Source organism: Tupaia chinensis, unplaced genomic scaffold (assembly GCF_000334495.1).
Source record: "Tupaia chinensis unplaced genomic scaffold, TupChi_1.0 Scaffold000070_1, whole genome shotgun sequence".
Classification (NCBI taxonomy): Eukaryota; Metazoa; Chordata; class Mammalia; order Scandentia; family Tupaiidae; genus Tupaia; species Tupaia belangeri.
In genome coordinates this window covers 2950223-3017039 of record NW_006159530.1, presented here as the reverse complement: position 1 = coordinate 3017039, position 66817 = coordinate 2950223, and the positions used below count along the sequence as shown (strand labels likewise).

The window sequence follows — 66817 nt, the reverse complement described above, 5'->3', positions numbered from 1 at the left end:
TTTTTTTAATTTTATTTTACTATTTGGAGTTCTATTGCATTAGGCCAACCCTCTAGCCTAGTGATTAAGGGAGTCAGATCCCACATGGTTAACTATGGTTCACATCCCAGCCTTAGTGGCTTGAAAAATATACTGAGTAGGTGTGTATGTATGTATGCTCTAAATCATGACAAGATAGAGAAATGGAGGAGAAGGGATTGCAGTTACCACTTCTCATTGGGGATGCTCTCTTCTTCCCTCTCTTGTGTCTCTAGAGAGGGTACACAGCCTCTGATAATTAAATAAATAACGTGACAGCATAAGCAACATGCTTTACAGCAATATCTTCTCTTGAACACCTCAGGCAGATATCACTGCACTCTCTGAATGTGATCTCTTTGCACATTGACCAAACCTCTGATTTCCACCCACCACCATCAATGGGGAGGATGGACAAGTGGTACGAAACCAGTGGCATATCTGCTTATGACACGTCCATCTCTCGTTGGGTGGGGTAGACTGAACAATTGTCCCCAGACAGATCAAGCTCCTAATCCCTGGTATGGTATCATATTTAGCAAAATTAACTTTGTAAGTATGCTTAAGTTCTGCATCCCCAAATGGAAATATTATCCAATATTATGCAGGTGAGCCCTAAATGCAATCGCAAGTGCTCATGTTGGAGAAGGCAGAAGGAGTTCGAGACCAACGTGGCCCAGTATCCATAGAGGCAAGGACGGGACAATGTAGCCACAAACACAGGAGTCCCGGCAGCAGGGGGAGCCAAGGAATGACACATTTTCCCTAGAGCTTCTGTAGGTAGCATGGACCTGCTGACACCTTGATGTCACCAAAGTAAAACTGGTTCTGGATTTCCCATCCCTATAACTGGGGGGGATACATGTGTGCTGCCTGATGGCACCAAGTTTGTGCTGATTTGTTCCAGCAGTTCCGGCTAACACATCCAGTGGGCTGAAGGCTGCTCTACCTGGGAGAGGAGAACATTACTTCATTACTTTCAGGCAAGAAAATGCACTGATCGGAAAGACTCATAGCCATTAAGAAGCAGCTGTCTTGGGACCAGCAGTTAGCGTAATGGCTATGTCGCTGGACTCCCATGTAGTCGACTGCAGTTCACACTCCAGACCCGTGGCTTAAAACTCACGCCAGTCGTGTGTGCATGTGCGCCCAAGATCCCGAGAGGAGAATGGAGGAGAAGGGATTGCGGCATGACCATCCTCCCTGGGGGGTGATTTCTCACTTTCTGTCTCTCTGTCTCTCTCTGTCTGTCTGGTGAGCACGCTCCCTATAGTGAAAACCTCTCCCCCCAAAAAAACCCAAAAAACAAAAAACTCACACCGGGCGTGTGTGTGTGTGTACCCAAGATCCTGAGAGGAGAATGGAGGAGAAGGGATTGCGGTGTGGCCATCCCCCCTGTGGGGGGGTTGATTTCTTGCTTTCTGTCTCTCTTTCTCTGTCTGGTGAGCACATGCGCCCTATAGCAAAAAACAAACAAACAAAAAAAGCAGCTGTCTTGAAACCCCTCAGAGAATCGAAGCACAACCACCACAGAGTAAAGATACTACAGTATAGTGCCAGTGGTAGGGGTGGATGGGGTAAAAGAAGTTTGCTGCCGCCCTCATCTTCCTCTGGTTCTAAAGGCCAGAGACAGAACTACTCCCAGAACTTAAATATACCGGAGTTGATGCAAGGTTCTCAGATGCAGGGAAAGCCCAATGGTCAAAGATGAATCATTGGTGGCTCAGAACACCAAACTCCTTTTATTTCCCATGTAAGTGCCACCTAAAACCAGTGTGCCAACATCTTTCTTGCAGTCAAATACTGCACAGTTCTGTAAATAAAATCTCATCTGTGAAAGAGAATGACCCACTTGCTAGAATATTCTCCTGGGAGAAGTTCCCAGATATGGGACCCAATATAACTACTTAGACATGAATCCTGGCATTTTTTGTGTGTGTGTGTGTGCTATCTAGCCAGCATCACATGTAGAAGAAAGGACTAGAGGGTACCTCAAATGGGAGAAAAGGAAACCAGGGCTCATTAGGGTTTGAATCTGGATTTAGAGCACCTTGTGTGGACGACACCAACTTTGAGGAAGATGCTCCAAAGCTCTACAGATTGGGTCCCCAAAGCAAAGAGTTTAGGGCAAGGGTTCTGCAGGTTTGAATCTAAAGGAAATACTGGCAGAATTTGTGAGCATTCTGAAGAAATATGAAGGGATTTCAAAAAGTTCATGGAAAATGGAGTTACAGTATAACTTTATTTTGGTGCAAAAAAATTGAAATCTCTAGTTTTTTAAATAATGCATAATTTTCATGGACTTTTAAATGATCCCTTACAAAACATCGTGCTATGAGAGAAGCTAAATGTTAAATTTCTGGTGAAATTTTCAGTCTTTTGATTTAGATAAAATTGAAAATCATGGCCACTGCATGGTTCTGTCAGAACAGATCAATTCAATTTGAGTCTTCAATCTGTGGGTCCATGTTAATTACTTAGAGTCTACTAAAACTTGTACAGAATTCAGACCTTCTTAAAGTTATATTGCAAGAACAAATTAACTTCTAAATGTAATAATTTAACCAAGGGGATGGCAGCTGGACTCCTACATGGGTGACCGTGGTTTAGTCTTGAACCTGGGAGCTTGCTTTCTCACTTTTCTTCTCTCTCTGTCCTTCTATGGTCAACTTCAATAAAATAAAATTAAATTAAAATAAAATAAAATAAAATAAAATAATGACAATGAATAAAATTAAATAAAATAATTCTTTACAAAAATTATTTAACCAAGTGTTTGTTGAGAGCATGCTGTGTTTATAGCACTGTGCTAAGCTCATTGTTTAAAACAAGGAAAATATTAACCCCAAAATTTGCTTTCAGGGAACTTACAATCTATGTAGAAAAAAGAAGGAGTAAAAGACTAATGAAATAATTAGAAACACAATGTCCAACTCCTGATCACAAGAGAAGATTACCTAGTGATTTAATGTAAGTTAAAATACAATTAATTTGTATGTGTGCATGTTGAAATGGTTTAATTTATCAAGTCAATTAATCAAAAGATAAAATTGCAGAAGAAGCTCTTCGGCATTTCTAGTCTATTAGCTAACAGTGGTTTTAAATTACCCTGGAAACTGGGCTATCCCTGGAAGTGAAATACAATGTATATTTAATCAACATTCCATAAATTATATTTTCTTAAATGCAGCATTTAAACCCATTGAATAATCATGTCAGAAGAAGCTGATGAGCTCTTTTAGCATGTGAAAACTTGCTATTGCCAAATCCTCCTCAGTTCCAAAAGTACTGCCTATCTTATAACTGCCAAACACAGGAAGTAACCACTCAGTAGAATTTTTTATTTTATACACTCAAAAAGAAATGGGCTTTGAGTATCCTCCTTTACCTGGGAGATAAGACACTGATCATTTCGCTGACTCTCTCAGTTGGAAGGGAGCCAGAGTAATAATGGCTATCTGAGGATCTTCAAAGATTTAATCTTGGAGATGAGTTCTTTGCAGGGCTCAATTCCTTTTGCTTTGCCAAGCTGTCTACTTTCTGAAATGGCCGTTAGTGTAAAGGTACCTGACAGAGGTGTACACCCCCTGAAAGCCAAGTTGCTGAACTGCATTTCTGTAGAGCTCAGCTGTATGCACCAGAGGAGGCTACAGGGCTGCTTGCTGCCTGTGGTCCTACAACCAACTTGTGCTGACTCAGCCCAGGCATCAGTAAAGTACATATGCATGCACTGGGAGGATGGAAGCACAGAGGAGACAGGGCCAGCAGGTCTGGAATCTGATCTCCAGGTGAAGGTATAATTGATTCAATGTTCATTCATACACCCATGGCATTTACCCAGGTTTTCTGAGTGCCTGCTACAAGCTGGGCACTGTTCTACATGCAGAGACAGAACAAGGAACAACACAGTCTCTCCCCTCATGCAGCAACATGTCAGTGAGGAAAACAAACAATAAGCACACAAAAACAACAGAACAACAAAAGACACATATATAAGATAATGCAATTAGTGATAATATTTATGAGAAGAAATGTAGGAACATTAAAATATGACCAAGCTACTGTAATAAAGAAATCTAATACAAGCTCAGTGGCTTAAATTGTTTTGTAAAGTTTATTTATTTAATTATTTTCATGACAGAAAGAGAGAGAGAGAGAAAAAGACAAGAACCCTCAACAGCATCCACACCATTCTTTCCCCCAAGCTCCCACAAGCCTTTCAGCCAGTTAGGGTCAGGGGTGGTGTGTATAGGTCAACCCAGGAACCAAATCTTGATCTTCCACATGGCTGTGAGCATGTCTGAGCATTGCACTACTGCCGTACTAATGTGGCAGGACCAAGAATTTTGTCAGTTTGTTCCCCTCGCACTTAGCTGTTTGAGATGAGTATTCTAGGCTGGTGGACAACTGTGCTCCATGTGGCCAGTCATGAGCCAACTTTTCTTCTACCATGTTCCTCCAGAATTCCTGAGGGCTGGGTTTCTAGCTTCATCATTGTGACTGGGTAGCCACTGAGCTTTGACAAGCTAACAGAAAATGGGTGATCTGCAAGAACAAAGGTTTATTCAACTCATGAATGGAAGAGCTGATTTTCAGGAACTACATCTGGCAAAGGCCTCCTGGCTGCATCACAACATGGAGGAGAGCAGGTGCACTCCTGCTGGGTCTGTGTGTCTCTTTTCTGGTCTCATTCTTTCTCCTTAACAATCCATTAGGAGGGCATCATAGGGGCGCCACCCTAATGACTTCTTCCTAATCTCCTCCCAAAGACAACACCTTCTAACACCATCATTGGATTAAGTTTTCACCCTCTTAATCCTGCCAGAACCAAATCATAACACATGAATTTTGGGGAGACATTTATATGATATCAGAAGGCATATGCAGAACCTATGGAACTAACATGAAAAGAGTATGCACTACTTCATTCACTTTCCATGGGAGAGTATTTAATAAAAGATCACCAGCTGCAATGGGTGGGGTTGCATGGTGTAAGTGTCATCTCTACTTCTTCAGGAAAAAGAAATAGATTTTTTTAAAATAATGGTCTCTACCATGCAGAGTAGAGTAGGCTGATGGGGTCTGATATTATAGAGAAGACAATCAAGGAAGTTACCTTTGAGATGACCTTGAAAGTGAGATTCAAATAAAATGAAGGAATGAGCCATGGAGGTATCTGAGGGAAGAGTGTTGTAGTCAGAGGACTCCAAATGTGAGTGCCCTGAGTCAGGAGAATGCTTGGCTTTCTGGAGGAAGGAGTTTCATATAGTTCTAACTCACTAATGAAAGGAGAATAAGTAGCTTGAGGTCATATGAGGCCCTGATAAGGCCTAGGAATTGATTGTGGTGATGATGTTACAAGAAGAGAAGAAAGAACCTTGGTGTAATGTTGGCCAAGAGTCAAGCACGGGCAGAGAGCAGATGTGAAATGTTAGAGCAGCATTTTCTCAACCCCAGATGGAGCACAAGTAGTACTCTACTCTGCAATGCAGTACCCAGGTGGAAAGGGCCACTGTTCGCGTCCTGAGGCCTCACTGTGCACACACCAGGCACCAGGCACGTGCTTATTTTGGTTTGCTCAGACGGGGTGGAATTGCAGCTTGAAGACACCCTAGGGTACGTCCGTCACAAACAAACAAAAAACTTCTTCATATACAATGCATTGACCCTGCAGGCATCAAATAGGGAGGAGAAATCTATTTTATGATTCTACCTTCTAACTGTGGATGTCACGTGCCTTCCAAGTGAAAAGATTTTACTTCTTCAGGTTTATGTTCTCATTATCAAGAACACGTATTGAAATGTTCTTTTAACTGCCACCATCGTTCAAGAAAAAGATTACTGAAAGTACTTTAGCCTACAGTATTTACAGCAATTCCTCATACTACTTAACGTTTTATTTATACTAATGAAAAAGCACTTAAATTCATTTGTATAGGCTGCTCTTTCTAACAGATTGAGAATCACGAATATGTGCTATAAATATATGAAAATGACTTATTTCATTATTCTTCTAATAGTTGTTCTTGGTAACAGAAATTTAAAACTCAGGCTGAAGTTTAGCTTAATGTGCTACAAAAGTCACAATTTATATGGTTTTTTCCCCTGCTAATGAATGCCTTTTCCCATTATTATCTAAGCAGTTTGAAAGCAGTGAATAATTAAAATTTTAATGTTTCTCTTTAATATTGGACATAACACGGAGATAGAAGGCTCTTCGCACTTGTCACTTTAATAAGATACAAAAATTAGACCTTTAAGACATACATTTCTCTGCTTTATTGTCGTTTCGTGGTGCCCAGCTTGGCAAAACCTCTGTCCCAGGTGAACTTAGTTAACTGCCTTTCATCAGTCCGTATCTAAAGTGTAAGTGCTGCTGGAAATAAACACAACCTCCAGATGGGAGACACGAGGCCCTCAGCAGTGTCCATCAATTCTGGTGCAGTTCCCCAATCAGTTTCCTTGGTCTGCATTATAAGGCTGTTTCCAGCCTTCCCCATGCTCTTCATTGTCAGCTTCAACAAAGACTTCCCCTTCTCACCGGCATACAGAAACCCTCTACTTACACCAAATTTACCAACCTATAGACTCGCTTTACCACTCTTTTGTTCTTTCTCCCTTAGTATTAACATTAAAAGAAGGCATAGTTTGTACGGTCAGGCCATATTATTTATCTAAATCTAAACATACTCAGTATGACTTCTTTTCAAGGCAAGATAATCACCCCCTTTAGGAAGCTTTTTGTGCAATGTTTTCAGGCTTCATTTTCTTGGCTTTGGGGCAGCAGTTATGTTGTCCTATGCTGCTTAATACGTTCCTTTCCTGTAAGCTATAAACTCCATGAAGGAACAAAGCAATTTTGAGAGGCGTCTTGTCAACGGCAAATCCCCAGCCTATTCTTTGGGTCTCATTCCCCCAGCCTCCCTAGAAATTTTATTAATTGATTATGGCCTCTAATTCCAGGAGTGTTGATCTCTCCTTCTTTGTTGTCTCTCTCCTACTAGCCTTGAAGTGCACCTTCCACTTTAAGATTCCATCTCTGTTGCATTTCTAGAAGGTTCATTGCTATCTTCTTTTCTTAACTTTCTTTTCTTAGACTTCTATCTAGTCTGATTGCCATCTCCACTGCCCCACTGAAATAACAACTTTAGTCAAGGTTGCCAAGAAGAGCTTGTTGCTAAATCTAATAGGCACTTGCAGGTATCTTTTGTCTAGAGCCTTGCTACTCACGGTGTCATTCTCAGAATGATACCGTACTTGGGAACTTGCTGGAAATGAAGAATCTCCAGTCACTGTTTTTTTGTTGTTGTTTTTCCTTTTTTAGAGAGAGACTTTTTTTTTTTTTTTTTTGTTCTGTAGGGTGCATGCACTCACTGAACAGACAGAGAGAAAGAAATCACCCCCTGCTCCAGGGGAGTAGGCCACATCACAATTTCCTCCCCTCCATTCTCATCCTGGGATTTGGGACACACACACACATGCTTGGCATGAGTTTCAAGTCTCTGGGTCCTGGACTTAAACTGCCTTTGGCCATGTGGGAATCTAGTGCCTTAACCACTATGCCACCTGCTGGCTCTGTAAGGAAACTGTTTTAGCATCAACTCTCCAGATGATTCGCATACATACCATAGTTTGAAAATGACTCATCCAGATGAATGAACTGCAATAGTTCTTACAAATCCCACTTTATCCACCATTGTTCTCCTAACCCCAAGCACTTATAACAGGGCTGGGTACATTCAGAGACCATGCATTTTTCCCTTAGGGTGAATATAGCTAATGTTTAAGGACATTAGTGTCCACATCTGGCCCACAGCTTGACCCCATGGGCTTCCCTTCCTAAGGAAAGGCTTCTGTATAGGGTGACTCAGAAAAGTTAAGTTGGGTCTCAGGACATCTGCCAAGTGAGAATTAAGCATAGAAATCCCACAGTAAACCAGGATTCATTCTTGCCTTTTTGCACACACACACACACATACACACACACACAAACTTGTACTTTACATTTTACACACACTTTTTGAAATTCTCTTGTATAAGGTAACTCTGTTTTAATAGAAATATTTTGCTATAGGGTATGTATGCTTGCTGGAGAGACAGACAGAAAGTGAGAAATTACCCCGCAGGGAGGATGGCCACTCCACAATCACTTCTCCATTCTCTTCTCGGAATATTGGACACACACAAACACATGCCCATTGTGAGTTTTAAGCCACTGGGTCTGGTACTCTAAATGAGGTCAACTATGTGAGGGTCCAGTGACATAACCATTTCGCCATCTGCTGGTCAAAATACATGGCATCTTAAGAGATATGTTTGAGGACTTTGTCATGCAAAAAGGTCACTTCAAGGAGAATCCCTCTCTTAGTAGATCTAAAGTGTATCCACCATTAATTTCAGGTCTAGGAAAACACCATTCTAATTACATATGTACAGATATCCCAAACTCAGGGCTATATGGCTTTTGTTTACTCCTTATTGCTTAGATTTTCTAATTTGGGTTTCTGACTATAATGCAAGCATCTAATAGTACAGATGTGTTTCCTTTGTTCTTGAGACAGGCCTACATAGGAATTTCAAAGAAATGGAGGATTTTATCCCGGACCTGAAAAGGTTTGAAAGTGGGCCAGTCAACTCTGACTGCTGCATAGCCAGAACACTTCTGCAGCAGTATTATAAAGCCGTTTGTATGGATGTGAGCACTGAATCTGTGAGAATATCCTTAGCTAGTCTCCTAAGAGGGAGCAAAGGAAGAGTGTTTCTGTTTGACTCCATCCTCAACTCTTTTTAGAGAACCAGGAAGTTTATAAAAGGAAAAGGAATAGAAACTAATTTAGACCATGGCTAGGAGCCAACTGGGAGAAGAAATAGAGTTCTGAGATTTTAGAAGAGTACTTACATTCTGTAGTTAAAGAGGAAAGAGATGGAGAAGTAATTTCAGAGAATTTAGGGAAAAACAATTTATAGCTCTTAACTTGAGGATTCAGAGAGTTGTTAGTAAATTTTATTGTTTTAATTTGAGAATGAATCAGTATTGCCTTGGGCAGTGCAGCTGTCACTGTCAGAAAGAGGGTCAGGCAAGATCAGGTTCAGCATGAAATTCTCTTGTATAAGGTAACTCTGTTTTAATAGAAATATTTTGCTATAGGGTATGTATGCTTGCTGGAGAGACAGACAGAAAGTGAGAAATTACCCCGCAGGGAGGATGGCCACTCCACAATCACTTCTCCATTCTCTTCTCGGAATATTGGACACACACAAACACATGCCCATTGTGAGTTTTAAGCCACTGGGTCTGGTACTCTAAATGAGGTCAACTATGTGAGGGTCCAGTGACATAACCATTTCGCCATCTGCTGGTCAAAATACATGGCATCTTAAGAGATATGTTTGAGGACTTTGTCATGCAAAAAGGTCACTTCAAGGAGAATCCCTCTCTTAGTAGATCTAAAGTGTATCCACCATTAATTTCAGGTCTAGGAAAACACCATTCTAATTACATATGTACAGATATCCCAAACTCAGGGCTATATGGCTTTTGTTTACTCCTTATTGCTTAGATTTTCTAATTTGGGTTTCTGACTATAATGCAAGCATCTAATAGTACAGATGTGTTTCCTTTGTTCTTGAGACAGGCCTACATAGGAATTTCAAAGAAATGGAGGATTTTATCCCGGACCTGAAAAGGTTTGAAAGTGGGCCAGTCAACTCTGACTGCTGCATAGCCAGAACACTTCTGCAGCAGTATTATAAAGCCGTTTGTATGGATGTGAGCACTGAATCTGTGAGAATATCCTTAGCTAGTCTCCTAAGAGGGAGCAAAGGAAGAGTGTTTCTGTTTGACTCCATCCTCAACTCTTTTTAGAGAACCAGGAAGTTTATAAAAGGAAAAGGAATAGAAACTAATTTAGACCATGGCTAGGAGCCAACTGGGAGAAGAAATAGAGTTCTGAGATTTTAGAAGAGTACTTACATTCTGTAGTTAAAGAGGAAAGAGATGGAGAAGTAATTTCAGAGAATTTAGGGAAAAACAATTTATAGCTCTTAACTTGAGGATTCAGAGAGTTGTTAGTAAATTTTATTGTTTTAATTTGAGAATGAATCAGTATTGCCTTGGGCAGTGCAGCTGTCACTGTCAGAAAGAGGGTCAGGCAAGATCAGGCTCAGCAGAGATCTTGGCAAAGATGGTTTTACTTCTTTGTACTCTCTCTTCCACTTTTCCCATCCCTTCAATCCTGAAGAAGAATTTCGGTTTTAAGAGGGAAAAAATAGACTGTGAAGTTACTTATAATATAGTGCGTTGGCTTGACTGGGCTAAGAGATGCCCAGATAGCTGGTTTACCTTTATTTCTGGGTGTGTCTGTGAAAGGGTTTTTGGAAAAAAAAATAATAATAAGGCATTTCACTCAGTGGACTGATTGAAAAAGAAAAAAATGAAGGAAGGCTGAATTTTCTCTCATTGAGCTGAAACAAGCATTTTCTTTTACCCATAGACATTAGGACTCCTGGTGTTCAGGACTTTGAGCTTGGACTACAACTATACAAACAGCTTTCCTGGGCTTCCTGTTTGCAGGTGGAAGATGATAGGGCTTCTCAACTCGCACATTCACGTGAGCCAATTCTTCATCATAAACTCTTTTTTAATCTATCATCTTTCTATCTGCCTACCTACCTCTCTCTCTCTCTACCTGTCTATCTATCTTCTATATCTTATTAAACCTGTTCCTCTGGAAAACCCCAACTATTGGGGTGGCACGATTTAGTAAACTGATTCTGTGCATTATATAGAGTAGTAAGAACAAAGCTCTTTATCAATCACATCATTCATTATTGATCCAATCCCTTTTATCGTAATCATATTAGACATTATTTAGAACTATCGTAACTTGATCTGGATAAATGGAGATGTGCAAACAGTAAAATGAGCTGTTATATTTCCATCTTATTCATTAAAAAAATATATTAGTGAATTTACTTTTCTTTAATTGCCAAAAGGTGCCTGTGCTCGTGGGAGAGAGACTTGGGGGAGGGGGAGAATTTGCTCCAAGTCACGGTCCCACTGTAATCCTTTTCCTCCATTTCTCCAACTCATCAGAATTTAGAGCATGCAAGCACACCCTCCTTGCTTGTTTGTCTAGTCACTGGGCCAGGATTTGAACTGCAATGAGCCATGTGGCATCTGCTTCCAGAAGCACCACACAACCATTGTGCTTCAGAGCCAGACCTTACCAAATATTTTTATTGGTAAATAATATATTACTATACCACAATGTTCTTTCATATAAGGATATCTAAATATTGTATGGGACACACTTATATTTTAAAGGACTTGCTGTGAGGCCAGCAGATGGTGTGAAGGTAAAGGCAGCTGGATCACTTATGACCAATTCCAGGGTTCAAGTGCTAGTCCCAGCACTTGGAAATCATGTTGGGCAAGTGTGTGTGTGTGTGTGTCCCAAATCCCAAGAGGGAAGGGAGTAGAAGAGATTGCAGTGTGGCCATCCTCCCTCAGAGATGACTTCTCACATTTCTTCTCTCTGTCTGTCTCTCTCCAGCAAATGCACACACCCTGTAGCAAATACTCACTGCAATATATTAAATTTAACTCAATGCCTTGTATTTTCTGGCAAACCTCTCTTCTATCCATTTTCTCACTTAAGGCCCACAATAATTTTGATGTGCTTAAGAATTATTATTACAATTTTCACATTAATAAATGGAGGTTCAAACCATTAGAATGAATTTCCAAAGTTCTCCTAAGTCTCTAGCTACACACTAGTGTGCAGTGTCATAGCCGATGTACTTCTGGAACTGTCCAGTACATTGAGGTGGGAAAAAGAATTAAAATGAAGAAATTTTAAAAGTATCTGCCATTGTATATCACAGCAAGAGAGCTGACGGAAAATCCCAAAAAGACATGTTGAGAATTGGTCTGATTCCGATGATGTCAATAATCAAGTCATCTAATCTGTGAGCAGTAGATGACACCAGGAATCCCCCCAGTGGAAATGGTGTTGCTAGAAACTGTGTAAATGGTTAAAGTGAAACCAGTTATTTAGATAAAAGAATCCAGATAGTAACCATAGATAAGGGAGGAATAAAAGAGTCTAGACCTTAGGAAGCAAAACAGGAATCAGATCAGTAAGCAGAGGAGGAATATTTGACCTGAGTTTCAGGGTAGAAAAGAAGGGTTAGCCATTCAGGAGGAAAAAAAAAGAAAAGAGATTCTTTTCTTCAAAACTCCCCTTATAATTAAAAATTAAATGTACAAAAACTAAGAAAAATCAAAATAAAACACAAATTTACATTGTATTAGTTGGGGGTTCTCCAGAGAAGCAGAATCAACATAATTTTTTTTATTATAAAGAATTGGCCCGTGTAATAATAGAGACTGAGGAAACACAAGAGTTGACGTTGGCAAACTGGAGACCAGGACAGCTGATGGTGTTATTCCAGTATGACCTCAAGTCTGAGGATAGAAGAGCCAAGGGTGTGAGTTCTAGTTTGAGTCTTACTTCTAAGGCCGGAGAAGACCCATATCCTAGTTTGAAGACAGTCAGGAAAAGAGAGCACCTTCTGCCCTAGTCCCCTGGATTGGATATGGTCCATGCTCATCAGTGAGGGTGATACTCCTTACTCAGTCTACTGATTCAAATGCTAATCTCTTCCAGAAATACTCTTCTAGATATCCAGAAATAATATCTTAGCAGCTATCTGGGCGTTTCTTAGTTCCTAAGTCAACTTACTCAGTTAATCTCATTCCGAAATCCACTCTCAGATATATTCAGAAAAAAATATTTAATCAAATATCTGCACACCCCATGGCCCAGTCAAGCTGACACATAAAGTTAACTGTCACATACATTAAATTCTTTGTGATGGCCATGGACTTTTCGAAGCATAAATTCAATGTCAGATGATTCAGGAAAAAAATTTCCGTCACTTAAACATATAAACTACTTTATCTACTCAAACATCATAAACAAACTTAAAAGTCAGTTATAAAAGGGAAAAAATTGCATTGTAGATGGCAAAGCATAGATCCCTTTATCAAATAAATAAACTTGACAAAACATTAGGAAAACCACAGATACTACAATAGAAAAAAAGGAGGGGATGCAGGAATTTAGAAAGTTTATTTATAGGAAAAGGAATATACATATAATATACATGTTATATTAAATGATACTAGGAATCAATGAAATATGAATGAAAAACAGTTTTAAATCAACTTGACAAAGTTTAACAAAATAATTATTGGTGCTAGTGAGAGCATAATATAAATTCTGTGCTATATGTGGGAGTTAATTTTATACAGTCTGTTGGATTAGCAATTTGCCATTTTACACAAGGTAAGTAAACCAGTTTTATCTAAAGAAAGGAATTGATGACTCTTAGATGTATTTTGGTGATTGTTTACTGTGTTTGACAAATCTCCAGAGAAACAATCAGAAATAAGAAAACACAGGGAAAAAACTGTATTTTAAAGGAAAAAAGAAACATTGGAAGTATCTCAGTAAAAGAATAGTGAGCTTTTGAGTGAGTTTAATATTCTCATATATTTTACAAGTGGTTTTATATTTTAAATTTTATAATCATAAATTTATTTTTTTTCCATAGGGTATAGGCACTCATTGGAAAGAGACAGAGAGAGATGGAGAGAGGAAAGTGAGAAGTCACCACCCAGGGCTAGTGGCCATTCTGCAATACCTTCTCCTCCACTCTCCTCTTGGGATTTTGGGTACACGCATACATGCACCCAGCATGATTCTCAAACAACCAGGTCTGAGACTCAAACCATGCAGCTGGCCATGTGGGACCCAACACCTTTACCTCCCCTCTACCTGCTGGCCACATAAATTTAATACTTTGAAATTAAACAATATAGTACAACATATATACTGTAGTAAACAAATCACAAATGACAGCTGGATGAAATTTTACAAACTTGAACACACTTTTATAACTAATCCTCATGCTGAGCAATTGCACTCCTCTTTAGCATTCCTCCAGGATCTGGCCTTTTACTGTCATGGCTTACTGTGATTCAAGCTGAACTTTGTGTAACTGGACCTTACCGTGCAGTCCTCATCATGCCTGGCTTCTTCTTCCATGTCCTGTTTATGAAGTTCATCTTTCTTATGTATAGCAGTATTTTGTTTGTTCTCTCATTACTGTATAATGTTCCACTGCAAAAATACACCACTGTTAATTTATTTTCTCTATTATTGCTGATGGCATGGGCTGTATGTTTCTATGTATCTTTTGGTGAACATAAATATGCCCTTTAGATGTATATCTACCTTGGAGTGAATTTACTACATTGTACCCATTTGTTTTTTAGCTTTACTAGATACTACCAAACTATTTTCCAAATGGTTAAACCAATTTCTACCCTTACCATCACTTTCCCATCAAGTTTAGCATTGTCAGTTGATTTTCTGTTTTTTGCTTTGTTTTCTGTTGATTTTAGTTAAGCAATTCTGAGGTTAGTGTACTGAATTCATTGTAATTTCTTTGTATTATTTTATTTTTTTACAATTAAAGTATGAATTTATTTTGGTACAAAAACATTTTGAAATGCAAACATAGTTTTCCCATTATACATATTTCCATGAGCTTTTTTTCCTCTGAAACATTTTTTTAATTAGTTAATTTACATTACATTCATTCCCTAAGCATCATCACAGCATACAAAATGTGACTTCCCATCCAGAATGTACTGCAGAGTGGCTTAATCATGCAGGTTATTGTCAATAGTTTTCCATTTCTAGTTTCATATATATACCTATTTCTGACCCTCTGCTATTCCCACCCTCCTCCTACACTATCTCTGGTGTCTACAGTTGCTTTCAATTCCTTTTCCCCCCACATTTTATTGATCACAAAATTTCTTATATAGTCTAACTACTTTCAATAGCAAGTTCAGCTGGTAATTTCAAGAAAAGCAGTTTTAACTTTAATAAATCAAAGAAATGCTAAGGAACTTTGCTTAAAACTTAAAGCCAGGGCACAGGTTAGGATTTTGTTCAAATAGTAGGTGCATGAACTTATTGACAGCTCAACATAGGACAAAAATCCTTAAAATTGTAAAACAAAGCCCAGAAGAAAATCAACAATGTTTGAGTCAAAAGTCATAAAATGCTATTTCACCAGTTCATTCTCATGTACGTAATCTATCTTCTGTTGTGGTTCGATCTTCCTGATTAAATTCTGGGATATAATATTCACCTCCGACTTGTCTCTATGATTAAGTTGGCCATTTTCTTAGTTTTTGAACTCTTATTTCTGTGTGTCTGTATTTAATTTTCCTGGTATAGCACTCTCTTCAGCACTTTTTGGAGATTTGATCTGGTGTTGGTAAATTCTTTCAGGTTTTGTTTATCTGAAAATGTTCTTATCTTTTCTTCTCATACAAAGGATAATCTTGCCAGGTACAGCATTCTTTTTTTTTTTAATTTTATTTCAAGTTCTTTTATACATTCAATCACATTATTTAGCTTGTTAAATGAATATTCCAACATGTGTACATTTCTCCCCAGTCCAGTTGATAATACTATAAAGTTATCCTCAACAGATAATACCCTGTTTCTCTGTCCCATTAATGTTATGCCTCTATTCTTGATTGAAATAGATTTTCCCTTAACACTTTGAATATATTTTCCCATTCTTTCCTTGCTCACATTGTTTCTGATGAGAGGTCCGCTGTTAGCCTGATGGGATATCCTTTGTAGGTAACTTACTGTTTTTCTCTTGCCAGTCTTAGTATCTTGACTTTGTCTGTGGTTTTGGTCAATCTGGCTATAATGTGTCTTACAGAAGATCTTCTTGGGTTGATTCTATTTAATGTCCTTTGTATTTCTTAAGACTGGATCTTTCAGTGCCTCTCCAGGTTTGGAAAGTTTTCTTGCAGAATTTCATGGAATAGATTATCAATGCCCTTATGAGTCTCTTCACCTTCTGGGATACCAATTATCCAGATGTTTGGACATTTGATGGTATCTAGTATTGTTTGTATATTATCCTCATTTGGGGGGGGCAATTTTCTTGGTCTTTGTGGTGTTTTTTTCTAGGCCAGCGATTTTATCTTCTATGTCTGAGACTCTATTTTCTGTATGATCTAATCTGCTTTTAATACGTTCAAGGGAGATTTTGGCTTCCTGTATTATAGCCTTCATCTCTAACAGGTCCACTTGATTCTTTTTTAGAGTGTGTATTTTCTCTTTTAGATCTTGCAATAATTTTCTCATCTCCTGGAACTTGTCAGCTCTTTTCTCCTTTCTCTTCTGCAGTTCATTGTCTCTCTTCTCTTCTATCTCTGTTTGCTTCATCATTATGGATATTCTAAATTCTTTATCAGACATTTCCATGATTTCCACTGAACCATCTGTGGATGAACAGGAGTTATTCATTACCCTTGGAGGAGAGGTATTTCCTTGCTTTCCCACATTCTTATGATGCTGTGGTGATTTCTAGTCATCTGATGAATGGTATGTTTCTTCCTAATCCTTGAAGTTCAATCTGAGCACTCAGGAGTATGCAGAAGGAGGTATTCTGGAATCTGCTGTTCTATTTTTATCCCTTTGTGCAGTAGATTCAGTGGGTATTGAGGAATATGTTAACCCTAATAGCATTTGGATGTTAGGCTATGGTTCCCTTAGGTCTGTCTAGAAGCACAGTGAATGGAGATTGAGGAGCAGAGTGATGAGATAAAAGGAAAAAAGAAGAAAACAGAGAGAGAGAAAAGAGAGAGAGAGACTAAAAAAGAAAAACAACCTAAAACAATTTACTTATTTTTTTTTAACAAAAGCAAAAAAATAAAAAAACCACATAGCATGCTTGCATGTTGCATGAAATCACCAGTTCTCAGCAGCAATGGTGGAGTCTTCTTCTGAAAGCCTGCCCCTTGCCCCTCCTGGAGGGGAGAGGGAAAGGGGATTATTAGCAAGATAAAAGAGGAACCGAAAGCCAAGTGAATACTTTACCTTAAAAATTGTAAAAAGGAAAAATTACAAAAAATGAGAGACAGAGAGAGTGAGGCAGAGAGAGACAGAGACAGAGGCAGAGCAAAGGCTAGAAGGGCTCTCTACTTGAGTTTGGGGGCTGGAGGTTGAATTATCAGTAGAAAATCTTCATTTCTCTTTTTTTCCTGAAGTCACTACTTCTTAGCAGCAATGCTGGAGTCTTCTGAAGGCCTGCCTCTTCTCATGATTTTAAGTTTCATTTTCCTCATGGATAATGGAACTGAGCACCTTTTCATATATTATTGATCATTTGAATATTCTTCAAGGAACTCTTCAGTATTGAATTCCTTTTGTATTTTTTGAGACAGATTTTTGCTATAGGGTGTGTGCAATCACCCAAGAAATAGAGAAAGACAGAGAGACATAAAGCAAGAAATCATCTCTTGGTGGAATGGCCATGCCACAATCCATTCTCCTCCATTCTCCTCTTGGGATTTTGGGCACAGATGTATATGTGCCCAGCATGAGTTTTAGGCCACTGGGTCTTGGACTCAAACCATGATTGACTATGTGGGAATCCAACCATGTAACCATCATTCCATCTGATGGTCCCCAGTGTTTAATTCTATGATTGGTTTATAGAAATCCTTTTTACAAATATGTTAGTTTTATTTTGAATACACGTATTCTGGATATCCTCTTTCAGTAGGTGTTTGTCTCTTTATTGCCCTAAAGTTTTGTTTATTTAATCATGGTAAGAGCACTTAATATGAGATTTATACTCTTTACAGATTTTTAGATGTCCAATACAGTGAACTATAGGCACAATGTTGTATAGTAGACCTCTCAAGCATATTCATATTGTATAACAAAAACTTTATACCAAACAACAACTCCTCATCTCTCTCTCCACTCAGCCCACAGAAAACAGCACTCTACTCTCTGTATCTGTGAGTCTATTTTAGAAATTTCTGATCATTGAAATCATGCATACTTGTCCTCTTACTGGCTTAATTTGCTTAACATAATGTCCTCAAGTTTCATCCATGTCGTCACATATGGCAGAATTCCTTTCTTAAGGCTGAATAATATTCAATGAGATGTGTACACCACACACATTTTCTTTATTCATTTATCCATCAAAAGACATTAAGAGGGACCAAAGATGGCATGGTGGTTAGGTGCTGGACTTCCAAATGACCAACTGCAGTTTGAGTCCTTGACTGGTAGCATGAAAATCATGCCAGTTGGGTGTGCATGCATGCCCAAAATCCCAAGAGGAGAATGGAAGAGAAGGGGTTGTGGTTTGGTCATCCCCTCCTTGAGGTTGATTTCTCATGTTCCCTTTCTCCATCTCTCTCCATCTCTGTTTGACAATTGTGTGAGCCCTAGAACAAAAGCCTGAAAAGAAAAAAGATATTTCTATTGTTTCTATATCTTGGCTATTGTGAATAATATTGTAATAACAATTAGACTACAAGTATCTCTTAGGGACTCGATATCAATTAAATTATTAATAGAAATATGTGTGTATATGGAAACAGAAAATTATCGGATAATAAGAGTAGTCCTATTTTTTATATTTCTGAGAATATCCTATATTGCTGTTCATAATGGCTGTGCTACCTTATATCCTCACAAACTATTTATAAAAGCTCTGAGTTTTCAGCATCCTCACAAATTCTTGTTATGTTTATTTTGTTTTATGATAGCCATTTTCACAGGTGAGAGGAGCTATCTCATTTTGATTTTGGTTTGCTTCTCCCTGATGATCGGTGATGTTAAACATCCTTTCACAAACCTGTTTGCCATTCTTATGGCTCTTTTTTGGAAAAATGAACATTCAAGTCCTTTGTCCATATTTTAATTATTTTAAAATAAGCCAGTCTAAACTGGGTTATTTGCTTTTTAGTTACTGAGTAAGAATTCCTTATACATTTGTATATTAACTTCTTAGCAGATAAACAGTTTATGAATATCTTCTTTCATAGATTGCCTTTTCACTCTGTCGTTTTCTTTGCTATGCAGGAGCTTTTCTAAAGAATGTTATTTATTTCTTCCATGAGCAACAGAGACAAAGAGAAAAACAGACAACACCTCAACAAGGTCCTAATGCTATGATCTACTGTTAGTCTTATCCAGCCCCAAACCACAGGTACATAACTGCCCAGCACGCTCAGGGAGGTCTCTGGATGTGAACCCAGAACTTTCTCAAGTCGTCAGCCTTGTAGAATCTTGCCTTTTCCTGCTGTGATACCATCTGGCCATGTGGCTGTCCAGAAGCTTTACAGTTTGATACATTTGCACTTGTTTAATTTTTCTTTAACTTACACTGTAAACAAAATGGGATGAAAATAAACTGAAGGAGGCTAGATAGTGTCTTAGTGGTAACGTGTTCTTTGTAAGGCAGATCAATGTGGGAAGGTTACAGTTCGTGTATACAGATGTCTTTGGCCATGCCAGGTGCATGCGTGCCCATTATCCAGGCTGGTGTGGCTGAGGGTAAAATGTGATGTCAAGACCCTGTTGGGGGGCCAGCCGGTGACATAGTAGTTGGGGCACTGGACTTTTATATGGCTGGCTACAGCTTGAGTCCTGCAAAAATTTCTCTGAAAACAGAAAGACCCTCTTGGGGAAGCTGTAACAGTGACTATCTCTCAGTCTCTCTCACTAATGTTATAAACAAAATTGTTTTTAAGAGAGATTTTTGCTATAAAGCATGTGAACTTGCCAGAGAGAGAGAAAGTGAGAAATCTCCCCTTGGGAGGATGGCCACACTGCAATCCCTTCTCTTCCATTCTCCTCTAGGGATTTTGGGCACACACACACATACACATCCAGCATGAGTTTCCAGCTGCCGAGTCCAGGACTCAAATCATGGTCAGTCATGTGAGAGTTGAATGCTCCAATCATTGTGCCACCTGCTGGCTCCAATAAACAACATTTTGAAAAATTGATTAAAGGTTTAAATATAAGATCTGAACCTGTAAAATGCCCAGAAGAAAACATAATGGAAGTTTCATGACACTGGTCCGAGAAGTTATGCCTTTTTATGTATAAAAATTCTTAATGTAATATAATCCAATTTTTTGTCTTTTCCTTTATGACTTTTCTTTTTATGCCATTTTAAATAAAGTATTTATGTACCTTAAGGGGTCATAAATATATCTTCTTATGCTGGCTCCAAGTAGGTTTTTTTTTAAACTTGGTTTTAGATATTCAGTTATTTTAGAATTTGATTTTGTATGTGCCACAAGGTGAGGTGAAAGTCAAGATTCCTTCTTTTTTGGTTAGTTTTTGTTTCTGTGTTTTTAGTTTTTGCTATAGGGCACATACACTTACCAGGGTGAGACAGGATGTGGGGGTGGGGGAGAGGTTGATAAATCTCCCCCCAGGACAATGGTCACACCACAATCCCTTCTCTTCCATTCTCCTCTGAGGATTTGGTCACTCATGCACATGCACCTGGCATGATTCTCAAGCTGCTGGGTTCAGAACTGGAACTATGAAGTTGACCATGTAATCCAGCAGCCTTAATCTCTGTGCCACCTGCTGGCCCAATTCTTTTTGATTAAAAACATCTTATGGTTATTCAGTTGAACCAACCAATTTTTAAAAGTGATTCATCTTTTTCGCTGCAATGCAGTATCATTTTCACATAAAAGCAAATGATAGTAGGAGACTGGTTTTATTTCTAGTCATTCTTTTTATTTGAATATATTGTCTTTTTCTTCTATTTTATTTTTGCCTATCAACAGTCTTTTAATTATGTTAACTTATAGTATGAATATCAAGCAAATAAGTTCTTCAAACTTTGTTATTCTTCAAGATCATCAGGCCGTTCTTAGTTTTTGTATTGCTAGTTGCTACCCACTAAAAATCTCCAGGGATTTGGATTGTTATCAGAGTGGGCCTAAAGATAAACATGGGCAAGTTACCATCTTCACATTATACTTCACAATCCACAAACATATATTCCCCTCTATCTACTCCCATACTGTAGATTTAAAAAAAACCAATTTATTTTAATTTATGATTTACATATAATCATTGCACATCTTTGCAGGGTATAGTTTTTTTTTTTTTTTTTTGGAGAGGTTTTTCGCTATAGGGCGCGTGCGCTCGCCAGACAGACAGAGACAGACAGAGAGACAGAAAGCGAGAAATCACCCCCCAGGGGGGATGGTCACGCCGCAATCCCTTCTCCTCCATTCTCCTCTCGGGATCTTGGGCATGCACGCACACGTACCCGGCGTGAGTTTTAAGCCACCGGGTCCGGGACGCAAAGTGCGGTCCACTGCGTGGGATTCCAGCGACATAGCCATTACACTAACTGCTGGTTCCCTGTAGGGTATAGTTTTTGAGGTATACATATGTATATATACATATGGTGTGCAATAAACAAATTGATGGTATAAACATATTCACCACCTTCAACATTTAGCATTACATTATGTTGGGAACATTCAAAATTTGCTCAACTGGTTATTTTGAAAGTATGTACTGAATTGTCAATGATGTTCTTCACTGTGAAATGCAGCTCTAAAAAAAAGGTGATTAAAAATCAGACAACAAGAACTCATGAATTAATGAGGACAGATTTTTGATACAGATTTTGCTATTCTTTTTGTTTATGTTTTTTGTTTTCTGTTCTCTTCTTTTTCTCTCCCTTTAGTTTTTCTGGTGTAGTATTCCCTGTAGTATTTCCTGAAGACTGGGCTTAGTTTTGGTGAATTCTTCAAACATTTGTTTATCTGGTATTGATTCTATTTCATCTTTCCATTTGGTACAGCCCTCTTGGCTGAAATTCTTTTTCTTTCAGAGATCGCATCCTTTCCTTACCTGCATGATTTCAGTTAGTCTAATGAACAACCGTTGTATGTAATTGGTGTTTCTTTCTTGCCCTTTTTAGAATATTGTTTTTGTCTTTGATTTTTACCAATTTGTCTATGATATTCCTTGGATCGTCTTAAGTTATATCTATTTGGCGTCCTTTGTATTTCCTGGATTTGAAGGTCCATATGCCTCTCTGAATTTGGAGAGTTTTCAGCTAATATATTATGAAAGAGATTTTTCAATGCCTTCACCTGTCTGTTCACCTTCTGTGTGATACCTATGGCATGAATATTCAGCTGTTTAATAATGTCTATGAGTTCCTGTACATTATCTTCACTTTTTTTAATGTTTTTTTTTCCTATTATTTTTAGTTAATTGGACTAAATTAGAAGTTTTGTCTTCAAGGTCAGAAATTCTTTCTGGTGTGTGTGTGTGGGGGGGTGGTCTAATATGCTGTTGATACTTTCAAGGGAGGTTTTGATTTCTTGGATTGTATTCTTTGTCTCTGAGAGGTTCTGTCTAATTCTTTTTTAGGGCATCTATCTCTTATGGTGTTCCTCCTGCAAATCATGGAAGGAATTTCTCATCTCCTGGAACTGGTTATTTGTTTTCTTTTGCATCTCATTGAGTTTTGCTACAATAAATATTCTGAAATTATTTTCTGACATTTCTGTGATCTCTTTTGTCTTATTGGCTGTTGGTGAGGAGTTACTGTGTTCTTTTACAGGGAAGATATTTCCTGATTTTCTGTATCTTGGTACTCTGCTTTGATTTTTAGTCATCTAGTGATATACTCACTTCTTCCTACTACTTTAGAGTATGTTTCTGTAGCTGTGTGCTCCTGTGCCTCCCTGTGGTCTGAGTTAGCTCTGTGCCAGTATCCCGCCTCTCCTGTGGGTGGGAATGTGGTATCCACAGAGAAACTTTTGGGTTTAGGTTTTCACGAGGGAGTTTATCTCCTTTTCCTGTTGCAGGTGAGGGCTGTGGAGAGAGAAATACTCGCAAACCTCACTGTGTAGTGTCTGGTTACTGTGTGCCCAAGCTTCTCTGTACCCAGTGTGCCTGGAGGTTGAGCTGGACAGATAAGATGTCAGGTGGAGCAGTCCCTCCTCCCCCACTGCAGGCTGGGCGGGCCCTGATGATGAGCTAAGGGCATGGCCTTTGCTTCTGTGCTGCTTCTTCTATATCTGGGACTAGAGGAGTTGGGTGGTGGTCATTTAAGGCCCACTTTGTAGTTTTACATGGAGTTGACTTGCGGCTCTTTTGTTAAATCAATTACTAGTTTTTCAAATTTACTGTAGATAGTATTCTTTCCATTGTATTTTCTAAGTTTTGGTTGATAATTGAACTATAATTGATCCTTGTATATTGATGCTGTACTCAATGACTTGCTAAATTAATAACATTATTTATTAACTGATGTTTTGCACAAACGACCAAGTGGAATTATCTGCAATTAGCAATACTTTTATTTCTTACAGTGTTATCCATTTTCTTATTTCTTTTTTCTTTATTCACTCTTTGGGACTATAGGACAAAGTTAAATACAAGTCCTGGCACCAGCAGATGGTGTAGCAGTCACATGCCTGGATTCTCACATGGCCAACAGAGGTCTGAGTCCCAGATTAGGTGGCTTCAAAATCACACTGGGCATGTGTGCATGAGTGCCTAAGGTCCTGGGAAAAGAATGAAGGAGAAGGGATTGAGGTGTGGCCATCCCCCCTGGGGGGTGATTTCTCGCTTTCCTTCTCACTGTATCTGTCTCTCTCTTTGGCAAGCACATGTGCCCTAAGGCAGAAGCCTCTTATATTGTTTTTGTCTTTGATTTTTACCAATTTGTCTATGATATTCCTTGGATCGTCTTAAGTTATATCTATTTGGCGTCCTTTGTATTTCCTGGATTTGAAGGTCCATATGCCTCTCTGAATTTGGAGAGTTTTCAGCTAATATATTATGAAAGAGATTTTTCAATGCCTTCACCTGTCTGTTCACCTTCTGTGTGATACCTATGGCATGAATATTCAGCTGTTTAATAATGTCTATGAGTTCCTGTACATTATCTTCACTTTTTTTAATGTTTTTTTTTCCTATTATTTTTAGTTAATTGGACTAAATTAGAAGTTTTGTCTTCAAGGTCAGAAATTCTTTCTGGTGTGTGTGTGTGGGGGGGTGGTCTAATATGCTGTTGATACTTTCAAGGGAGGTTTTGATTTCTTGGATTGTATTCTTTGTCTCTGAGAGGTTCTGTCTAATTCTTTTTTAGGGCATCTATCTCTTATGGTGTTCCTCCTGCAAATCATGGAAGGAATTTCTCATCTCCTGGAACTGGTTATTTGTTTTCTTTTGCATCTCATTGAGTTTTGCTACAATAAATATTCTGAAATTATTTTCTGACATTTCTGTGATCTCTTTTGTCTTATTGGCTGTTGGTGAGGAGTTACTGTGTTCTTTTACAGGGAAGATATTTCCTGATTTTCTGTATCTTGGTACTCTGCTTTGATTTTTAGTCATCTAGTGATATACTCACTTCTTCCTACTACTTTAGAGTATGTTTCTGTAGCTGTGTGCTCCTGTGCCTCCCTGTGGTCTGAGTTAGCTCTGTGCCAGTATCCCGCCTCTCCTGTGGGTGGGAATGTGGTATCCACAGAGAAACTTTTGGGTTTAGGTTTTCACGAGGGAGTTTATCTCCTTTTCCTGTTGCAGGTGAGGGCTGTGGAGAGAGAAATACTCGCAAACCTCACTGTGTAGTGTCTGGTTACTGTGTGCCCAAGCTTCTCTGTACCCAGTGTGCCTGGAGGTTGAGCTGGACAGATAAGATGTCAGGTGGAGCAGTCCCTCCTCCCCCACTGCAGGCTGGGCGGGCCCTGATGATGAGCTAAGGGCATGGCCTTTGCTTCTGTGCTGCTTCTTCTATATCTGGGACTAGAGGAGTTGGGTGGTGGTCATTTAAGGCCCACTTTGTAGTTTTACATGGAGTTGACTTGCGGCTCTTTTGTTAAATCAATTACTAGTTTTTCAAATTTACTGTAGATAGTATTCTTTCCATTGTATTTTCTAAGTTTTGGTTGATAATTGAACTATAATTGATCCTTGTATATTGATGCTGTACTCAATGACTTGCTAAATTAATAACATTATTTATTAACTGATGTTTTGCACAAACGACCAAGTGGAATTATCTGCAATTAGCAATACTTTTATTTCTTACAGTGTTATCCATTTTCTTATTTCTTTTTTCTTTATTCACTCTTTGGGACTATAGGACAAAGTTAAATACAAGTCCTGGCACCAGCAGATGGTGTAGCAGTCACATGCCTGGATTCTCACATGGCCAACAGAGGTCTGAGTCCCAGATTAGGTGGCTTCAAAATCACACTGGGCATGTGTGCATGAGTGCCTAAGGTCCTGGGAAAAGAATGAAGGAGAAGGGATTGAGGTGTGGCCATCCCCCCTGGGGGGTGATTTCTCGCTTTCCTTCTCACTGTATCTGTCTCTCTCTTTGGCAAGCACATGTGCCCTAAGGCAGAAGCCTCTTTAAAAAAAAAAAAAAAAGTTTTATTGGTAAACATTTTTGTCTTAAGTTTTATTCAGATTTTTCCATACATAATCATGAAAAAATTTTGCTATAAATGGTTTATTTTCCTTGTCATACTTTGGTAATATGGTTGTGCTGACTTTGAAAACTGGGAGATTTTTCTTTTTTTGAGGAATATTTTTCTATTTTTATAAATATAGTGGGATAATTTCTATTTTGTGAAACACAGTATACAAAACTATTGCTATTATTTCTTAACTATTTGGCAGCATTCACAATGAAACTATCTGAGGGTTTATTTTGGGATTTTAATTACATTTTTAATATATTAAATAAAAACTAGAGTTTTCAAATTATGTACTTTTCTTTTATCAGTGCTGATTCATTCTATAAGGTTTTTCTCTCACTTTCTTCTTTCTTTTTCTCTTTCTTTCTCTTCTTTCTTTCTTTGCTCTTCTTATTTTTATTTATTTATTTTATACTAGGGAGCACATGTTCTCACCAGAGAGAGACAGAGCAATTGAGAAACAGAGGGAATGGAAAATCACTTCCTCTCCTGGGCAATGAGCATGGTCATGCCACATTCCCTTCTCCATTTCTCCCTCCTTTCAGAATTTTGAGCACATATAGACACATGTTCAGGGTGTTCCTTAACCACCAAGTCTGGGATTTGAACCTCACAATCAGCCATCTGGGATCTGGCTGTCTTAACTGTCAGGCCACAGTCCTAGCCCAGAACTTTTTAATATCTCATGTCTTTTTTTGTGTCTATAGAATCATTTTTTTTTTATATCAATCATGGCCCTTAAGGTTTTTCCTTTCCTTTTCTTTTTTTCATTCTTATTAGTTTGTTTATTTTTCCATGAATAAGAGTGAGAGAGAATCCCTCAATAGGGTATAGTGGTCCAATCCACCCCCAGTTGTAGCCAGCCCCAGATCATGGGGATATGTGTGTACCCAGCATACTCAGCGAGATCTTCAGTGGAAACCTAGAACCCTCCCAAGTGGGTCAGTTTTGCAGATTATCAAGTTTTACCACTATGACACCATCTGCCTAACATGTCAAGAATCTTTGGTGATGCTCTTCCTCATTTCTGACATTGATTTGTACTTTTCCTCTTATTTGTGTTTGCTAGAGTTATTTTGTTTTTAACCTTTTTTATTTATTTATTTTTTTTAATTTCCTTTGGAGTGTCTATCCAGGGCTCCAGTTAAGAGGGGAAGTGCTTGGCAATAGCCTCTGGTTCCCGCCCCTGGAAGGACAGAAGGCAGGGGCCTTGGTGAATGACTTTCTTGGGGCTGCTTACAAAGTAGGTTTACCCTGCGGGGCTGTGAGAGGGTCTGGCATGAGCCTGTAAGTCCCTGGGGTCCTTGACGCCTTGCTGAGGCTAGGCATGGGCATGAGTACCACATTCTTCCTGCCTCCTTCTGGCTTCCCTCTGAGAGTCTGGATTCAAGATTTGTGCCTGCTGTCCAAGACTTTTATGAGAATCTAGCAGGGACTAAGCCTTGCCTATAGATCCTGATAGAATCACTAAAGCTTTTTGATGACAAGATTCAAAACTGCAATGATGATGAGCATAGGCTGAACACTCAAACTCTTAAAAACACAACAAATGGTGCATTTGAATCAATTAAGCTCTGTACTGTGTTGCTGCAGATTGTTAAAGAACAGAGCAATGTGGGGAAGCTTGCAGGTGAAAGTATAAGTACTCTTACTCCTGTAGATGCAATATGTCAGCCTATTTCCTAGGAACCTGTGATGGGCCCAGTGCCTCCCTAGACTCTTTTCCTTCTAGAACTTGCTCAGTTGTGTAAATCAGAGCAGTTGGATCTGTATTAGCTACCTTGGGACATCATCAGACTTCAACATCATATTTGAAGTCTGCTGTTGTACAAGCAGTGGCCGGTCACCACCTAGTAGCAATCTAACTTCTCCAAGCCATGTCAACCTGTCTCCAAACACCATGTCCAAGTTCTCTTATTCTAGCAGTGAGGATGATTATATGATGCCAATGAGTTCCATCGAAGTGGCTCATCCCCAAAGTACTTAATAGATGGTGTATCTGTGTGTCTTGACACACAGCAGCTTAGAAACTAGTGCAAAGCACTCAGATACCACAGAATTGCCCCCATGTCCAAAGGAAGAAATTATACTGACTTTATTGATTCACGTGACAGAGACGGTGGTGGTAAGGCAGGGTCAGTGGAGGGGCATAGCGTATTATCATGTACTTCATATCACAGGTTAGGCTTGGAATGGACTAAAGTATAGTTCTTCCAACATTTATTTTTGAAAGAAAATCTCTTTTGAAATACATGCAGCCTTTTTTGAATACCTGGACTTGTTTGTGAGTGGTCATGACCAGAAGAATCCCAGGGATTCAAGGGTTCATGTGTAAAATGGTATCACATTATTCTGGGCAGGAAGTAAAATATCAATTACCAAAAATCCATTCAACTGAAATTTGGGTGAGATCTTTCCATGTCACTGGACATTACCAAATGATATTAAAGATAACATAAAGCTAGTTCCAGAGGGACTAGTTCCCTAGGTTTTCAAAAGAAGTATAATTTTCATGACTGAGAGGGTTTCCCCATCTTCCACTCACTTCAGCCTTTTATGCTAAATGTTTTGACAAGAAGATACAACTCAGCACCCATTCTGGACCAAATCAAAATTCCCTGGGATGTCAATTGGTATGTACAACCTACAGCAGGGCTCTGTCCCATGTCTGAACTATGATGGGCATCCTATTCTCCCATTCTCCAGTGGTTGTACACTATCTTCATAGTGCATGGGGTAAAATTAGGAGGAGAATGCTCTACAATTGTCTCCAAATGGGCTAGAGTACAAATATCATCTTCCACACTAAACTTTTCTATGGGGCCAGGAAGTACAGAATTGCTGCTAGCATTTATTCTCCAAAGGGCAAGAAGTCATTCTGTTCGATTGAAGGAGAATACAATGTGCGTGCAATGTACTGTATGCACAATATGAAACAAGGAAAAATACAACCTTTGTAGGTGCCAGGAAGCTGAGTATAGTTGAGGAGAAAGTGAAGAAGCAGGAAGATTATAGTGACTATGAGTCTTCCTGTCTTTGGAAGGATGTCACTTTGAGCTTAAAAATAAGAGACGCTGGGACTGTAATAATTATGTTGCTGGACTCCCATGTAGTTGACTGCAGTTTGAGTCCTAGACCCGGTGGCTAAACTTATGCTGGGGACATGTGTGCACATGCCCAAAATCCCAAGAAGAGATTGGAGGAGAAGGGATGGCGTGGCCAACCTCCAAGGGGGTGATTTCTCTCTTTTTGTCTATCTCTCTGGCAAGTGCAAATATCCTATATTAAAAATCACTCTCTTAAAAAAAGAATCATAGACATTGATGATGCAGCAACTGAAACAAAGCACAGACTTGAAGAAAGATAGAGTAGAAGCCTGAGATAGGGAAGAGAGCGGCATTCAATGAGAAACAATTATTTCATGAAGGTGAAGAATGCTGAGATTATGATGAACTGTTATGGAAGTGTCTTGGTGCTGCCAAGCATTAGTCTGGGTAAAGCTTACACCTGATGACCAGGGCAGCAGGCCTGATGAAGCAACAGTCTTCCTCCAAGAGAACCTATTCACTCCCTTCTTAAGGATGGTTCTTGTCTCAGGGACACTGAACTTCTAATGCAGAGGAGCAATGGCAGCAGAAAAAGGTCTCTTTTCCTCTGTGAAAGTTGCAGTTTTGACTTAGATACTGAGAAGAGCTTCAAGTTATGAAAACAAGATGTCTGCTCCTTTCCAAGTCCCATGCTTTGAAAATCATTTGTACATTTAAGTCTCAAACTCTGCACTCTCATACTGCTGTTGAGATAGACTGTTTTCTAGTTCATATAATCTCGAGTTCTGTAAATATATGTGTGTTTACATACATATATAAGTATATAAAAAGTATAAGTATATAAACACAAGTAGATATACCTTATGCCATATTTTTAAAAATATACCCCATCTACTATAAATACTGTTTGTTTTACAGTTGTTTTAGAAAATAAGTACAGTGCCATGCATGTCAGTCAGTACAGAGACATTAATCTCCCCACTTCAACATTCAATATCTTTTCTATGTTTTCCCCAATCATTATTATTATTATTCTAATTATTTTTTTAAAAAGTCAATTGCTATTTCTCATTTTGCTTGTAAAAAGACTTTGCCCATTGTGAAATACTTCTCAGACCAATCCAGTTGAGAATACTATATATGTCATCATCAACAGGTAATAAGCCATATCTGTTTCTCACTAATGTTCTGCCTCCCTATTGTTCTCTTGCTATCTTTCTCTATCCTCTTCTCTTCACCTCCCCCATTCCACGCTGTCCTATTCTCATTAAGTACCTTCACTGCTTTTATGTCCTCCAATTTTTTGCTCTCTACCATAGAGTACGGATAGTCAGTATATATTGAGTGGATACATACAATATCTTTCTTTCATAGCCTGGCTTACTTCACTCAGCAATAGATCCTCCATATCTGACCATTTTCTATCAAATTCCAGGGTCTTGTTATTTTTTATGGCTGAGTAGTATTCCATAGAGTATATATACCACACTTTTCCAATCCATTCATCAGTTTGTGGACATTTAGGTTGGTTCCATGTCTTGGCAATTGTGAATAATGCTGCAATAAACATGGATGTGCAAGCACTTTTCTGACTGAGCGTTCTCCTGTCTTTTGGGTAAATACCCAGAAGTGGGATTGCTGGATCAAATGGTAGTTCTATTTGTAGATCTTTGAGGAACCTCCATATTGTTCTCCACAGTGGTTGAACTAGTTTACATTCCCACCAACAGTGTAGGAGGGTTCCCTTTTCACCACATCCCCGCCAACACTTATCACTTTTTATATTCTTAATCTTTGCCATTCTGACAGGGGTTAGGTGGTATCTCATTGTGGTTTTTATCTGCATTTCCCTTATGATGAGGGATGTCGAGCATTTCCTCATATGCTTTTTGGCTGTTCGTATGTCTTCCTTAGAGAGACTTTTGTTCAGCTCACTTTCCCATCTTTTAATCGGGTTAATCATTTTTTTTCGCATAAGGCACTTGAGTTCCCTATGTATTCTCGTTATCAGTCCCTTGTCTGAGGCATATTTAACAAAAATATTTTCCCATTCTGAGGGTTGTCGGTTCACACTTGTTACTGTGTCCTTTGCTGTGCAGAAACTTCTTAGTCTAATATAGTCCCACTTGTCTATTTTAGGGATTATTGCCTGTGCTTTGGGAGTCTTATTTAAGAAGTCTTTGCCTACTCCAATGTCTCCCAGAGTTTCCCCAGCATTTTCCACAAGTAGTTTTATTGTCTGAGGTCTTAGGTTCAGATCTTTGATCCATTTTGAGTTGACTGTTGTTAATGGTGAAAGATGGGGGTTCAGTTTCATCTTTCTGCAGGTGGATACCCAGTTTTTCCAGCACCATTTACTAAAGAGGTTTTCCTTTTCCCAATGGATTGACTGATATCCTTTGTCAAAGATCAGTTGGCTATAAGCTTTGGGAGTTATTTCTGGGGTCTCTATTCTCTTCCATTGGTCCACATGTCTGTTTTTATGCCAATACCATGCTGTTTTGATGACCACAGCTTTATAGTATATCTTGGGATCAGGGAGTGATATGCCTCCTACTCCATTCTTCTTACGCAGGATTGCTTTTGCAATACGAGGTCTTTTATGGTTCCAGACAAATTCTATAATTGTCTTTTCTAGATCTCTGAAGAATATCTCTGGTATTTTGATTGGAATTGCATTAAACATGTAGATTAATTTGGGTAGAATTGCCATTTTGATTATGTTAATTCTACCAATCCAGGAGCATGGGATGTCCTTCCACTTTTTTATGTCACTTTCAATGTCTTTTTTAAGATTCTCGTAGTTTTCTTTATAAAGGTCTTTGACTTTCTTAGTTAGGTTTATCCCTAGATATCTTATACATCTTGTGGCTATGGTGAAAGGGATTCCTTTCTTCAGCTCTGCTTCATTCAACTTGTTGTTCATAAATAGAAATGCTATAGATTTTTGGATATTGATTTTGTATCCTGCCACCTTACTGTATTCACTTATTACTTCAAGCAGTTTTTTCATGGATACCTTTGGGTCTTCTAAGTATACCATCATGTCATCTGCAAATAAAGATATTTTCAACTCTTCTTTGCCTATTCGAATGCCTTTAATACTGTTCTCTTCTCTGATTGCAATAGCTAAGACTTCCAGTACTATATTAAAGAGCAGTGGAGAAAGTGGGCAGCCTTGCCTAGTACCTGTTTTCAGAGGAAAAGCTTTCAGCTTTTCCCCATTCAGTATAATATTAGCTGTAGGTTTTTCATAGATTGCTTTTATTGTGTTCAGAAATGACCCTTCTATACCAATCTTACTGAGAGTCTTAATCATAAAAGGATGTTGTATTTTATCAAACGCTTTCTCCGCATCAATTGAGATGATCATATGGTTTTTATCTTTCTTTCTGTTAATGTGGTGTATTACATTTATGGTCTTGCGTATATTGAACCACCCTTGCATCCCTGGTATAAAGCCTACCTGGTCGTGATGAATGATCTTTGTTATATGTTGTTGGATACGATTTGCGAGTATCTTGTTGAGAATTTTCGCATCTATATTCATCAATGATATTGGTCTGTAGTTTTCCTTTTTTGTCATATCCTTATCTGTTTTGGGGATGAGGATGATGGAGGCTTCATAAAATGAATTTGGAAGGTTTCCTTCCTTTTGAATCTTTAGAAATAATTTTAGTAAGATAGGGGTTAATTCTTCCTTGAAAGTTTTGTAGAATTCACAAGTGAAGCCATCTGGGCCTGGGCTTTTCTTTGTTGGGAGATTATTAATTACTGATTCAATCTCCTGGCTTGTTATAGGTCTATTCAGATTCTCTATGTCTTCCTGATCCAATCTTGGTAGTTTATATGCATCCAGGAATTTGTCCATCTCCTCCAGGTTATCTTGTTTGTTGGCGTAAAGTCGCTCATAGTATCCTCTAATGATATTATGTATTTCTGCTATGTCCGTGGTAATATTGCCTGTTTCATCACATATTTGATTAATCTGGTTTCTTTCTTTCTTCTTCTTGATCAGTCTAGCCAATGGAGTATCGATCTTGTTGATCTTTTCAAAGAACCAGCTTTTGCTTTCATTTATTTTCTGTATGGTTCGTTTATTTTCTATTTCATTTATTTCTGCTCGAACCTTTATTATTTCTTTTCGCCTGGCATTTTGGGGGTTCGTTTGTTGTTGTTTTTCCAGTTCTCTGAGGCATGATGATAAGTTATCTACTTGCCATCTTTCCATCCTTTTCTTATGTGCACTAATTGCTATGAATTTCCCTCTTATGACTGCTTTTGCTGTGTCCCATAGGTTCTGGACACTTGTGTCCTCATTATCATTTGTTTCCATAAATTTGTTTATTTCAGCCTTAATTTCTTCAGTAGTGAAGAAGTCATTCAGAAGTAGGTTGTTCAGTTTCCATGTGTTCGTGTGTTTTCGGGGTTGTTTCTTGAAATTAATCTTGAGTTTAATTCCATCATGGTCAGAGAAGATGCTGGGTACAGTTTCTATGCCTTTGAATCTGTAAAGGCTTGATTTGTGTCCTAATATATGATCTATCTTTGAAAAGGTTCCATGTTGGGGTGAGAAAAATGTATATGTTGTGGATGTAGGGTGGAAAGTTCTATAGATATCTGTCAAGCCCATTCCATTTATAGTATCATTTAAGTCCTGTATCTCTCTATTTATTTTCTGTCTAGAAGATCTGTCTATAGGAGATAATGGGGTGTTGAGATCTCCAACAATTATAGTATTTCTCCCTATCTTTCCTTTTAGCTCCAGCAGTATTTCCTTCACATATTTAGGCGCACCTGAGTTGGGTGTGTAGATATTTATAAGGGTTATGTCTTCTTGCTGGACTACCCCATTTACTATTATATAATGCTCTTCTTTGTCTCTTCTTACAGTCTTTGTCTTGAAATCTACCTTGTCTGAGATCAATATTGCTACTCCAGCCTTTTTTTTTCTTTTTTGGAGAGATTTTTGCTTTGGGGCGCGTGCGCTCGCCAGACAGACAGAGAGAGACATAGAGACAGAAAGCGAGAAATCACCCCCCAGGGGGGATGGTCATGCCGCAATCCCTTCTCCTCCATTCTCCTCTCGGGATCTTGGGCATGTACGCACACATGCCCGGCGTGAGTTTTAAGCCACTGGGTCCGGGACGCGAACCGCAGTCAACTACGTGGGAGTCCAGCGACATAGCCATTATGCCAACAGCTGGTTCCCAGCCTTTTTTTGATTTCCATTTGCATGGAATATCTTTTTCCAGCCCTTGACTTTTAGTCTATGTATGTCTTTATCCATAAGGTGAATTTCTTGTAGGCAACAGATAGAGGGTTTCTGTTTTCTTATCCATTCAGCCAGTCTATGTCTCTGATTTTACTTTTGGAAAGCTAATTTCACTGGTACAGAATTCTGGTTTGGCAAGATTTTGTTTTTGTGTGTTTTTTTGTTTGTATGTTTTCCTCCAATAATATTTTAGAGATAACATTCCACTATCTTCTGACTACAATCCTGTATTTTGAGAAAAGCTGTATCTATTATTCATTCCATAAACCTAACATGACTTTTTCTGTCCCCTCTTCTGCTTTTAAGGATTCTCTTTGTCTTTAATGTTCAGTTCTTTTACAATAATGGTTATTGTGATTTTATTTGATTTTTACATAATAGCACATATTAAATCTGTATGTTAATGTCTTTGGGAAAATTTTCTGCCAACTTTTTTTTTTCCTTTCCTCCCACATTTTATTGATCACACAATTTCGTAGATAATCTAACTACTTTCAATAGCAGGTTCACCTGGTAATTTCAAGAAAAGCAGTTTAAACTTTACTAAATCAAAGAAACGCTAAGGAACTTTGCTTAAAACTTAAAGCCAGGACACAGGTTAGGATTCTGTTCAAATAGCAAGTACATGAACCTACTGACAGTTTAAGACAGGACAAAAATCCTTAAAACTGGAAAACAAAGCCTAGAAGAAAATCAGCACTGTTTTAGGCAAAAGTCATAAAATGCTATTTCACCAGTTCAGTTTCATGTTCTTTATCTTCTGTTTTGGTTTGATCTTCCCAATTAAATTCTGGGATATAATATTCAACTCCAGACTTGTCTCTATAATTAAGTTGGCCCTTTTCTTAGTTTTTGAACTCTTATTTCTGTGTGTCTGTATTTAGTTTTCCTAGTATAGCACTCCCTTGAGAACTTCTTGGAGATCTGGTCTGGTGATGGTAAATTCTTTCAGGTTTTGTTTATCTGAGAATGTTCTTGTCTTTTCTTCCCATATGAAGGATAATCTTGCTAGGTACAGTATTCTTGGTCGAAATTGCTTCTCTCTTAACACTTTGAATATATTTTCCCATTCTCTCCTTACTCGCATTGTTCTCTTGCCAATCTTAGTATCTGGTCTTTGTGGTTTTGGTCAATCTGGTTATACAGAAAGTTCTTCTTGGGTTGATTCTATTTGGAGTCCTTTGTATTTCGGGACTGGATCTAGTGCCTCTCTAGGTTTGGGAAGTTTTCTTGTGGATTTTATGGAGTAGATTATCAATGCCTTTATGAATCTCTTCACCTTCTGGGATACCAGTTACACAGATATTTGGATATTTGATGGTATCTAGTAGTTCTCCTATATTATTTTCATTTTTAGGGGTAATTGTCTCAGTCTTTCTGGTGGACATTTCTAGGCCAGCAATTTTATTTTCTATGTCTGAGATTCTATTTTCTGTATGATCTAGTCTGCTTTTAATACTTTCAAGAGAGATTTTGACTTCTTGTATTATAGCCTTCATCTCTAATAGGTCCATTTGATTCTTTTTTTAAGTGTGTAATTCCTCTTTTAGATCTTGCAAGAATTTTCTCATCTCTTGGAACTCATCAGCTCCTTTCTCCTGCCTCTTTTGCAGTTTATTGTCTCTCTCTTCTCTTCTATTTCTGTTTGCTTCGTCATTGTGACCCTGTGATGATTTCTAGTCATCTGATGGATGGTGTGTTTCTTCCTAATTCTTGAAATCCAAGAGTGTTCAGGAGCATACAGAAGGAGGTGATCTGGAATCTCTTTGCTGTTCTGTTTTTATTCCTTTGTGCAGCAGATTTAGTGTATAGTGAGGAATATGTCAACTCTAATAGCATTTTGATGTTTGGCTATGGTTCCCTGAGATCTGTCTAAAAATGCAAAGATTGGAGAATGAGGAACAGAATAATGAGATAAAATAAAAAGGAAAGAAAAGAGAGAGAGAAACAGAGAGAGAGAGAGAGAGAGAGGGAGGGAGGAAACTGAGAGAGAAAGAAGGAAAAATAAATTAAAAAATTATTTTCTTTTTAGAAAAAAAATCAAAAAATTAAAAAACGTACTATGTGCTACTAGTTCTCAAGAGCCATGGAGGAGTCTTCTTGTGACATCCACCAATTTTATTTATCTGGTTAACTCTTTAGTTTTACTTCTTTGGAGTACAGTTAAATTTGTACTAGATCTTTTCACCACTTCCGCTGTCTTTTATACTTTACTTTATCTTTATTTCCTATAACTCTCCTTTTTTTCTTTTCTTTTTAGACTTTTGCCATAAGGCATTGTGCTTTCTCTCGAGAGCCAGATATAGAGAGAAGAGAAAGTGAGAAATCACTCCTGAGTGGAAGTCCATGCTACAATTCTTTCTCCTCCACTGTCCTCTCAGGATTTGAGGCATGTGTGTGCATATGTGTGTGTTTTTCAAGCTATCAGGTCTGGGATTTGAGCCCATCACATGGGATCTAGCGATCTTAACCAGCATGCTACAAGAAGGTCCTATATTCAGTTCTTCATTTCAGTTATTATGTATTTCATATTTTGATATCTTTTTTCCATGGAATTATCCATGTTATAACTTCCTGGGTTTTTTGTTTGTTTGTTTTTAATTTTGCTATAGGGTACATGTTCTCACCAGGGAGAGACAGAGAAAGAGAGCAGGAGAGTGAGAAATTACCCCTTGGGGGGGATAGTCATGTCACAATCTCTTTCCTCCATTCTCTTCTTATGATTGTGGGCATGCTCACACATACCCAGTATGATTTTCAAGCTACTGGGTCCAGGACTTGAACTGCGGTCCACTACATGGGAGTCCAGTGCCTTAACTACCACACCACTGGCTGGCCCCATCACTTACATTCTTGAACACATTGATTATAGTGTTTTTTAAAGCCCATGACTGATAGCTAGATAGTCTAATAGCTGGATCAGTCATGCTTTGATGTCTTTTGTCTATTTTTGTTATTATTGTTAATGATCTAATTTATTATATTGTTGTAAACTTTTATTGAATTTTATTGCCAGATATTCTGCATGAAAAATTTTAGAGAGTTCTGTCGTGTCAAACTCCAGAAAATTTTCACCATCTCTTCTGGAAGTCAGCAAGGATGGGGGCAGGCCACCTAGTCCTACAGAATAAAATGACTCCAGGTGGTATTTTAGGTTTTGTGAGCTCCAGTCCACTTTTGTATCCCCTCCATTCCTGAGCTATAGTTCACTAGACTGAATGCTGGTATGTTTCCTAGAGACTTCTTAGTTGGCAGATCGTGGATGCTAATTGTTTTCTCCTTAGTACCTTACAATTTCTGAAATCTCAACTCAGACTTTTATCTACTTTTTTGTCACTTTCTTAATTTAAGTATGAGTTAAGTTTCTACGAGATAATCAGGTCAAAGTTTCAGGATCAGCTGTCTTTGCCTGCCTTCTCTCTAGAACCTTGATATCTTCTCTTATAGCTACATTGGGAAGCCCAAACTCTGATTTTTGTGTTCTTAGCCTCAGTAGACTGCCAAAAGAGCTGCTAAACCATTACTTCCTCCTTGGGTCTCTGCTCCATTTCCTGTCTAATTCCTTGGAGTTTTTACTACCTACAGGTAACTCACTCGCAACTATTCCAATGAGAAAATCAGCTAGCTTGAAGAATCTCTGGCTCACCTCAATGAGCTTCCCTTTTCCAGAGGATCTAGTTCCTTGCATGCAAAATGCCTCAGAAAATTCCTGTGTCTTCACACATATGTATGTTGTATTTATTTCACATTTTTAAAGTTATTTTTCAGTGAGAAGACTGCCTCCTACAAGCTATTTTATCAAAGTTGAAGGCAGAAATCTCACATTAAAGTTGCTTTGAAATTGGTCCCTGTGCTAACTGAAGTGCACAACAAATACTTTGGGGGAAATAAAGTAGCTTAAGTTAGAATTATTACACCAAGAGTCACTGGTAATGAGAAATAAGGTTATTAGGAGCAGCCAGAGGTATCAAGAGAAAAGGAACAAATCTCTAAAGATCTTATACCTTACGGGTTAGCCTGAAAGAAGACCATTTGCTAGGAAGAAAGTTTGGAGACTTCTGTTTGACAAAGAGGGCCTTTGTATAGTTTAATAAATCTTTCTTAAAGAAAGGAAATGTATAAGATGAATAATGTCCTTGACAAATGTTTCAAGCTCCAAGTTAAAACAGTGCTAAAAGTAAAACAGAAAATCTTACTGGTTCATTATGGTCCTATTGAATACTCAGGACTTTACACTCCTCATAGTTGGCCTCGGAGACATTATATTAATTGAGATATTTGTCTCAGGTTAAAGTCTGTGAAACGTCTTCCAGAAGAGCACTATACTTGTATTATTTTCTTTTTCTCTCTTTCTTTCTATTTTATTTTATTTTATTTTATTTTATTTTATTGTTTTTGGTCTAACTGCTCTAGCTAGGATCTCTAGTACGATATTCAATAGATGTAGTGAAAGCAGACATCCTTGTCTTATTCCTGATACTACGGGGAAAACATTCTTTTTTTTTTTTCACTTTTTCATCCATACTTATAAGAGATGTGGGCCTGTAATTTTCTTTCTTGTAATATCTTTGTCTTCTTTGGATATCATGATAGTACTGGCCTCAGAAAATAAAATGAAAATGTTACTTCTATTTTTGGAAGAGCTCATAACGTATTGGTATTAATTCTTTAAATGTTTGGTAGAAGCCTGTGATTAAGTCATCTAAGCCTCAGCTTTCATTTATGAGTATATTTTTAAATTGGCTACTTTAGCCTCTTAATTTGTATTAGGTCTATTCAGATTGTTTATTTCTTCTTGGCTCAGTGTCACCAGTTTGTATCTTTCAACATGCAACCAGCTTCGTTGATGGCATGTGGAACAGTTTTTCAAATTTATGTAGGAGGTGCTGGTGTTGAGGTGGTATAGATGAGTGATTTTTTCTTTGTGGCTACTATGCATTCTGGTTGGTTGTAATACTCGGGGGGTGTGTGTATGTGTGTATGACATCATACTGGTTGCTAACTATTTTGAGTATCACTCCACAAATTATGGTCGTACTTCAGATAAACACATGGAGACACAGTCACCACACTCTTTACCTATTGTGTTTATTCTTATCCCTTTGCAGCATATCGAAAGAGTAAGGACTCTTTAGAAGTGATGATAATCAGTGTGATGAGACGCATTAACTGGGAAAAGGTGAAAAAACAACCATTCACAGGACATGGATCTGGATGTTCCTGACCACCTCGAAGCTATAATATCCCAACTGGTATTTTTTTTTTTCTTCTGGACTTCTTTCTCTATTACTATCTACTCGTGATCAAGGAGATAAACTCACTCTCTTAGTAAATATGATGCTATTGCATTCTGAGGTGCTAGTTAAAGGAGAGATTTACTCTGAAATCTTCTCTCATATAATGATTAATGAATCTAATATATATTCCTAATTCACAGTTCATTCCTCATCCCCCAAATTCCAATTTTCTGGTCCAACTGATGAAAGCCAAATTAAAGGAGGACATCACCACAAATACAGCTTTAATTCTTTATTAATTTTAATCATAAGCAACCTTTCAATTGAGGCTGTAATGCATTATGAATGTGTTCACAGAGAGAGGATAATATGCTAGTGATGACATTTCTTGGACCTTTTTTTTTTATTATGGTTTAACATCAACTTGTTCAAACAGAAAAGAGCGGAGGCTGATTAAATATCAGGGCTGGACTATAATGAAAGAAAAGTCCATAGCAAATATGTGGTGATTGTTTTAAATCAAATGTGGAGGAGGGTGGATTTCAGGTGAGAGCCTAGCAATCATACTCCTAATCCCGACAGAGGCTGCCTAGTGGTTCTTCCTTTGATTTACAAAGTGGGTCTGGATCCCAGCAAGTCCCTGCTGGCCTGCCTAGGAGCTGAGCACCACATGACCCCTTTGGCAGCTGACAGTATTGTTATTAATATTACAAGCTGAGAGAAGGAAACTGCCCAAGATCACTTCTGCTTTGGATATTGTATTAACTTATGAAAGTCCTGAACCTCACAGTTTCATTAAGTAAAGTTGGTAATCTTAATGGGATGAAAAAAAAAAAAAAATCCTTGAGGTATTTAGAAGTTACAGGATTCCTGTTTATAACATTTGTGAGATCAGGGGCAGAGTATTTTATATTGGGAGCTTTCACCTCTAATTCACCTATTATTAGTCACAAACCTTGAAAGTCATCTCATTACAGACTGTTCACTTCTCTAGTCACTTAACATGGGGCCAGTGCCTTGCGTCATTATCTGACCCAGTGCATTACACCAAAGTTGGTCTTATCCTCAAACCACCTGGCAGACATAAAAAGAAGAGAAACTCCAGGCAAATGTACCTTTCATGGCCATTGGTCAGGACTTGACCTTGATTCCTACTTCTCTCTCTCTCACTCTGGTTTTTAGATTTTTACCATAGGGTGAATGTGTTCACCAAAGACAGAAAGAGGCAAAGTGAGAAATCACTCCCCAAGGGGGTACGGCCATACTGCCATCTCTTCTTCTCCAGTTTCCTCTTGGGATTTTGGGAATGTACTTACACATGGTGCTGGGTCCAGGATTTAAACCGCAGAGTTGACCATGTGGGATCCAGCCACCTTCACCACCATGCCATCTGCTGGCCTCAGTTTTCTACCTTTCTCTTATAATGTTCCACATCTCTAGCCTGTTCCTGTTTCCCATCCTATATGTTTTGTATTTGAAAAAGCTTGGGTAAAGAAGGGTGAAAAAAATCACCTAAAATACTAGAAGAAACTTGCACAGCTAAACATTTCTGAAGATCTTTCGAAAGAGATGGCTAGGTAAATAAGCTTCCACCAAAATTTGAACACTGCTGACTAAGAGCTCTCCTGACCAGTTAGTCTGTCATAAACTAGAAAGGAAAAATGGAAAACAGTATGCATTTTGTTTTTCCTGTGTTTCTGGGTTATGCTATGTGCTTTACAGGTGTTACATCCTCCTAACATTGAAACTGTACTTTGTAGTTTCTAATCAGCATAGAAGACAGCTCACTGAAATAGAATGACCTGTACACCAGTAATTAGGTTTCCAGATGTGGCTCCCCCTCTCATGGTGCCCTTTTGTCAAACTATTTTGCCTTTCTTGGCCCCTGTAGTCCCTTAACCTAAAGAAAGTTCTGGAACACAAACCCAGGATCTTTCCTACATAGGTCCAGTTGCAGTATTGCTGTGCTACTACCTGCTCCTCCTTCTGTCCCAGTCCCTGCCTTTTCAATTTATTTAAGAATAATGATACAGTGGTGTCCAAGATATTTCTGAAACTTTCAGTTTAATTGGGACCAGCAGTTGGCATAATGGCTGTGTTGCTGGACTCCCATGTAGTCAAACATGGTTTGAGTCCCACACCCAGTGGCTTAAACTCATGCTGGGCATGCATGTATGCGTTCTCAAGATCCTAAGAGGAGAATGGAGGAGATGGGATTGTGGCATGGCCATTCCCCCTGAGGGGTGATTTCTAGCTTTCTGTCTGTCTTTCTGGTGAGCACATGTGCCCTATAGCAAAAACCTCTCAAAAACAAACAACAAGCCCCAAATAAAGTACATTTTTGGTGATATTATAGAACCAGTTTTAAACTGTTTGGTCACAATAGACTTCTAATAAATAAATAAACTTCAGTAGTAGCAATCCTTTGATCTGCCTGCCCAGAGAGTCAGAAGGAGCACATGTGCCCTATAGCAAATGTAAATAATAAGAAGAATAAAAAAAACTAAATAAATAATTCTTTTTTAAAAAGAAAGAGATGGAAGATGGTGCAACACACACACAGAGAATATAAGTTAATGCTATTAAAATCATAAATCCAATTGGCTTTACCCCTGACTAATTATGTGACTCTACAGATCATAGTTTTTACTCTTCACTAGTTATGTGAGCCTACAGATTCTCTTTTGAATTTGTTGCTTTGGTTTACATGTAATTATTATTCATCTCAGTAGGGTACAGTATGACTTTTCCAAGTATCTAAAGACTATACAATATTTAGACATATTTATCTTCATTCAACATACAATATATTGCATACATTCAGTAATGGCTCTACTAGTTGTCATTTTGGGTTTTCTTTTTCTATTTTTTTTTTTTTTTTTTTTTCTCTTTAGAATGACCTGTACACCAGTAATTAGGTTTCCAGATGTGGCTCCCCCTCTCATGGTGCCCTTTTGTCAAACTATTTTGCCTTTCTTGGCCCCTGTAGTCCCTTAACCTAAAGAAAGTTCTGGAACACAAACCCAGGATCTTTCCTACATAGGTCCAGTTGCAGTATTGCTGTGCTACTACCTGCTCCTCCTTCTGTCCCAGTCCCTGCCTTTTCAATTTATTTAAGAATAATGATACAGTGGTGTCCAAGATATTTCTGAAACTTTCAGTTTAATTGGGACCAGCAGTTGGCATAATGGCTGTGTTGCTGGACTCCCATGTAGTCAAACATGGTTTGAGTCCCACACCCAGTGGCTTAAACTCATGCTGGGCATGCATGTATGCGTTCTCAAGATCCTAAGAGGAGAATGGAGGAGATGGGATTGTGGCATGGCCATTCCCCCTGAGGGGTGATTTCTAGCTTTCTGTCTGTCTTTCTGGTGAGCACATGTGCCCTATAGCAAAAACCTCTCAAAAACAAACAACAAGCCCCAAATAAAGTACATTTTTGGTGATATTATAGAACCAGTTTTAAACTGTTTGGTCACAATAGACTTCTAATAAATAAATAAACTTCAGTAGTAGCAATCCTTTGATCTGCCTGCCCAGAGAGACAGAAGGAGCACATGTGCCCTATAGCAAATGTAAATAATAAGAAGAATAAAAAAAACTAAATAAATAATTCTTTTTTAAAAAGAAAGAGATGGAAGATGGTGCAACACACACACAGAGAATATAAGTTAATGCTATTAAAATCATAAATCCAATTGGCTTTACCCCTGACTAATTATGTGACTCTACAGATCATAGTTTTTACTCTTCACTAGTTATGTGAGCCTACAGATTCTCTTTTGAATTTGTTGCTTTGGTTTACATGTAATTATTATTCATCTCAGTAGGGTACAGTATGACTTTTCCAAGTATCTAAAGACTATACAATATTTAGACATATTTATCTTCATTCAACATACAATATATTGCATACATTCAGTAATGGCTCTACTAGTTGTCATTTTGGGTTTTCTTTTTCTATTTTTTTTTTTTTTTTTTTTACTCTGCTGTGGTATACCATTTTATAACTTATTTCACTTACTTATCTGCATTCTTAGGTCTATTGGTCATCTTCTCCCAGTCTCCTGCTCCCCATTTTTGGTATCCATTATCATTCCTTCTACTTCTATGCCATTGAGTCCTCCAGTTTCCACCATATAATGTGGACATTCAGTATATCTTAATTGAAGACATACAATGTTTGTCTCTCACAGCTTTGTTTATTTCACCCAGCACGTCTTCTAGGTTTATGCACTTTGTGTCAAATGACAGAATATTGTTTTCCTTATGGCATCAGTATTCCATTGTGTGTATGTGCCACATTTTCTTTATTCATCCCTCAATTGTTGGGCACCTAGGTCAATTCCATATCTTAGTTGTTGTGAATAATGCTGCAATAAACATGTATCTGCAAATGTCTCCCCAGTGGAGTGAATTTCTGTTGTCTTTATCCTTCTTACTTTTTTTTCCTCAGTCTTATAAAAGTTTTTATTACTCTTCTTCAAATCCATTCTTTAGGTATAAGGAAATTTCAACAATTTGTGAAAAAGTGGAATTGAAATATGGGCTTATTTGGGTACTAAAGTGTTTGGAAATCCACATATAACTTTTTTCATAATACGTGTTTTCCATGGACTTTTAGAAGATGCTCTTGTACTTTGCTGTGGACTCAGTCTTCAGAAAATGAACAATGCAGAAAATGTTATCTATACAATGCATTTTTGGGGTGGGAAAAAAGAAGCGCAGACCTTATCTCTAGTTGAAGAATCTCTGCCTTAAAACGTAATAGTAATACAATTTTACATTTGTATAATTTCTCCAAAGTTACAAAGCAATTTAATGTAAAATATTATTTAGTTCTTATGAAAACACATCATTTGCATTATCATTCTCATTTTGCAGATAAGGGATTGTAGTTTTATAGAAGTTAAGAGATTTCCTCACAATTACATGACTAGGAAGTGGTAGTGGCCAAGTTAATGTTGATTTTTCCAGTTTTGCCTTTTAGAGAGATCCAAAGAAGCCACATAAACAGGAAAACCACCTCTATAACCTCTTTCATTTGCAGAATATCAAGAGTAAAACTCAAGGTCATAATGAAAATTTACAATAATTTCTCACATTATCCCAGCCAACTTCCCATTTCTAATTGATTTTTCTCATGTTGCTTCTCCAGCTTGTGAGCACTGCTCCAACCAAATGTTTAAAAAAACTTTCTCCTTGAAGATGTAATGACTCCAAATCTGTATTTGATTACTTGGTTCCATTGGGGTTTGTGCTTGTGCAACAGCCAAGATAGAAGAGCAGAAGGAAATCTTGTTGGTCATGCATTATGTATCTGCTGCCACTGGATTTGGGCTGAGCCCGAGCCTGTGACGTCTTCACCGGGCTTGGCATTTACTTTGAGCTGTTTGCTTTGTTTGAACATATTCTCTTCAGACTGTGAGGGGTTTAACTCATGAGTCAACCACATACAACTACTCACACTATAAATTCCAAGAAAAGTCAAGGAGATTTAGTTTCTAGGTTTGATCTTTAAGTAGCCAATAGATTTCATCTTCCTGTAAAGACAGTCAAAATCCTCCCCTTTTTCCCTATTTCTCCTAACATACATCAGCTCTCCAAATGAGAACTGGGAAGGCCAGTGCCATGATGTCAATAAACACTTTGGCAATCCAGTAATGGAAAACACATTTAAACTAACCAGGATAAGGTTGGATAGGTCTGAGTCTCCCATAAATTACTTGTGTAATCCTGGATCAGCTGTTTCACATTTCTATTCTCAGTGTTCATTTTCCCAGTGGTCAGATGAGACCTCATTACCAGTAATTTGTAAGGCCCATTCTTCTCTAAAATTCTATAACATTGTAACAGAGCCATTTTATTTTCAATGCTATTTGCATTTTATGGTACAGTTTTTGATCTTTGGTTTTTATGTTATTTATTGACTTTCAATTAGGTTTCCTAAACAAAGCTCTAGATATATAAAAAAAATTCAGATTAGGTGAAAATTATAGTTTGGGGGTGATACAAATTCTTCAAATTCTGGTTTAAACTAATTATTGGGTTGTTGGAAAAGTCATGCAACATTTTATGACAGCCCAATACTTTCAAGCACTTGGTTCAAATTGTGTATAAGACTCTTTGTGAATATGTGTGCTTTTTGACTTTCTGGAGAAATAAAGATCTCTCTCTGAATAAGATTTGGAAATGTCATTATAGGATTCAATCCATAGTTTTATATTAGTAGTATATTTAGGACAACTCCAGGTTTATCTTGAAAAGTCTCCTACTTAATCTCTAGAAACAGATCAAATCTACAGCAAACGTAATTGTTTTTCTAAAACTAAGTTAGGGGACCAGCAGATGAAGTAATGGTTACATCACTGGACTCTCACTAGTCCTCCAAGGTTTGAGTCGACAGTGGTTCAAGTCCTAGACCCAGCAGCTTAAAACTCACATTCCGTATATGTATATGCATGCCCAAAATCCTGAGAGGAGAACAGAGAAGAAGGGATTGAGGTGTAGCTATTCACCCTGGGGAGGGGGTGGGGTGGGGTGGTGTAATTTCTTTCTTTCTGTCTCTCCAGGGACTGCACACTCCCAATAGCAAAATAAGTCTCTCAAAATAGCAAAACAAAACAAAACACCCGCTAAATTAAAATTATGTGATTAGTTTGAAAATTATAAGCCAAAAACTTTTTATATATACTTCTCTTATATTATGACCTCATATAAAAATGATTTTATAGAGAAAAAATGTAACTTAAACAAATAACTTAAAAGTGTTAGGGGCCAAGAAGATGATATACCAGTTACGTTGCTGGACTCCCACATGGCCAACTGTGGTTCGCATCTCGGACCCAGTGACTTGAAAATCATATAGGGCATGTATACGTGCATGCCCAAGATCCCAGGAGAATGGAGGAGAAAGGATTGTGGTATAGTCATCCCCCCCGGGGGGGTGGTGACTTCTTCTCACTTTCTCTCTCTCTCCACTGAACATACATGCCCTGAGGCAAAAACTTCTCAAAAAAAACCACAAAAACACAAGAACAAAATAAACAAACGTGTTCTTAGGCATACAAACAAGCTTCATTTTGTTGAATTCTAGTTGCACCACTCTGCTATTAAAGCAAAGACATCTCATGGCTCTGGTGTCTGTTAATTAAGGTGCAATATCTCAGCAACATTCATGATCCTTCATGAATGACCACGCCCAGCATGTCAGCCATATTTTACATAAAATCTAGTAATTTTCAGTCAGATATTGCTACATCATGTATTCAACACATCTTTCAGTTTTGCACTGATGTACTTTTTGCTCATTACTGTTTACAAAAACAAAATTTACAAATCCTTAAGGTGTTTGTCAACTGCTATTTCCTTCATGGATGTACACCATGTCCTTCTAAATAGAACTCATTCTTTCTTCTTTCTCCTTGTCCTTATTCTCATACTATTTTTTGGTACCTCTCTTGTGGCATTTAGTACACTGATTTATAAAATAGCTAATTTCAGAAGACTGATAAATAGAATTGTTGTCTACTTTAAAAGCCAGTATATGGAAAATCAGAACTTATAAAACATATTTACTAGGAAACTATTATTTTCATAGCAAGAAGATTCTTAGGTTGACAAAATAATTTGCTGTAACATTTCTTTAAATTGCAGATACTTTCAATGCACTGAATATTATTTGATTTATCAGTTATGTTTTACTCAACTCTGTAGGGCATATGCCTATTATGAGACAGTGAAAAATAAATAAAATTTATTTTAGTTCACAAAAGTCTAAAACTTGGAACCAAACTGATAGTATAACCACTGGACCATTCATTTTAAATGCATATATAACAGTTTTATAGACCCAGAGAGCTTAGATCTTCTTCCTGACAAGGGAATCTTAGGTTGTTCCTCCTGCTTTCCTTTTCCAGAATTTTTGAGCAGGATCACATGAAACCATAGTCATTTTAAGAAACTGTCAGCAGCCTTTCCCAGAGACTATGCACAACAGACACTTTTCTGAACAGGGGGAGTAGAGTTGCCTTGTGCCAAAGGGTGTAAGGAGACAAGAAAAAAGCATGAGAGATGTGGACATGGAATCGATATGGTGTTTTGTTTGTTTAATTCAGATTCATTGTTTCTCCTTTTCTTCCTCCTTTCTGGGTTTCAGAAAACTATAATCCCTAGACTTCCTTGTCTTTGGACTTCAAGGTAAGTTTGGCAAATTGGCGTTACAGCTGGGCGATAGGAAGGTAGGTAGAAGGGAACGTCCTGTGCATCTTGTCTCTTCTCTATGTCATACAGTGTACCTGGCTGTGGCTGTGTCTCCCATAGATCTCTACAGAATTACTTTCTCTATTATTTTAGCTTCTGCTAGGCAGGCATACCACAGTTCCAATTCTATGTGGTGACTCTGGGCTCAGATTCTGATAACACTATCTCCTGGAGATAAGTCTCTATTTCTAGGCCTGGCAGTGATTCCCGCTTGCTGAAATAACTTTTTGGCTTCTCAATTCTTTCATCACTTTTATAGCCAATTTCTTTGTTATATTTCTTTTGTTTGAAGTATATGGAGTGGTTCCTTCTTTTCTGATTAGATAGTGACTGACAAAAACCTTTAATTCTGAAACCTGTCTCTACAAATTGAAGACAAAAAATTACTTCAAAAAATGAAGTCTAGTTGTTCTCTAGGTGCATTGATGTATATTATGTTATGACATTCCAATAATCCTGTAAAACAGGTTTCATTATTCCCATTTTGCAGATGATGAGGCTAGAAATCAAAAGATTGTGCACTTGCCCAAGGATTAAAGGTTTAATAAAGGCCAAAACAAGATTCTCACTTGGTCTGTCTTTATTTTTCTTTGCATTTTTTCATTTGCAAAATGTTCTCTTCCCTTGCACTTCACACCCAACTCCTACCATCCACTCTCCCCTCTTACAATCTCTAGCAGTCACACTCATCCTCTCCATCATCATATCTTCAGATCTCTCAATGTCTGCCATAGTGTGCACTCAGTACAAATTTAGTGGGGATATACAATGTGTATCTTTCAAAGATACATCCATTTTCAGTCAAACAGTAGGATCTCATTGCTTCTTATAGTTGTATTCCATTGTATATATGTGCCACAGTTTTTCAACGCAGTCATCAGTTTTTGGACACTTAAGTTAGTTCCATGTTTTAGCAATTGTAAATAATGCAACAATAAACATGAATGTGCAAATATCCTTCCAATTGAGTGTTTTCTTGTCCTTGGGTAAATACCAAGGAGTGGGATTACTGGGTCACATGCAAGCTCTATCTGTAGATTACTGAAAAACCTCCATATTGTTTTCCACAAAGGCTGCACCAATTTACATTCTGTGAATGGTGTAAGAGGTTTCCCTTTTCAACATAGCCTCCCCAACACTTGCTGTTCTTTACTCTTTTGATCCTAGCAATTCTAACTGGGGTTAAGTGGTATCTCATTGTAGTTTTAATTCGCATTTTCCTTATGACAAGAAACGTTGAACATTTTTTCATATACCTTTTAGCCATTTGTAAATCTCCCTTGGAGAGTTGTCTATTCAATTTATTTCCCCCATTTTTTTTATTGGATTATTTATTTTTTTATGGGCAAGCTGCTTCAATTCCCTATATATTTTGGATATCAATCCCTTGTCTTAGGAATAATTTGCAAATATTTTCTCCCATTTTTAGTGTTATCTTTTGAGTTTAATTGTTGTTTTCTTTGCTGTGAGGAAACTTTTTATATAATTCCACTTGTCTATTTTGGGAACTATTACCTGTGCTATAGGAGTCCTATTTAAGAAACCTTTTCTTAATCCAATATTTTCCAAAGTTTCCCCTATGTTTTCTACTAGTAGTTTTATAGTTTGAGTCTGTATACTTGGCTTTTCAATTTTTTTTTTTTTTTTTAGAGATTTTTGCTATAGGATATGTGTAAACCCGAAAGACAGAGAGACAGAAAGCTAGAAACCCCAGGAGGATGGCCACACCACAATCCTTTCTTCTCCATTCTCCTCTCAGCATTTTGGGCACGCACGCACACACACACACACACACACACACACACACACACACAGAGACACTCACAGAATGAGTTTTAAGCTACTAGGTGCAGAGCCTGAACCACGGTTGGCCATGTGGGAGTCTAGTACTGTAACCACTATGCCACCTGCTGGCTCCAGCTTCTCTGTTTCTAAACCTATTGCACAGACCGACATAGGGCTCTTCTGATGGCATCAAAAACTTACACTAGACCTATAACATCACTTATATCCAAATGAGATTATTTGTAATTCTGAATAAAAATATATTTATACAATCTTTCTGTCTTTGATCTCAGAATTAACTCATGGGGATTCATGCATCATTGATCACAGAAAATTCTATTATGAAAAATAGTTGAAGAAAATTTAATACAAAAAATTGACATTCATGTCAAAGTTGGCCTTTCTTTTTCTTAAAACACTCTGCAATTTTACACTTAAGATTAATTAGGCAAGGATAGTGCGAAGTGTCATTGTTAGTGATCCCAGACTTCCGATTTGATGGGGTGCAAGAAATACTATCACAAACTATGTCACCTTGGAAACTGAGAAAATAGCAGAGACAGGAAAGTCACTCTCACCTTCCCATTGCTTTTCTTCCCTAAAGCAAGCCACACAACCCAGGAACCACTCTCTGAGCTTTTTCTTCTACCATACAGATTCTACTGTGACAGACATCCTGCCCTCTACCTGGAGGGAAGAAATACCATGCTGGGAGGCCAAGAAGAATTTGAACAAACAGACCTTGCTGAACTCTCCTTAGTTCAGTTTCATTAGATCCTTGTGTCTTCCAATCATGCTAGTGTTCAACTTTTACATAAAAAGACACAAATTTCCATGTTTCTGTAGGCCTTCATCTCTGAAGCCTTCTATGTCTTGTAAAACGAAATTAAACTTGTTGTTTTTTTTTTTTGGAGAGGTTTTTGCTATAGGGCGCATGCACTTGCCAGACAGACAGAGAGAGACAAAGAGACAGAAAGCGAGAAATCACCCCCCAGGGGGGATGGTCACGCCGCAATCCCTTCTCCTCCATTCTCCTCTCAGGATCTTGGGCATGCACACACACGCGCCCGGCGTGAGTTTTAAGCCACTGGGTCAGGGACGCCAACAGCGGTCGACTACATGGTAGTCCAGCGACATAGCCATTAGGTTAACTGCTGGTTCCCTTGTTATGATTTTTGTTATTTGTCTCTTGTTGTAGGGATCTCAGCCAGGAACCTTACAATGGATGAGTAAAAGACTTTATTATTTTTTTTTTAATTTGTGACTGATTGGACTATTCTGCTTTTGAAATAAATAATGTTAGAGAGAATTAAAACAAACCAAAAACTCATGCTTGAAATCAGATTTTTTTCCTCCAACAAAAGACATAAGGGTTGTTATTTGCTCTAAAAACTGAAATTTTATTTACTCACTCATTCACTTTACAAATGACTTTGAAAATGTCCATATGTGAATTGTTCCATCAGATGCCGCAAAAGCTCACCTGAAAAGGTGAATGTAATAATGTCACAAAAAGTGCACCAGGCCTTTCTCCTATCCTTGGACCCAAAGTCTCTTCATGCATTGAGTACTTATTTTCTACTTGCTAGCCATATTTTTAGAGCTGGACTACTGAGATTACTCAGATAATCTCCTATATTTTAGTGACTTCTTCCTGCATCTGCTGTTTGTTGCTTGCTTGTTTCTGTTTCTAGGTGGTTGTTGTTTTTAATTTTTAATATCTCAGTCCTTCATTCCTAGGTCCTATAGACTCTGACTTTCTCCTTGGCAAAATCCCCTTCTCCTGCATACACCTCCATGTTCTGAAGACCCCCCCAGCTTTCTTCTGCAATGTGTATACACAGACATTTGCACACCTTGTCAAATCTAGTTAGTTCTTCCCAACTCAGAAGTTCAGTAACTTCTAAGGTCAGGAGGCTCTGGAGATCTTGACAAGGGGTAAGAAGCAAAACAGGAAAAAGACTAATGCAGGCTTGCAAACAGGACTGAATGGGAAGCCCAAAGTAGCATGAGGAGTTCGGACATCTGGGAGCACTCACGATCTATGTGGAGAAATGTGAAGATGCTCTCTGTGGCTCTGAATGGTAGGTTATGGGTGAAAACTTAATACAAGACAGATTTGTATAGAACATGTAACTTTACAAAAGCAGAATGAGAACTCTCTGGATTTAGTGACTTTTCTGAGCTGGAGGTACATGTGGCATCACTGAGATGTCCACATGGTAAGACTCAGAGAACAGCTTTAAGAATTTGACAAGCAATTGGGCCTTACGAGCCTTAAGATGTCTTCCAATGCTGAGAGTCTAATCTGGAGCCCATTATGTGCCTTTGTGTTAGATCCAAACTCCTCTATCCTCACCAGTTTTTTCATCCTCAGTGTATGCTGTATATCTTTGTAATTCTCAACAATACTCTTATTCTCAAAATTGTCTTTCTGTTTTGTCTCAAGTATCCAGATGGGGCCAACTATGTCATTGGAAGGAGAAAAATGAGAAGGGAAAGATAAAAATGATTGGTAAGCTTAGTTTCATTTTTAAAATTTTTCATAATCTAGCAAGGGATTCTGGAAGCAAAAGGCCTACATATCCCCCCAAGTACCTTTGTACCAGCAGTCTTCGTGAAAATCTTTTGTGACAAAAAAAAAAAAAAAAAAAAAAAGGCTTGGTTTCTGGAGGGAATTATCAGAGCTTTGCCTGAGTTACTGCTGGTGGCACCACATCACCCAGGGCAGGGGGATAATATGGTTACCTGCTGGAGTGGAACCAGCTCATTTGTGTATCATGAGGCTGGCAGCTCTGTGTGCTCAAGGCACATTAAACTTTTACCTTACATGTGTCAGGAGTGCTTGAGCCACTGCCACCTTTTTTTCCCAGGATCTCCAGCTTTTATTTTTCTCCTGTGGCTTTCATACCAACCTACTAGAGGCAGTGAGGTGTGACTCCTGTCCTTCGCCTGTGCATAGCCCTTGGGGCTCTCTCTTCTATTTGCTATTGAGGAAAGAACAAGTCCTGACTTACCAGCCTAGCTCCCAGGACTGGCCTTATCGCACAATATCCACCTTGACCTCACACTCTCCCTCATGTATGCTGTACTCTACAGGGGTCAATAAAATCCCCCAATTCTCAGACTTTGGTTTTGCTTCTGTCTCCTGTGCCTAGAATGTCCTCCAACCAGCAATCTCTCATTTTCTCTCTTTTATTAGTTTATTTATTTCTTCCATGGGAGAAAGAGACAGAGAAACAGAGAAACAGCATCTCCCACAGGATCTTGGCATTGCAATCCATCCCCAGTTTTAGCTAGCCACAGATCATGGGCACATGTGTGCTCAGTGAGGTCAAGGGACACAAATCCAGAGCCTTCCTATGTGGGTCTTCTCCCAGGAAGAAGGGTCCTGAAACATCATGGCAAAAGTGCATAGTGTATGTGTAATGACTCCCTTCACCTTTCCAGTGGTGCTACCCGTAGAACAAGGGACTTATGGTCCCTTACTTAGGAGACCATATACTGAGAAATTTCAAACATTTTAAGGACCAGTAGGCATAGAGGTCAGTATCACATTGGTACCCAGGGACTTTGAGCAATATTATGCCTCCTTCCTTTATACGAGAGCATAGGGGCCAGGTAATAGATGTAGTTATGGCCTAGCCCTGAACTCCATAAACCTATCATTAGTAATTTCCCCCCTCTTTCTTCCTTTTTCCTCCTTCCCTTCTTTTTTTTCTTTCTTCTTTCCTTTCTCTTAGATTTGAACTATCATCACAATGAAGACCAGCTGGGAGCCTCTGAACCTGTCTCTGTCCCAAATCAAGAGCTTAAATAAAAACCAGTAACTTGGCCCAGTCATGGTGCACAGGCCATAGGGCATCTCTTTGAGACATTGGAGCCAAAAGGGAAGACCCTGGGTTTGGTTCTTGGATTGATATGACCGTGCATTACTGGAAGACTGTTGGGGATTGTACTATAGCAAGACTCTGTAGGAGCCTATCTCTCATTCTCTGTCTCTTTCATGAAGCAAAGGAAGAAAGAAGGAAGACATGAACAAAGGAAGGGAACTTTAAACAAACAGACAAAAAGACACAATAATTCAGGAATGGGCACTCAGCAGCCCCTGCCTGTCCTTCAAGTAGGCCTGTGTCTCAGGTCATCTGACCTGCCAGAACCTATGGTGTTGGAGAAATCTGAGTTGAGGAAAGATGCCACATGGGATTCATGGTAAGCCAATAAGAGTGGACAAGTATTGGGATGATTTGTGAGTTACATATTAACACCCACGGAAGAGTGTTCCCCACAGAAGAAACACTAAGCAGCAAGTAGAATAACTCAGACAGCCGAACTCATCCAGCATCTGTCACCAGTGCCACCAGCAGTAGCACAAGGTACATGAATGGAGTAGCCATGGTAGACTGGCTGGATGTGATCTGTGGTCAAAATCATGGGCTCCCAGCTACCAAGGCAGATCCTGGTACCACTGCTGGTCAGTGTCCTAGCTAACAGTAACCGAATCATGCCTGGCCTTTTATGGAGAACAACCAGCCGCTTGGTGGCAGGTTGACTATGCCTTTCCCCTTTTACTAGAGAAGTGATTAATGAGATTTATCTTGACTGGAGTCAATATGCTGGATGTGGACTTGCACATCCTGCCTCAGGGCCCCTGCAAATACCACTATCAAAAGACTTTGACAATGCATTACCCACCATCATGGAATCCTGAATAACAGGGGACCACATGTTAAAGTAAACGCAGGGACAAAGACCCCCCAGGTTTAAGCAAAGGAGCTGTAGCAGTAAGCTCCTGAGCAAGGACTCTGCAGTCTCTGTCCTGAACACAACACCCAGCAGCTGTCCTCCGTCAGAATAAGAAGTGTATCTTTCATTCATATCTATGCGAGGGCTTTGCAAAGGAAGCATTCACACCTAAAACTGTACTCCCACTGTTTAATTTTCATACATGGTGTTATACAATGAGATTTTCTTAGTATGAAAGAGAGAGACTGGACTCTAAAATTACATTTGATTCTATGAAGTTGCAGTGAATATCATGCTGAATTCTTCTCCTTCAAGATATTATCCTCTTTGGATTCTCTCCGTATAATCTCTCGGGAACAGCCTGTGGTACTTTTCACAGGTTATCCTTATCTGCTCTGCATGCTAGTTTTCTCAGTGGTGTACTTCTGCAGGGCTAGTGAGTTGATTCTTTAAGTATACTATGCCCTGTGAGCCATGACCAGTTCCCTATCTATTTTTATCAGTAAAGTTTTATTGGAACACAGCCAGTCTCATGAGAGGATGCCTTGTTTAAGGCTGCTTTCCTGTTCCAAAGGGAGAGTTAAACAGTAGTGGCAGACGGGATCAGCAGTTGGTGGAATGGCTATGTCGCTGGACTCCCATGTAGTCGACCGTGGTTCAAGTCCCAGACCCAGAGGCTTAAACTCACGCCGGGTGCGTGTGCGTGCGTGCCCAAGATCCCGAGAGGAGAGTGGAGGAGAAGGGATTGCGGCGTGGCCATCCCCCCGGGGGGTGATTTCTCCCTTTCTGTCTCTCTGTCTCTGTCTCTGGCAAGTGCATGTGCCCTATAGCAAAAACCTCTCCAAAAAAAAAACAAAAAAAAACCAAAACAAAACAAAACAGTAGTGGCAGAGAATATATGGCCCTGAGAAACCTAAAATTTATTTATTTATTTATTTATTTGTCTGTATTTATTTTTAATTTCGTAATTTATTTTCACATTTTTTAAATTTACATTCAATCACTGTCCAAGAAGAGATGACTGGACCAAACAAACTGTGGCACATATATCTTATGGACTACTACTCAGCCATTAAAAATAAAATGACACCCTGACATATGATACCAAATGGATGGATATGGATGATTGAGTGCTAAGCAAAGCAAGCTATGTATGACAGACAGCTGTACGATCCCAGTTAATATCTAACAAGTATCTGCACTCTGTGACCTAAAATATTTGTTATATTTTCAAATTTTGCCAAACCCTGATTTAAGCCAACAGCTGAAGATATTGGAACTGCCTTTGGACTCAGTGTGTGATAGGCATTAGAGGAAGAAAAGAAACAGACAGCAGATCAAGGTCACCATAGAAAGAGGCTTCTTATTTAGAGCCATGACTTTCTCGGGGACCATATTGCCTGGCATTCAACTTAAGACTTTTCCCCATCTTCCCACTCTCCTTCAGTGAGAGTCCACCCTCTAAACTTGTGGCTGGCTGTGTCTCTCTGGGCTATTTAGAAGGATTCATTGGCAAATACGTGTCAATGTGCTCTGAAGATTGAAGCTCGTTATGTCCGTGTTAAGCATTATTGATTAAACAGATCTTCTGTTCTCTCTTCACAGTCTTTCCACTAATTATGCCCATGTTTCATTTTTCCAAGTGAACATCAATGTCACAGAGAAGATTTTCCACAGAAAAGCTGAGAGCCCAGCACTATCTCCCTTAAAACAAATAGATTTTTCATTGAAATCAACATATCTTTCTGAATCGAATAGGTTTTCATGGGGCCAATAAATTTCTCCAAAACAATGCATTTTTATTACAACATATTTTTGTTCAAACCAATACTTTTTGACAACCAGATATTAATGACCTGGCCAGAACTATAAATTTACCCCAAACTATGTGTTTTCTCAGCAGCAAATAATTTTTCTTATACAAACGCATTTTTATTTGAATCAATCCTTTTCTGAAATCAGATATATTTCTGCGGGGGACACTGGAACCTCTTTACTAAGAAATGTCATTTTGTTTAAAGGAGCTTGGTCTGGGTTTCAAGCTTCCTGAGGGATCTACTTTTAGCTTCTTTATTCAAAAATAAGATAAAAACTTTTAAATAAAATCTGCTTTTTATTTGTCTAGTCAAAAATGCACACAGATATCAATATTCTGACAGAGTTTCAAAGGTACAGATTTCAAGGCCTCGCTGTTATCAAAACAGACACCAATCCGTAGTACTCCACCTCCTTGTGTGTGGCAGAGACAGGGATCACATTGTTCCTTAGAGATGGTTTGTAAATACACTAGCAATAATGCATCAGTGCTCCAGTGGTAAGACCCTCTTTTCGGCACAAGCCAGTGACTCCTCCATTGCTTTTTTTTTTTTTTTTTAAGAAATGTTATCTTGTCTTTTTGTATTTTCTCTGTATTTAACTGAAGACTAGGAGAGACACGTTCTAAGAGAAGAACATTATTACTACCAGTAGATTTTGTACATCAGCTTTTTTGGAATTAGGTCCCCATCTCCCTAGATACAGCTTTCTAATCCTTCTTAACTGGAGGTCAAATATAAGAAATTCAACAATTGACTTCAGGGTTAGAAGAAGTTTCTGATCTCAGAAAGGTGAGCAGCTTGAAAACAACCCCTAACAACTTCACCCATTAGATATAAGTTACGCATATTCCAAGGTCTATAAATAAAAGCTTATAAACCCATTGTATTTCTGAGGATTCCTGTCTGTTACTGTATTCTTTTTCTTTGCAAGCACATGCCCAGTTGATCAGCTTAAGGCCTCAACAAAGAGTCATCAATTCTAGAATGTCTAGGGACTGCCATCTTTGTCTCAACTACAGTAAATTTATGGGACCTGTGTTTTCTGCTACCGGTATGAGCACATTCATTTTTCTGTTTCCTACTCATTTTCATAAAATAATAAAAGAAAACGCACAAAGGGAATCTTCAAATAATTACACTATGCTTTTCCAGACAAAGGTAGCTACACTGCTAGAGCTGAACTCTTGGCTGGCAGGTTGTATAGTCAGTCAAAACAGTCAATTCTCTCCTGGTATAAAAAAGTTAAGTTTCAGCATACAAGAGACAATTTAAAGCTCACAATGTATGAGGTGAGAATGCTTATATTGTAAAAAAGAAAAAAAAAATTGAAGCCTTCATTGAATAGGGAAAAAAAATCATTGAAAATGAAGCGCTCGGGTTTTTTAATAAAAGTCTTTACTGTAATAAGCATTCGCTATGTCCAAATCACTGTGATAAACATCTCACACTTGTATTTCTTACTTACGTCCATGCCAAATCCGTAAAATAGAAATAGGTCTTCTTTTCCCATGTTTAGGAACAGAAAGAAAACGAAACTGTCTGGAGAAGCTGTTTGCGCAGGCTCACGTAGGTAATGAGTAAATGGTAGAAAGGGAGCCAGAGCCGTGGCTCTGCAGCTGCACAGCGGGAGGGCAGCTGCACCCACATGGGTGTGCAGCCCCCAGGGCCCCTCTGTACACACCAGGTGCGTGCACTTGGCTGAGGCTGCGTACAGTGGATGGCAGCAGGACGACTCTCTTTGGGTACCTGTTTTTCTCTCTTTCTCTCTCTTTCATAAGAAATGAATAAATTTTAAAATGGGAGGGTGGAGGGTGGGAGGCGACAAGTGACAGGGTAGTTAAGACCCTGGACTCTCACATGGCTGATGAGGTTCAAGTTCACAGCCCAGAGACTTGAGACTCACATCAAGTGCGTGTGTGTGCCCAAGTTCTAGAGAGGAGAATAGAAGAGAAGGGATAGTGGCATGGCTGTTTCCCCTGGAGAGTTATTTCCTGCTCCTCCTCTCTCTGTCTCTCCAGGGAGCACACATGCCCTATGGCGAAAATCTTAAAAACCAAAAACCAAAAACCAACAAGAAAAGAAGCCAATGCCTTCTACACTAGGCTCTCTTCCCCTCTTGGGACTGCTATGTGGTCTTGATTTGGTTTTCTTGTTTGCAGGGTGTGTTACAGATGTCTGCCCTCCCTCCCTGGTCTGTAGTGAGACACTGATGATCTGAATGATAAGACATCCCCAAAACAAGAGATGGCGTTAGAAACACAGAAAGTAATACTTGATGAAGGCAAGTTTATTTCTCAAACGTAGATTGTGTGGGTGTTTTTGAGACACTGATGAATTTTTTTTTTCACACATTTTAATTGATTGCTTCTTTGTGAAAATGTTTATGTGGGACAGAAAATTTCCTATTGGCAGTAGACGGAGCTTGTGCGTCAGTGAGAGGACGGAGGCATAGAAGATGGAGCTGAGGTTACGTGATTCCAAAGGGGGGTTGGGGCAAGTAAATACGCAAGACCAGCAGCCATGGCGTGCATCTTTACTTCCATCTTCACGGCCAGTCTGAAGTAAGAGTATATTATATTGCACATGAAGACGCTGGCCTTTAGAATGAGCAGGAACTTTCCTGAGGACACGCCACTTAAAAACTTCACAAAGCCAGGCCATTTTCCTTTCACCATATAGAGGCATTTACTTGTCACATAAAAAGTAGCAGAATGGGGGCCAACAGGTGGTGTGGTGGTTAAGGTGCCAGATTCCCACACAGCCAGCCGTGGTTCGAGTCCTGGACCCAGTGGCTTGAAACCTGCCAGGTGCGTATACGCATCCCCAAAATCCTAAGAAGAGAATGAAGGAGAAGAGATTGAGGTGTGGCCATCTTCCCTGGGGGAGAGGGATAATTTCTCACTTTCCTTCTCTCTATCTCTCCAGCAAGAACATGTGCCCTATGGCAAAAAACAAAACAAAACAAAACAAACAAAAACAAAGCACACACAAAAACAAACAAACAAAACGCCAAAAAAGGCACAAAATAGAATCTAAAGGACAAGGATATACATATGAGGGGAATTAAAAAAGATTGTAGAAAAATGAAAGTAAAGTATGAGTTTATTTTGGTGCAAGAAAACTTTTGAAACCTATACATGGTTTTCGTCATAATATACATTTACTATAATTTATTTTTTCTTGGAGAGATTTCTTGCTACAGAGCGCATGTACTCGCCAGAAAGACAGAGACACAGAAAGCGAGAAATCACCCCCGGGGGGATGGCCATGCCACAATCTCTTCTTCTCCATTCTCCTCTCGGAATCTTGGGCATGAACACACACGCGCCTGGCATGAATTTAAGCCACCGGGTCCGGGACTCGAACTGTGATCGACCACATGGGAGTTTAGCAACATAGCTATTACACTAACTGCTGGTCCCCCATGACTTTTTTGAAGACTCTTTGTGTAGCTAACTTTCATTATGTAATACATTTCAAGTATTTTATGTAATATTCTTTCTTTGAATCATTATAAGTTTTAGTCACCTGCCCAAAGTTATCCGGGCAACTCTTTTTTTCTTTTTTAATTTTTTTACTAAAGGATGTATTGGCTTACTGGACAGAAACAGAGAGACATAGAGAGAGGGAGGGAAGAAAGCACTTGCCTTACCCCCGTGGGGGAACAGTCACTTACAAATCCTTTCTCTTCTATCTCTCCCTCCTTTTGAGATTTTGGGCACACATGCACGTGTACTCGGTGTGTTTTCCAAGCTGCTGGTTCTGGGATTCAGGCTGCTCAGTATCTTACCCACCAGGCCACAGAACCAACCCAGACAACTCTTCACTGAACCAGGATTGACATACAGGTTTTCTGCTTGCAAGTCTATGGTTTAAAAATATTTTTTTCTTTATTCATGATAGAGTGTGTGCCTGCCAGAGAGAGAGAAAGAGAGAGAGAAAGGAAGATGAGCACCTTCTACAGAGTGTGGTCACACTGCGACCCTTTCCTGCTAGTTCTCTATCCGGCTGGATGTTGGGCACTTGCATGTGTGCACAGTCTGTCTCAGGCTGGCGGGGCTGAGGACTCAACGCACAGTTGTCATGTGGGATCTGACATCTGACTTCTATTGAGCAGAGCATTTCTGCGTCACTGTGGAGCTGGCCTCAAGTCTAGTGCTTTCTACAGGAGCCTATCCAGTGTACACGGTGTCTGAGAAGGCACCCTATGAGGGCATGTCACCCCACAATCCTTTCTTCTCCATTTCTTCTTCTATTAGAATGTTGGGCACGCACATATATCTGGCATGTTTCTCAAGCCACTGAGTCCAGAATTCAAAGCACACAGTCATCCATATAGGATTTGGCCATCTCAACCAGTATGCAACAGAGAGGGTGGCTTGGGGACATGTGGTAGAGCACCTGAAGGCCCCCTTAACATACCAACTATACAAGGCAAGATGAGGAGGTGATGACCAGGGCAGCCATGTGTCCTGAGAAGACCTGGGAGCTGTGGAGCTGTAGCAGGAGTGGCTGGGAGCACCATGGAGCCATGCTCAGCTGATACCAGCAGCAGCCTCACTCTCAGATTCTGCCTGAAGGGCAAGGCATGGGGCAGGCTGGATGCATGGAGGGATAATCTGGGAGGCCGAGCACCAAACATACCAGGTGGGCTCCAAATAACTGTCTGATCCTCATAAAAATACAGTTCATCTTTTGCCAATTCAATTTAACTTGAGAAGTTTTATTAAATGTATGTACCAGGGATCTCCAAAAAGTTCATGGGAAATGCCTACTATGAAACCATTATGCACGGATTTCAACATTTTTTGCAGCAAAACAAATCGTACTTCAGCTCCATTTTTATACGAGCTTTTTGAAGTCTCCTGGTATATGTGTACAGCACCTTTGATGTGCTAAATGCTGTGATATGCTAAGTGGGAACTAAAAATTAGGCCTAAGAATCAACTTCTCAGATCTCTCTCTCTTTTTTTAATCTATAAAGGAAATGAAATGAAATAGATCATCTTAGAGATGCTATGTGTTTTATGCAGTGACATGGTCACTTCTGCATGTTATTTACAGTCTGGGGGTCACGAAGGCAAAATGTCAGCAGTGACTAGGACCTTAGAACTCTTTAGTCCTAACACCGACAAATAGGGACCTGGCTCAGGCCTGGACTAGAGACCAAGTCTTCCGAAGCCAAGTCCCAAGTCTCCTCTGTCATGGCTCTGTGGCTCCCACTAGCTACTTGTGAAATGCCTACATTGGAAGAGACCCTGCTGGTTAATGAGTCAGATTGATCATTCAGTGCTTCTGGGGACAGTCTTGTCCTAAGGACTTCCACGCTATGCCCAGGAAACTCAGAGAGAAAGTATTCTTTCACTTATTTATTTATTTAGCCAGAGAAGAACAGAGGAAAAAGGGGTGTGGGTGAGAAAGCACTCCCAGTGGGGGATGTCACTCTATAATCTCTTCTCCTCAATTTCTCCCTCCAATTGGGATTTTAGGCATACACACATGCCTGCTGTTTCCCAAGCCACCGAGTCCAAGACTTGAATCATGCAGTCATCGGTGTAAGATACAGCCATCTTGACCACCACGCCACAGGCTGGCCCGGGGAGATGCCACCGTGTTTCTGTAAAGTATAAGTCTTAGATGTTTTTCTTACTTTGAGCTCTCCCTACTGCCTGTTATTTGGAGCCATAGAGAACATCATCCCGGTCTCTTAGATATCTGGCTCATGTTTTCCTGACTCATTCGTGATTCCAGGCACTGATATACACGTCGGGTGGTTCACATGGCTTCTGGAATTGATAAGGAGTTACAACTCGGAAACAGTGATGATATCCTTCCTGAGGAAACTCTTCTTCTTGTGCTAAGTAAGAAGAGAATGTTGAGTTTCCCATGGAACGGACCAGGGCGGCCAGTGTAGCTCAGAACACATTCCTTAAATATGGAAGCAGTTTTTCCTCCTGTATCTTCCTCCTTGCTCTTTTTCTTAGGGACACAGCCAAACGTCACCACTCACCCTTTCCAACACCCTAACTCTTATCCGACTAGGATAATTGAATGAAATTTTTGTAAGGCCAAAGAATGAGACAAACATTGCATGAGCACAATGGCACGTTATAATTTTAGAGCCTCTTATTTATTGAAGGGGTCTTTTTTCTCACCCCTTTCCTGTTCTATAGCCTGCAAAGATCCATGAATCCTCACTTCCTGCCTGGTTCATTAAGGAAAAACTTGGGCCAGAGGCTTGGGGAAGAAAAAGCAGATGTTAAAGAAATAGGCATAAAGAAGGCTGAAGTGGAAATCCAAACAAACAAACTAGTAAGAGGGGGAAAAAACAAAAACAAAGGATATTTCGAAGAAAATAAAAAGAAGCACAAAAGTGCTGGGGAGAAGGGACTCTGAAATTTACACCTCCAATAGAGTCAATGTGAACTGAAACTCAAATTTAACAAAGAGTGGGCTCTTCTACATTATCTTCTGCACTTGCTGTGTCCACGGGTTGTCATAATCAAGAAATTTGGAAACACATCTTAGAAACACAGTAGCCCTCCAAAGATTATAGGTATAAGGAATGCTTGCATGGATAGGATGATGAAGATAGGTCTTCAAAAGTAAGACATGTAGTCACTGTGATATGTTAAGACCAGATCATTATTCATGCATTAATTCATCCCTTTAAATATTAAATTTGAACACTTATTATGTTCAAAGAACTTTTATGGGAACTGTGTTTTATCCTTGTACTGACAGCTTATAAGCTATTTGGGAAAATGAGACATCAAATTGCAGCATAAATTTAGAGAAATTTCACAGAGGGATTTAACCTTAAGTACAAAATGAGTGGTATAAACAGTAATTGCTGTGAGTTCATGGGAGGATTATACTTAGGAATGATTAGAGAAGGCTATGTTGAGGAGGTGAGCTGGCTTTAATGAATGGGTTGGAATTGAAAGAAGAAGAGAGAAAAGACAATCTTCGACATGAGAAACATGTCAAAAGTGCAGAGGAAGAATGAGCCTCCATACGTGAGGCGTGAGTAGACCTAGTTTAACTGCAGGTGACTGTTCTCAAAAGTGATTAGTAGAAGAATACCCTGGAAAGGTAGGTTATGGATAGATTATGGAAGTTATGAATATCAGGCTGAGAAAAAAGACTTTGATTAAGAAAGTGACATGATAGAAATGATGTTTTAGAAGGAACGTGGAATGAGACTGGATGGTTGGGAGGGGGTAGGCCTTAGAAGGGAGACACCTATTAGCAGACTAATAATAATGATTCAGGTGGGAGCATTAGGATGGTGGCATTGAGAAATTAAAGAATAGTCCCTTCTCAGCACATTGTGAAGAGGGAACCAGTGGAATTTGGTGGCTGATTGGATGGAGCAAGAAGGAAATGAAAGATAATTCAGAGACTTTTCTTTTCTACCACTGATAGATGATTTTGGAGACCAAACATCTAAAGGGGTCTGTTGTTGTATAAGAGAAGGAAAAGAGAGATCTAGGAGAAGAATATTGCCTTGATCTGCGGTGGAATTAGTTCCAAACCATCTAACCTGATAGTCGAAGATCTCCAATGTCTGATCCTGCCTTTCATTCCTCATTTCAGGTTCTACTTTCTCCTACTGCAGTGTCTCTCAGGGCCTTGACTTTACAATCACCTCGGGAAGGCAGAAGAGGTTTTTAACAATTATTTTGCTTGGGTTATACTCCAACCAATTATGTCAGAATCTCAGAAAGTGGGATATCAGTATTTGTATTTTTTTTTTTTTTTAATAAAAGCTTCTCAGGTAATTCCCTTTCACAGCTAAGGTAGAGACCGTTGCCTTATAAGTGTTAATGACATGCTGTTTTCATTGTTTCTTCCCTAGAGAGGTGCTTTTTAAAAATCTCTTTTAGTCAGACCACTATCCATAGGGTGACTAAAGTTGTTGCGTATCTAAAGTATATTGCAAGTTTATTCATTTGTTTATTTGTCAGCAAGGCTTATTGGAGACTTGCCATTTGTTGGACATTGTATTAATATGCAGGATATATCAGTGACTAAATATAAAAAACAATCATAATAATCCTGCTCTCCTAAAGCCCACATCTTCATAAGTGGAAATAAATATTAAATAAAATACATATAGTGTATAATATAGATTGTGTAGTATATTAGAAAGGGATAAGTGTCAGAGAGAAAAGTAAACCAAGAAAAGGAGATAGAGATTATCGCAGATGGTGAAGTTCTAAATAGCAGGCATTTGCTACAACCCTAACGGTCAAGCGTTGAGCACAGTCTTGAAGCTCAGCGCTCCATCAACCTAGGAAGAGCATTCTAAAGTGAAAACAGAACTCCTGTTGGAGCTCTAAGATGGAAGGATTTCTGTACTGCTTCAGAGAGGGAAACAGCCAGAGACGAGTAAGCAGAGGGGGAGTTTGAAGTCAAAAAGGTGGGAGGCAGCCTGCATACAGAGGGTTTGACGTTGCCCTGCAACTCCATGTAGAAAGCTTGACCTGTAGCCTAATGGTTAAAGGAACAAGAGGTCACAAGAACCACCATGGCTTGAATCTCAGCCCTAATAGCCTATAAGACTAGGGCACCTGTGTGTGCATGCCCTAAATTCCCACGGAAGGGGAAAATGGAGGAAAAGGGATTACGGCATGACCACGTCCCATCATGGGATGCTTTCTCCCTCTTTCTATGGAAGGTACACACACACTCTGGAAATTAAAAAAAAAAAAAAAAAAGAAAAAAAGAACAACAAACTTTAATTTAGGTATTCTACAGTCTGTTGGAAAAGAAATCGAGAGGAATTGTGACCCCCAAAACTTCCCAGTGATATACTGAATAATTTCTGAAGCAGAAGATAAAAGGAAGAGAAGGAATGCAGATGGATGTGAATGATGATCATCTCTGGTCACCGCGGATTTCCCAGTGAAACGATTTGCAGTACTGCAGTTGTTCAGTTTCCAGTAAAACTCGTGATGAACATACATAGGAAGTGTGTGTGCATCTGTGTTTCCAGTAACCCCTACACACATCCATAAATATGACATTTTTTTACCTAGTAATAAAGGAATTATTTGTGCATTAACAATAGAAAAAATGGGGAGGCATGGAGTAGGTAGGGCTTTGTGGGCTATTGGAAAGGTTTGGGTTTTCCTCCTCATGAGGTGAGAGACTCTGGAGGCTAGTGAGCGGAGGAGTGACATGATACAATTAGGTCTCTATGTTCAGAATGGATGCCAATGTGTATGCACAGCCCTCTCACCCCAGCCACGACTTCCACTTTTTTATAGTACTGATAAAATGGCCACTCTGTCTTATCTCTGTGCCGTAGCATACTCTCTTCTCAGTTCCTACTCATCCTTCAAAGCTTAGCTCAGCTATCCCCTAGCACAAATCTATCTAGAACTCATATGGGTACTTGGTCACTTGGTCCTTTCAATCTGTTTTCCTTTCAAGGCCAACCTTTATCATATCTACAATGCTCTAATGTTTCCCATGTACAATTTAATTTTTATTCTTTTCTATAGGGCATGAGAACTCCCTGCGGAGAGACGCAGAGAGAGGGAAAGTGAGAAATCACCCCTGGGGGTGGTGGCCATATCGCTGTCCTTTCTCCTCCATTCTCCTTTCAGGATTTTGGGCATGCTTGTACGTGTGCCAAGTGTGGTTTTCAAGAGATTGGGTCTAGGGCTCGAACACACAGTCGACTATGTGTAATCCAGTCACCTTAACCATCAGGCTACTTGCCACCCTCGCTTTCCCCCATGTTCTTTTCTTATCCCATCATCTTCTCAACCTTCTGATTCCACACCAGCTCTCCTGCATGTACCGTCTCAGTGACCAGCACTGTCTCCAGGTATCCAAATCAGCCATGTGAGTGCATCGTGTATCTACTTCTCCAGGTTTGCCAAGCTACCTCTTAGTTCCATAATAGCCATGTTCCTCCTCCCCATCATCACCTCTTAGGCCAGGTCATTTCTATGACACCTCCAGATTATTGTGCAAGCCTCCGGACTCCTTTAGCTCAGAGTCCTTCAATCCTGCATCGATGTAGCAGGCAGATAATTTCATCTAAAATGCATACCTGGTCATATCATTTTGCTGCTTAAATCTCTATGGCTTCCTAAGGCCATTAGGAAAAGGCACAAACTTTTTAATACGATGTAAAGGACCATGCATGATTTATCTGTGACTACTTTTCCAGTTTTCCATTTGGCCCTTCGCTGCTCACTCTCTCTGATCTGGCCACACCGAATGCTCTCCCTTGCTTCAGGGTATGTGTGCCAAGTGGTTCCTGTGCTCACAATACTCCCCCTCCTCCTTTTCCAGGTCCCTCACCTAATTTACCACTGCTTATTCTTTGTATCACCCCTTTTAGCTTAGAAGACACTTTTGTATGAAAGGCTTTATTGACTCTGGGTGTGAGTTAAATGTTCCTCTCCTGGACTTTGCCCTTACTATTCCACTTATTCGCTTACCTCTAATCCTCACTAATCTGCTAGTTTTTTTAAATACAGGGATGCTGCCAGTTCTTTTTACCATTTTAACCGCAGCAACATGAATATAGTAACTGCTCATTAAACAAGTTTTGGGTTATGGTGAAGTAAATCCCTTATTATTAAATTACAGCTAACTTGGAGGCAGACTCATTCATACACAATTATTTCCCAGTGGTAAAGAAATAACTGCAGAGAATATTTATTCATCTTTTACTCTGGACTTCATGTAGAAATCAGTAGAAAAGCAGAACTCTGTACTTCTAACCAGGCCTGCCTAAATCAGAAAAATTAAAGGGTCAGACAAAATTAACATAGATGTTTAGTTCTTTGAAAGAGCATAACAAATAACAGACAGTGACCAGCAGGTGGCATAGTGCTTATTACATAAGCTGGACTCCCACCGCCAACCACGGTTTGAATCCAAACCTGGTAGCTTGAAAATCATGCCGGGCATGTGTGTGCGTGTGTGCCCCAAATCCCAGGAGAATTGAGGAGGGATTGCGGCATGGCCATTTCCCTAGGGTGAGATTTCTTACTTTCCATCTCTCCTTGTCTGTTTCTCTCTGTAGAGTGAGCACAGGTGCCCTGAGGCAAACACCTCTAAAAAAAAATGGAGTAATCAAATAACAGACAACAGGATAAAAGGAATCAAAAGTGCTGGCAAGACACTGACCGTGAGAATTCATCTGAGAGGAATTAGATGCCACAACCACAAGTCTGGCCGGCTGTACTTCGGTCATCTCG

At 39.0% G+C, this 66817-nt stretch overlaps 1 pseudogene; it reads left to right on the top strand.

Annotated features, from left to right (window-relative positions):
• Positions 1-6858: 6858 nt before the first annotated feature.
• Positions 6859-28909, top strand: LOC102487746 (oxysterol-binding protein-related protein 9-like; annotated as a pseudogene).
• The last annotated feature ends 37908 nt before the right edge of the window (positions 28910-66817 follow it).